General features: G+C 38.1%; 1 protein-coding gene across 5 annotated transcripts; it reads right to left on the bottom strand.

The window, feature by feature from the left end:
• Nucleotides 1-4,040: 4,040 nt before the first annotated feature.
• Nucleotides 4,041-55,551, bottom strand: fam49al (family with sequence similarity 49 member A, like). 5 transcript variants are annotated; one of them, XM_057827821.1, is made up of 13 exons: nt 55,248-55,551; nt 36,557-36,649; nt 30,009-30,088; nt 27,388-27,467; nt 22,994-23,115; nt 22,812-22,917; nt 19,196-19,332; nt 18,954-19,031; nt 15,955-16,071; nt 15,021-15,100; nt 13,190-13,316; nt 12,948-13,018; nt 4,041-8,798 (listed from the first exon to the last, which is right to left on the bottom strand). In XM_057827821.1, the coding sequence occupies exons 4-13, from the start codon at nt 27,458-27,460 to the stop codon at nt 8,735-8,737; spliced, it is 975 nt and encodes a 324-aa protein (XP_057683804.1). In that variant the 5' UTR covers nt 27,461-27,467; nt 30,009-30,088; nt 36,557-36,649; nt 55,248-55,551; the 3' UTR covers nt 4,041-8,734. The 5 variants fall into 5 exon arrangements, with proteins under 5 accessions (XP_057683804.1, XP_057683806.1, XP_057683807.1 ...); XM_057827823.1 differs by having other exon boundaries at nt 36,557-36,643; XM_057827824.1 differs by lacking the exon at nt 27,388-27,467.
• Nucleotides 55,552-55,977: the final 426 nt, after the last annotated feature.

The raw sequence follows: 55,977 nt of genomic DNA, 5'->3' as shown, positions 1-55,977 counted from the left end.
CAGCAGAGTTTATAAGCCACCATGTTTGTGTGTGATCCCTGCTCTTAAATGTTCAAACAAACTTGAGTGCACTCATAATATAATAAAATGAAAGGCTCTGAGCCTGTACAACATTACTCGTGAATTGATGTGTTGATCATGTTCAGTTCTGCACAGACTCCTCTGTGATGAGCTGCTGTCATTTCATAAAGCAGTCCTTTGCTGCTCTCTAGTGGCAAAACAATGTGAATGCAGCGACGGGACAATGGCGGTAGATTTGTCTTATTTTTCAATCCAAAAAAAGTTGCTTTAATCAAAATTAGGGCTGTCAAACGATTAAAATTTTTAATAAGAGTTAATTACAGCTTAAAAATTAATTAATCGCAATTCAAACCATCTATAAAATATGCCATATTTTTCTGTAAATTATAAATATATTCTGTAAAATTGTTGGAATGGAAAGATAAGACACAAGATGGATATATACATTCAACATACGGTACAAAAGGACTGTAGTGGGCATTTCACTCTACTGTCATTTAAATCTGTCTATGCTGTCCTCACTCCGAAGCGTCTACTTTTTCCAAAGCTAGATAGCTAGTGAACGACGCCTTAATAATCAGACTTCTTCCTTTTTCATCTGATTTATTAATAAAATGGCCTCAAACCATTGTCCTCTTTAGACCGTAGTAAAAGTACAAAAAAAAAGTACACAAGCATTGCATTAGCAACAACATTAGCTAAGCACGCTATACAGGTTCACTAAACATAAACAAACAGCGTCTCATACAAAAAATATAACATTTCGCTTACTAACATAATATGTACATTCTTTACAACAACCATACTTACGGACAAATCTTGTCCAAGGATCATATAAGCACAACATTATCAGCCCGAGACGTCGTGCAGCCATGATGAACCGGAAAGAAAACAATAAACCATGTCGCAAAGCGACCACAAGAGTTCGCTGTTGGACAGCACAAAAAGTCTTGCTATAAAACTTACCAAAAGGCAGAATACTTTTTGAGCGGGACATGTGCGTTAATTGCGTCAAATATTTTAACGTGATTCATTTTAAAAATTAATTACCGCGCGTTAATGCGATAATTTTGACAGCCCTAATCAAAATATATTTTTTCAATAAAAAAAAAAGTCACTTCAATCAAAAAAGGAGGGGGGGGGGCATCAGGATCTTACCGGAGTATGCGGGAAGCTGGATTTTTGCATCAAAATGATTCAATCAAAACTTTTTGTACTTCAAAAAAAAAGTGCGTTCAAAACTTTTAGTACTTCAAATAAAAAATTAGTTCAAAACTTTTTGCTCTCCAAAAAAAGTTACACTTCAATTAAAAAATGTGTATATTTCAAATTAAAAATATATATATTTTCAAAAAATATAATTATATTATAATAAATAAATATAATTTTAGGGAAGGGTTTTTTTTTTTTTTCTTTGATTGAAAATAGTTTTTTTGATTGAAGCACCTTTTCCGGGATTGAATGATTTAGACACAAATGTCCTACCCATAACATGGCCCAAACACAAAAAGGATTGCTTCAATCAAAACAGTTTCAATGAAATATTAAGTGTTCAAATGTGAATTTCTGAGTCTTCAATATTTTTCCGCATTCAAAAACTTTTTTTCTATGATTGAATTTTTATTTTTGATTGAAGTGATTTTTCTTTTGAAAATATATATTTTTTGTTTGAAGCAACTTATTTTTTTGATTGAACAATAAAGACACAAATGTGGCCCAAACGCAAAACTACACCACTTCAATCAAAAAAGTTGTTTCAATCCAAAGTTTTCAAATGCATTTTTGGGGGGAGTTTCTAATTTATTTTTGCATTGAAACACTTTTTTTTTTTTTTTGATTGAAGTGACTTTTTCTTTGACTGAAAATATATATATTTTGATTGAAGCAACTTTTTCGGGGGGGGGGGGGGGGGGGTTTAAATAATAAAGACACAAATCTATCTCCATACAGGACCAAATGTATTTTTTTTTTTTTTTTTTTTTTTTTTTTTTTTTTTTTAAATTAACACAATTATACCGTTTGCAAACAAAAACGGGCTCATGAATTTGAGGGCTTTTTTGCTGACTGATCAACTTCAGAGATCTATACCAGAGAAGAAACTCCTTCGTCCAATGTTTGGCCTCAGGTTTTCTTGCAAAACATTCTGATAAACTTTTGAATTCATTCTTCCATTAATGATTGCAAGTTGCCCAGGCCCTGAGATAGCAAAACAACCCCAAATCATGATGCTCCCTCCACCACGCTTCACGGTGGGGATGAGGTGGTAAAAACGGGTTTCAATTGCTCTTTAAGTCTTCTTAGGCAGAGGATTCACTAACTTATCCCCCCCCCCCCCCCCCCCCCGTCATTGTTTGCATGCTAACCTCATTAAAAACATTAAAATATGAAAACCTATAAATGTTCCATCCAGACTTTTAGAGATGGTTTTGAATCCTTTCCCAGCTTTATACAAATTAACAATCCTTGATCGCAGGTCTTCAGACAGCTCTTTTGACCGAGCCATGATGCACATCAGACAATGCTTCTCATAAAGACAATTCTTACCAGGTGTGTGTTTTATAGTAGGCAGGGCAGCTTTTAACCACTCATCAGTAATTGGGCACACACCTGACTTCAATTGTTTGGTAAAAAGTGGTTTCAATTGCTCTTCAGGTCTCCTTAGGCAGAGGGTTCACTTACTTATTTTCCCTATTCTGTCATTCATTGTTTGAATGTGATAAAAACAATAAAAATATGAAAACCTATAAATGTTTGGGTGGTTTTAGTGAAAGCAGACACTGTATTTTCATCTGTGTGATTTTGACAAAGATCAGTTCACATTTGATGGTGATTTTTTGCATAAATGTGAGAAATTCCAAAAGATTAGATACTTTTTCATACCACTGTAGCATATTAAAATATTTGTATAAATATACAGTAATAAGCACATAAGACAATGAAAATCTCATATTAGATGAGAATGACACACTTCACCATCAGGTTCATGTAATAAATGACAAGTTTATTGTTGCACAAAATGTACAAAATAACAAGCAAATGGACAGCCCCCCCATCATCCACTCAAAACACACACACATTTGCACACACACACCTCTTTTGTCCCCATTCCTCCTCCACTTCAATCGCAATGATGAAGGCTGAATTCCCCCAAAATAAAATAAAATTAAAAAACACGTTATCCCTACGACTACGGCAAGTCCGATGTTCCAGTACGGCAGACGCATGTCAACGTGAGAGAGACGACACATTTCACTCATTTCAGCATTACTGAACAATTAAAAAGGAATAAAAACACCTTATTTACACACGTTCGCGCACACCTCGTACAACATGCCATCTACTTTATACAGACTATGCTTGTGCGCATACTTCTGTACAGAAAATAGAATTTAAGATCAAATCAATGCAGACTAAAAGCCTAGAGACATCCAACGTACAGCATTGCTTGAAATTTGTTTTTTAAGTCTCGTTTTTCTTTTATTTTGAAATTACTGGCTGACATTAACCTTCATTTTTAAAAAACAAGCTGACTGAATGCACTTTTTTATAGATGTGATGTAAGTGAACAAGGTTTCGTGTCATTTGCGGCGATGGACGTCAATTTCCTTTCAACTGGGAGTGGCTGGCAGTGAATGTTTACTGTCAACCCTCCCTGTTGAAATGGATTGGACGTCGATCGCCATCAATGGCAGAAAATGAGTTGAAAATTAAATTTTGGCATGAATTAAAATTTTCACCATTTGAGTTTTGGATGATCAAAATTTCAATATTTTATTAATTGGAATCATTTTCTACTAAATTTCAAGACGTAATATTTTTAAATTACTGTAAATACAATAAATACCAGAATGGTTGAAACGGAAACTATTCACTGAAATTATTTGTTGTGGAAAAAATATTTTTCCATGACATGTTTTTGACATGTGAATCTTAAAATTTTAAGTCGTTGAGTTTATGATTAGAAAAACGATGGCATTTTGGTTTGGTTTCCAACACTTTTAGCTAATCCAATCACTTTTTATTGTAAACATGTTTTGGGGTATAAAATCTTACTAAGTTCCAAATCATAATTTTGTTTAACACCTGTTTTTAAACAAAGACACCAATTTAAAATTAAAATGATTTGCAATGAAGAAAAGAAACAATGGGGTGACTTTTGGTAATTCAACATATTTTCAACATGTGAGACTGAAAATTCGATGGAAACGTTCAGCAGTGATGTCAGGTTACAAACAACGTTTATTGGCATTTTTTTGTTGTTTTTTCCAACTCAAAGGGAAAGTTCAGAATTTTTTACTTTAAGCTTAATTTTCAAATTAGCGGGGGTTTATTAGAACAAATTCTGTGCAGTTTGCTATTTATTTGTTAGTTGCAAGGGCTCCCGATTTGCTAAGCTAGCGCGAGTAAATGGTGCTTGCTAGCATGCCAATAAAAAACAACATATGCACGCATGAAAATCAGAGATGACCGATGGAATCAATAATGTTGGCTATGTTTTCAGGATAAAGTTATCAAAACTTGCCACTGCATGTCAATAATTTTAGTATGAACTAGGCCTGTCGCAATAACAAATTTTAGTAGGCGATATATTCTCTCAGAAATTACTGCCGACATGAGATATTATTGTCAATTTTTTTAACCAATTCAACCACTAATGTAGTGACAATAAATCCTAATAAATCACCCATTATTTGATCAAAAATTAGTATCCTTTTGTCCTGCAGAGTGCACGTTAGCAAATGTGAAGCCAAATTATTCATTGCCAATCAGATTTTTCATAAAGGGTATCATTTGAAAGCTATTCTTAGTGTAGAATCTAAAGACTGTGAAATTAACTCCAGAAATTGTTATTTATATGTCGAATTTGACGCGCTTTTGTTTTGAAATGTTCACCGGAAGTGCGTTCGCTAAACCGATAACCATAAGTTTACACTCCGTAAAAAAAAGTACACCTCTCTTTTCGTCATGCATGTGGTGTCAGTAATAGATTTTTTTTTCATTTTTTCGTTTGCAAATGCTGTTTAACCAATTTTTTTATGTTGGAAGTGTCACCTTTTAACCACAATTTTGCGTTTTGGAGAAGACTGCTAATGTTTTACAACAGGCTAAAGTGGTTAGTTCATTGTTTTTTTTCTGTTAGCCTTAATTTAGCAAGTTTAACGTTTTACAATGTTAAATATAGATGTGTTTCCTTATTTTGTGTGTCTGAACTTTATTCTGCGGCGTGTTGATGACCAATAAACATCTGTGAAAGAAACTGGAGTCTCATATGCCATCAACACACACGTGTGCCGATTGCAATAAGCACACGCAAGCACACGCACGAATGTATGCATGCACGCAAGCGACGATAAATCATGTCCATGAAAATTACAGCCCTTATTTTTATTTACCGTGCAACAAATTGGCTTATAGTTTATCGCGACAGGCTTAGTATGAACAGCAACATTTGTAATCCAGCAGCTCTGCAGGGAACAGGCTCTCTAGGCAAGCAGAGCAGAGTGACATCACATCATTTTTTTTCATCGCTGATTTTTTTTATTGGAAACGAAAGGGAATCCTCATTCCTCAAATCAATCACCCTGACCAGGGATCGGCAACCCAAAATGTTGAGCCATATTGGACCAAAAAAACAAATATGCCTGGAGTCCCCAAAAAATTAAAAGCCTTAAATAAGCCTAATAATGAAGGCAACACATGCTGTATGTATCTGTATTAGCCTACTATCAAAATGACTCAGTCGGCTAAAAATACATAATGAGCCTTCATGATTTAATTTTTACTTTCCCTGCAGTACTTCCAACTTAAAACGTGACTACTCTGTTGTATAATGCCACCTCAAGTTTAACTTAAAGGGTATGAAAACACTAAGGGGCTGAGAGATATCAATAGAACCGTTATGTGGCAAGATAACAAATATTAATAAAGTTAACAAAAAAATAAATCGCATTCATGAGCAATTATCGAAAATAGATCGAAAATTACGAACATTTCCGAAAGTATTCCGGAAACAGCCGAATGGGGCGGAGACGTCATAACAAGGAAACAAAAGGTCGAGGCAGGTGCCATCGTTGTTTATCGACGAGAGAGTTGCGTTCGTGTTTTATCAAAAAATCGCTAAAATGGTTCAAACGTGTCATGCTATGTGGTTTACAAATAGCCATTTGTCGCAGTGTAGCACCCATGAGTTCCCGAACGCGAGTAAAAGAGCTGGACTACGCAGACAATGAGTAAAGTTCGTCAGTGCTAAGAGGGCTAATTTTGCAGACCCAGCCTCCTGCACGGTTTTGTGTGGTGCGCATTTTACACCTGAAAGCTATACGAACTATGGACAAATGAAATCATGTTTTGCTAAGAAATTGCTGCTGAAAGCAGATGCAGTGCCCGCCTACACGCGCAGCCACCTAAATGTCCCGAGATAACAAGAAAGAGGACGATGACTGGCTCTGATGACACCACCCCAGGCAAAGCAAAGGAGGGAAATGGCCAGAGTGAGCACTCTTTTATAATAAAAAACATATCACGCATTGGATATAGGACTGGACACATGTATAAATTATCGCTCGTAAAATATATAGATGCAAATGCAAAACAAACCATTCGGTGTTTCTGTTGCCGCCGGTGTTTCATCAGTGTGATTGCTCCCCTCAATGATCCTTTCATTAGGCTGCATTGGCTTTCGTTTGGGCTCAAATTGATAACCCAAAACACCAAAGAAAGGTTCATAACTCTCCTCGTCACCATTAGAAGAATGTTCGTTATGTCGGATTCGTCGCTGCAACTAGAAACAAAATTGTCTGCCATCATCGCAGCCATTCAGTACTAAGCACTGAGCCGGTTGTTTCCTTATCGTGACGTCATGCACACAACATGCTAGATTTCCGGCATCTCGGGGGCGGGTCATTTTAGCATGACAATCGACCTAATTTCTATCATTTTCCTGGTGTTGCGATGTGTGTAATTACACGAAGTGGCATGATATGAATTCAAAAGGCATGCGTTGATGGATAAATGATGGAATATTAGCATTTCGCCAGGTGTTGTCATACCCTTTAATTACAATATTAATGAATTGTTTCATTGCTTTTATGAAATTATAGAAATGCAATAAAGAAATCCGATTTTTGATGTCATTATTATTTTGAGGTTTTGAAAAACAACAAAATGGAACGTGCATAACATGCCCCTTATCTGGGCGTGTCTTTGATTTTCTTTATTTTCTTGGTTTTGTTTATGAAGTCTGCAAATAGGTGTTCTGATATATTGACGAATGTCTCCTTCATGTACAGTACTTACCATCTGTGAATGGTTTTCCACGCTTTATCCCCGGGTTGCAACAAAACATGCAGCAGTAGTGGAGTTTGGCGATGCAATCCACTTCTTAAATCTGTTTCCGCTCCTATAAGTTCTTCAGAAGTGATTGAATCACACTTTTTCTCTCACTCTCAACTGGGTACTCGGCTGCAAGTTTGTTTACAATAGCCACCTGCCTGGCATCCCGCCCTGCTGATAGAAACGTGTGTCGTTTGCTATTACGCAAATCATCATCGACAGAATCGTTGAAATCTAATATTTATTCTACACATTTTTACAGCATTGGAAATCGTTGTCCTCCTCCAGAAACCATATCAAAACAAATATTTCCCTCAACCATCTTTTTCCATTTTTAAACATTTTTGAAAATGCTCTAGAGAGCCACTAGGGCAATGCTAAAGAGCTGCATGCGGGTTGCCGACCCTGACGCACTGTACCGTTTCCCCTTTGACCACAACATGGCTTCGTTTGAACAGTTACATCGTTAACATCGTTTTTTATTGGCATGCTAGCAAGCACCATTGAATCATGCTAGCTTAGCCACACTGGAGCCCCTATACAACTCCCCGACGAATTAAACCTCCGCTAACTCGAAAATTAAGTCTAAAGATTCTGAACTAACCCTAAAACATTACATTAGAAGCAATGTGATTTCAAATTGAGACTTTTGGACCACTCCACACATCTTGGGTCAGAACATTGCCGTTCCTGAGAACCTTCATGCAACTTGTCCAAGTAGCAGAAAGCATTTTGCTAAGGCCGGAAAAGAAAAACAGCACTTTGAAAACAGTGCAAAGTGCTCAGCCGGATGACGATTAAGCACAGTGATGGCGAAAAGCACGTTAGCACCCATGACGAGAGTAAAAGTAAACTAAGTTATTCAAGTCAAAGAATTGCAAACGATGAATCATGACATCCTTCCATTGTGTTGATTTGCAACACTCAAACGTATTGGGAAGCAATTCTCCGGAGAGCATCCATCACATTGCTTGATAGTGTGTTGAGATGTCAACGCAGCGGAAGGAGAAAAAGATGGCGGTGTGCAAAAATGACTTGTCAAGACTACTGCAGGAATTCAATGTCAGCGTGGCCTCGATTGGCACCTAAATCGGCAATAAAAGCGTCCTCTCTTGTCGTTAATTCTACTTATTTTAAATCTGCGGCTTGTCTTTTTGATATATATCTTATATTTTCTGCCTTTTTTATCATCTCTATTTTCTTACTTTACAAAACAAGAGACAGAATGGCGGACAGCTGACAATAAATAGAATTCTTTTTCCTCTTCGTGTTATGATTCTCGTCACCCGGAGTCGGTCGTCGTAAACAAACGGGCCCGTCGTTGGCTTTTTTTTTTTTTTTTCTTCTTTCTGAGGCGCACGCCCAGTCGCGCCTCTGTTGCTCATTGCAGCAACGCCCGGATCTGTTTGGAGGTGCTGTCGTCGTTTAGATGTCTAGTCGTATACCTGAGCAGGAACAATAGCAGGAACACACCAAAAAGTCATTTTACAACTTTTAAGATTCCTTTTTATTCAAAAGACATTCAAAGTTAAACATGTAATAACCTTTAAACATAATTTTTAAAATGCATTTTGAACAACAATAATGGTAGTTCCCTATTTATTGATTGATTCATTGTTAGGGTTAGATCCATCAATAATATTAATTAACGATAAACAATAACATACCATGGCTCTAATTGCTGCTAAAAACTGCAGTGTGTAATAATAGCTCAAATGTTTAAAAAAAAATACTTAATTTTGATTTTAATAAAAAATGATAGTTATTTTTCAACTTTAAGATTCCTTTTCATTCAAAAGACATTTACAGTTGAACTTGGGCTGTCAAACGATTACAATTTTTAATTGAGTTAATCTCAGCTTGAAAATGAATTAATCGTAATTAATCGCAATTCAAACCATCTCTAAAATATGCCATATTTTTCCGTAAATTATTGTTGGAATGGAAAGATAAGACATAAGACTGATATATACATTCAACATACTGTACATAAGTACTGTATTTGTTTATAATAACAATAAATCCACAAAATGGCATTAACATTATTGACAGTCTTTCTGTTAAAGGGATCCACAAGACAGACTTGGAGTTCTTAAAAAATAAATGTTAGTACAAGTTATACTTATTTTTAAATTAAAACCCCTCTTAACGTTTTCGTTTTAATAAAATCTGTAAAATTTTCAATCAAAAAATAAACTAGATAAACTAAATACACCACAAGGTGTCAATGGCGAGTTTTAAATTAACTTAGAAATCAAGCCAAATAGTGTGTTTTGTCCCTCGACTGACGCCGTTGTTTCCTGTTTACTAGTCCATCCATTGTAATTCATGTCATTTGAGTGCTGGCTTTACAACATACTTGACCTCTGATAGTTTGTTTATTGTGAATAAACATTGCCATCCAGTGTATTTGTTGAACTAAACGAAATGTTTTAATAGAGTTTGACCAAAGTCTGAGTAAGTTTTATGTGTATGCTGCATAGCTATTTTGATTGGGAATGCCAGTTCTCTTTGCACTGTTTTTGAACTATGTGAGAATAGGGCCTCAAATAATACAGATTGAAGCACTTTTCTTTTTGTGAATATATATATATTTTTTAAAGAGATATTATTTTTGTTGTGCCTTAACTAAATGATACTTATGTTTGTTGTGAAGGAGTTGCCGAAGCTTATGCCAAAAACGGCGCGGTCCAATGAACGCCTGTGTCCACTCGCCTTTTGTAATATTCTGATATAGAATTATCTGAGGCACCTTGAAGTGCACGCGGCGCCAATGCTGTTTACTCACATGATGCAGGATTGAGTTAGAGTTACGGCCTGCCGAGAGCCGTAAGCTGTGTTAATGTTGAAGCTGAATATGCTAATAAAGAAACAAAGTGCCAGCACGTTGCGTGTGGTATACCTTTGTTAAGAAAAAGCACCAAAAAAAAGACACCTTTCTCTGCCTCTTAGCTCTCAAGTGCGTCATTGTAATCTGTTTGAGGCAATGCATGAGCGGGTCATTCCGCGCATGCGTTAAACGGTTAAATATTTTAACGTGATGAATTTAAAAAATTAATTACCGCCCGTTAACACGTTAAATTTGACAGCCCTAAGTTGAACCTGAACTGGCTTTAATGGTGGAACTGTCCAAAAATGTGGGGAAATTATTGAACTGCATGCAGAATATTAGTTGAATTACCATGTACTAATAAGAGTAATTTTTAATAAACCCTTTTTTTTTTTTTTTTTAAATAAATATACAATTTCAAGAGTGATTGTCAATATCTTTTAAATATTTTGGGCAGAAAACCTGACTAAAAACTAGGACTGTCAAAGGATTAAAATTTGTAATCGTGTTAATCACAGCTTAAAAATTAATTAATCATAATTAATCGCAATTCAAACCATCTCTAAAATATGCCATATTTTTCTGTAAATTATTTTTGGAATGGACAGCTAAGACACGACGGATATATACATACAACATACTGTACATACTTTAAGTACTGTATTCTTTCTGTTAAAGGGATCGACGGATAGAAAGACTTGTAGTTCTTAAAAGATAAATGTTATAGTTACAAGTTATAGTAATTTTATATTAAAACCCCTCAATGTTTTTGTTTTAATAAAATTTGTAAAATTTTCAATCAAAAGTAGAGGTAATATGATCATAATAAGAATAAAAATACGGATAAAAATAGAGTGACCAAAGTCTGAGTAAGTTTAATGTGTATTTTGCATAGCTATTTTGATTGGGAATGCCAGTTCACTTTGCATTGTTGTTTAACTGTGTGAGAATAGGGCCTCATTACTACAGACTAAAGTGCTTTTTTTTTGTGAACATTATTTTTTTTTTTGAGAGAGATAGGCATATTATTTTGGTTGTGCTTTCACTAAATGATAATTCTGTTTGTTGTGAAGGAGTTGCCGAAGCTTATGCCAATAAACGGCATGGTCCAATGAACGCCTGTGTCCACTCACCTTTATAACATATATATCTCCGTACATATCTTACCCAAAATACAAAAAGAGACACATAATTGCCACTAAAAGAAAGTAAGCTACAGAAATATGTGTGGAGCACAAATGGCACGATAAACGTCTCACAACTACTAATTAGTATGGAACGGCGCTGCCCCCAAGTGGCCGGTGGCATTCTCTTCACTCTCAATGTACATAAACGGTGTCATTGTAATCTGTTTCAGGAAATGCGTGAGCGGGTCATTCTGTGCATGCGTTTAATTGCGTCAAATATTTTAACGTGATTAATTTTTAAAATTAATTACCGCCCGTTAACGTGATAAATTTGACAGCCCTACTAAAAACACAAAGATCCAATAATCTTAATTTCAAAAAGGCATTTTGAATAATAATAATGGGAGTTTCCTATTTGTTGATTAATTTTTAAAATCCTACTAGATCTTTTAATAATATTAAGTCACGATAAACAAAAACATGCATTGTTATTAATTGCCGCATTAATCTGGAGAAAATCTTACATACAATTAAAAACTGCTGTGTGTAATAATAGCCCAAATTTAAAAAAAAAAATACAAAATAATAATCAGTTAATAAAGACAAAAACATTACCGTAATTTTCTGACTGTAAGCCACTACTTTTTTCCCCTCATTTTGAATCCTGCGGTTTATAGTCCAGCGCGGCTTATTTCTTGATTTATTTGGGTTAATCAGTAACGCTTTGTTTGACCACTGTTGTAAGACCGTCATTCTTATGACATGACACGATCATGGGCATTACAGAATGCTTATAACAGATGTAATTAAGTGTCATCCAGCAAATTATGTCACTAACTCCTTTTATGTCCAGCTCAGATCTTTAACATGCATTCAAAAGTGAGATAATTTGCCTGATGACATGAAATTACATCTGTTATAAGCGTTCGTTAACGTTCATGATAGTGTCATGTCATAGTTATAACAGTCTTATGCCACCACTGTCAAATAAAGTGTTACCAAATACCATACCTAGCAATTAATGGGACTGGAACAGTAACTGAAGAAATACTTAGCACAAAATGAATTTTGATTGTTTTTTTAACATTTGTAGCGCTGCAATGCATGCTAGGAGGCATGTCGGAAAACAACAGCGTTGACAGCAGGTGGCAGCAGAGGTTGACTGTCTCCCTCAAGGGAGCCGTGATGGCCAAATGAAGCTTCTTCATGGTGGTTCATTTGGTCTTATGACAGTTTTATGTTGCCGCTGTCAAATAAATTGTTAATATCTTTCAGTGTAAATATCCCATAATGCAAAGGGGACAACTCCAGCTTATAGACGGGTGCGCCTTATAGTCCGAAAACTACGGTTTAAAAAGAAAAGAATGATTATCAACTACATTTCAAACTAGTTAATCTGTTATTAATGATGATGAAAAATCAAAACAATACAAAACTACATGAAATATGCGCTACATTCCTAATGAAGCAAAAGTAAACTAAATTTTCAATGAATTTTTTTTTTTTTTCATTTATTTAGCTGGGCATTTAACCCTGCTAAATTCTCAAAGGACTTGTTTAAAATCGTATTTTATCATATCTATTACATGCACTGACTGATTCCTCTATAACCTATCGTGCAAAATTTGTGTTTTTACCTCAGCGCATTGAGAAGCCCCTCGACACTGTTGGACGGTTGCTCTTTCAGGACCTTGATGCAGCCCTTCATCTGTGCGGGAACAAAGACAACATGAGCTCTTGGCAAAGGTCAGCAATAATTCTTCTCAGCCGCCTCACTGCCAGCGGCGCTCCAAACAATGACACTGCAAATCCTCTCAACCGTTCGAGGCTGAAAAGCAACCCATGCAATTGTTTAAAAGATTTCTTTTCAAACACCCACGTCAATTTTGGAGGTCTTTGCAAACGCCCCGACGGGGTGGACATGGTCGTAAAGGATGATGACGCCCACCATCACCCTCATGCAGAACAGCATAGTGTCCGTGTTGGTGAACCGACAGCGGTACTCTCTGAACGAGGGGGACAAAAAGCAGCAATTATAATCAATTTACAGTGGGGCAAATAAGTATTTAGTCAACCACCAATTGTGCAAGTTCTACTACTTGAAAAGATTAGAGAGACCTGTAATTGTCAACATAGGTAAACCTCAACCATGAGAGACAAATGTGGGGAAAAAAAACTGAAAATCACATTGTTTGATTTTTAAAGAATTTATTTCCAAATTACAGGGGAAAATAACAATTTGGTCACCTACAAACAAGCAAGATTTCTGGCTGTCAAAGAGGCTGTCAAACTTCTTCTAAAGAGGTCTAACAAGGCTCTGCTCGTTACCTGCATCAATGGCCCCTGTTTTAACTCATTATCGGTATAAAAGACACCTGCCCACAAGCTCAGTCCGTCACACTCCAAACTCCACTATGGCCAAGACCAAAGAGCTGTCGAAGGACACCAGAGACAAAATTGCAGACCTGCACCAGGCTCTGAAGTCTGAATCTGCAATAGGTAAAACGCTTAAATGTGTAAAGAAATCAACTGTGGGAGCAATTATTAGGAAGTGGAAAAGATACAAGACCACTGGTAATCTCCCTCGATCTGAGACTCCATGCAAGATCTCACCCCGTGGCATCAAAATGATAACAAGAACGGTGAGCAAAAATGCCATAACCACACGAGGGGACCTAGTGAATGACCTAAAGAGAGCTGTGACCACAGTAACAAAGGCTACTATGAGTAACACAATGTGCCGCCAGGGACTCAAATCCTGCACTGCCAGACGTGTCCCCCTGCTGAAGAAAGTACACGTCCAGGCTCGTCTGCGGTTCGCTAGAGAGCATTTGAATGATCCAGAAGAGGGCTGGGAGAATGTGTTATGGTCAGATGAAACCAAAATAAAACTTTTTGGTAGAAACACAGGTTGTTTGGAGGAGAAAGAATACTGAATTGCATCCGAAGAACACCATACCCACTGTGAAGCATGGGGGTGGAAACATCATACTTTGGGGCTGTTTTTCTGCAAGGGGACCAGGACAACTAATCTGTGTGAAGGAAAGAATGAATGGGGCCATGTATCGAGAGATTTTGAGTGAAAATCTCCTTCCATCAGCAAGGGCATTGAAGATGAGACGTGGCTGGGTCTTTCAGCATGACAATGATCCCAAACACACAGCCAGGGCAACAAAGGAGTGGCTTGGTAAGAAGCATTTCAAGGTCCTGGAGTGGCTTAGCCAGTCTCCAGATCTCAACCCCATAGAAAATCTGTGTAGGGACTTGAAAGTCCGTGTTGCCCAACGACAGCCCCAAAACATCACTGCTCTAGAGGAGATCTGCGTGGAGGAATGGGCCAAAATACCAGCAACAGTGTGTGAAAAGCTTGTGAAGAGTTACAGAAAACGTTTGGCCTCCGTTATTGCCAACAAAGGGTACATAACAAAGTATTGAGATGAACTTTTGGTATTGACCACATACTTATTTTCCACCATGATTTGCAAATAAAGTTAAAAATCAAACAATGTGATTTTCTGGGGTTTTTTCCACATTCTGTCTCTCATTGTTGAGGTTTACCCATGTTGACAATTACAGGCCTCTCTAATATTTTCAAGTGGGAGAACTTGCACAATCAGTGGTTGACTAAATACTTATTTGCCCCACTGTACATGCAAATGGATTACTGCGGTTTAGAAGGCTTTCCTGTCCCGATAGGAAAAATAACTCACGGGGTCTCAAGCATGACACGACACACGCAGGCCATGGTGCTCAAACAGTCTGTGGTGTCCTCGATGGGCAAGGTCTTGTTCTAGGAGAAGATCAACATTCATACATACCAAAAACATTCAGAAAATTGAAGTTGCATACCGTAATTTTTGGACTATAAAACGGTATTTTTTTCCTTATTTTGAATCCAGCAGCTTATAGTCCAGTCCATCTTATTTGTAGATTTGAGTCAATCCGTAACACTTCTTTTGACAGCGGCGTCATAAGACTGCCATAAGACTGTCATAATTATGACATGACACTATCATGGGCATTAATGAATGGCTATTCAGATGTCTTTAAGTTCTGCTCAGATCTTTTGTATCTATTCACAAGTGAGATAATTTGCCGGATGACACAAAATGTCATAAGCATTCATTAATGCTCATGGCAGTAACATGTCATAATTATAATGGTGTATAAAGTGTTACCAAATACCATAACTAGCCATAAATGAAACAAATGGAACAGTAACTGAAGAAATAATTAGCGCAAAACTTGAATTTTGATTGTTTTTACATCTGGAGCGCTGCAATGCATGCTAGGAGGCATGTTGGACGACAACATTGTTGACATCAGATGGCAGCAGAGGTTGACTGTCTACCCCAAGGGAGCAGGGATGGCCAAATGAAGCTTCTTGAAGCAATGATTCATGGTGGTTCATTTGGTCCTATGAAAGTCTTATGATGCTGCTGTCAAATAAAGTGCTACCGGTTAATATCTTTTGGTGTAAATATTCCATAATACAGTGAGGACAGCTGCGGCTTATCAATGAACAAATGCCGTTTTCGTGTCAAAATAGGTGGGTGGCGAGCCTGGCGGCCTAAAGTCAGGTGTGCCTTAGTCCGAAAATTACGATACTCTCATTTTTTTTGTGTGTGTGCCATTTTTCCCTACCTCTGAGACAAACTTGGTGGTGGCGTTGCTCAGGGTCTTCAGCATGGGCGTGGCCTCAGCGTAGAAAAGCGACATCCGGTTGGCCATCTCATTGTTCACCTCGTTTTCCGCTTCCAGCTGCCACGCGTTTTAAGAAATAGCGTTGTTGTTTTGGAAAATTCATCAAAATTAGGGCTGTCAAACAATTAAAACTTTTAATCAAGTTAATCACAGCTTAAAAATTAATTAATCGTAATTAATCGCAATTCAAACCATCTATAAAATATGCCATATTTTTCTGTAAATTATTGTTGGAATGGAAAGATAAGACACAAGACGGATATATACATTCAACATACTGTACATAAGTACTGTATTTGTTTATTATAACAATCAGCAAGATGGCATTAACATTATTAACATTCTGTTAAAGCGATCCATGGATAGAAAGACTTGGAGTTCTTAAAAGATAAATGTTAGTACAAGTTATAGAAATTTTATATTAAAACCCCTCTTAATGTTTTCGGTTTAATAAAGTTTGTAAAATTTTCAATCAATAAACTAGTAGCTCGCCATTGTTGATGTCAATAATAATTATGGTGCTGAAGCCTGAAACCCATAAAATCAGTCGCACCTAAGCGCCAGCAGAGGGCGGAAAAACACCAAAAAACACAAGTAACAAGTCGAAATGACACTGCTGTTTTTTTAATCTGTTTGAGCCGTGCATGTGCGTTAAATGCGTCAAATATTTTAACGTGATTAATAAAAAAAAAAAAAAAAAATTAACGCCCATAAACGCGATAATTTTGACAGCCCTAATCAAAATAAGAACAAAATAAAAATATATATAATAATCTACTAAACACAGAGTAAAAAATGCCACTCCTAGATTTAAAGAAAATGATAGATTTGAAGATAGTTTATGCGCACACAACTTGGCTAAAATGAACAGGCAGGAAATTTATGTAGCTTTTATGGAAGTTTTTAACTGCTCCCTAGGTTGGGACAGGAAAGCAACATAGAACATAGAATAGAATACCTACTACAGACTACATGGGGGCCCACATGGCCCGGAACAAAGGAAAGGCTGACTAGACAGAAGCAGAGGTGGGTAGAGCTTCCAGAAATTGTATTCAAAGAAGAGTAGCGTTACTTAAAAATAATATTACTCAAGTAAAAGTAAAAATAGACATTAAAAAAAAATACTCAGGTACAAGTAAGATGGTATTTGCTGAAAAGAATACTCAAGTAATGATTAACATTGTGAGCAACTGCTTACGATGTTTGATTTTTTTTTTTTTTTTTTTAAACGTATTTTTTTTCTCAGCACAAAAATATATCTATATGAACTGTTATTATTATACTATACAATAAGCCATTACAATAAACACATTAAGTCAAAGAAATTAGAAAAAAAAACATTGAAATCCGTCGAGAGGAAAAGAATTTGTCGAAAGAGCATGAGTGCCCTCTTGTGGAAAAAAATAGTTCCTAGTGTGATTAGTTGAATAGCGACTTGTTCCCTCATAGTTCCTATTATGAAATTAAAAGTACCATATCTCCAGTTTTCTATGGCCAATCGGTGCCAAATAAAAACTAGGGGTCTGATTGATATAATGGAGTCATGTGATTATTGTTGCGATGTTTCATTGGTGAAACTGGTAGAGCTACTGTTGGCATCGCTGGCAAAAAAAAGTATAATATGGTGGAATAATGAGGAAAAATGTAACGACTAGTTTAGCCCAAGGTAGCGGAGTAGGAGGAGCCTTTCTTCTTCACAAATCTACTCAAGTAAAATTTAAAAAGTATGGCTTTGTAAAACTACTCTTTGAAGTACATTTTTCTCAAAAATGTACTTAAGTAAACAGAGTTAATCTAACGTGTTACTACTAGGGTTGTTCCGATCATGTTTTTTAGCTCCCGATCCGATCCCGATCGTTTTAGTTTGAGTATCTGCCGATCCCGATATTTCCTGATCCGACTGCTTTTTTTTTGCTCCCGATTCAGTTCCAATCATTCCCGATAATTATTCCCGATCATATACATTTTGGCAATGCATTAAGAAAAAAATGAATAAAACTCGGACGAATATATACATTCAACATACAGTACATAAGTAATTGTTTATTATGACAATAAATCCTCAAGATGGCATTTACTTCATTAACATTCTTTCTGTGAGAGGGATCCACGGATAGAAAGACTTGTAATTCTTAAAGGATAAATGTGACTTTGTAAATTGTGACTAAATATTGCCATCTAGTGTATTTGTTGAGCTTTCAGTAAATTATACTGCACCCATTTAACTGTTCTGCCCAAATGCATGATGGGAAGTGCAACCATGACTGTGCGTAGGGGCACCAATTCATATATCTTCTCTGCGTTGGGAAAAACCATAGGGTGTTAAGCAAATGATCAACTACTACCTTCCTTCCCCACATTACCTCTCACGATATTTTTAATTGCTGAGAGAGGGATTGTAAGGCTTTAGCCAAATGTCAAAATTCTCTCTACTAATTATACACTGCCTTTAAGCTCTATATATAGGTAAAACTGCGCCTTCATAGATTGAATGCGTTAATGCGTGAGTGGGTCGTGCAGCGCATGCATTAATTAATTAACGTGATTAATTAAAAAACATTCATTACCGCTGTTAACGCAATAAATTTGATAGCCCTACTTTAAGCCAAAACTACTCTGGATGAGTGAAAGACATTTTGTCTGTAACGTTAAATACAATTAGAAAACGATTTAGATCAAATGTATTTATATATTACAAAAAGGCATGTCCGATATTTTTTTGCCGATTCCGATACTTTGAAAATGACGTGATTGGACCCGATCGATCGGGACATCTTTAGTTACTACGCATCTCTGGACAGAAGTTATCCGTTGACTAACTATAATAAGGAAAGCACAAACATTAACAGTGTTTTGAATAAATACAACGTCTATCGTTGTCGACTTTTGAATTCCCACGGCAATCAAAGTGCATTTTTAAGAATGTTCCCAAGGCTTACCTGCTGATTGTTCAGCCTGTTCCTACTAATAGTCCTCCTATAGTAGCTGAAGTCATTCTGAATGGCTGGATTTGTCATCTGGGCACAAAAACAGTTTATTTTTTTAAGTATACAGTAGGCTACAGTATATGCTGATCATGTGTGGGTTGTGTGTTTGGAGGCTTTTTATGGCATTTTCTCCATTGTCTTTTATTTGTTTTCAAAAACATGGAAGGGCAAGAAAAACAGTCAATATTGGTCACCTTCAATTCATCGAAGCTGAGTGTAAAATGCAGAATCTCTGCAAACTGCTTAGCCAGGGCCTGCTCCCTTTCCAGGTGCTGCATTGGGGCGTAGGGCGGGCTCGTCAGCGCCTCCAGCAGGCTGCGCAGGGCGTTCTCTGCACATTTAAAAACCGAATAAGTGTTGAAATAAGGTTAATAGTATTCTTCGCGGATCGGTGAGCGTCTCTGGAGAGTCCAGCGCTGTCCAACATTTGTAATAGGCTTACTTCCTCAAAGGGCCTGAGAGGCAATGTGCTTCAAAGAGACCAAGAGAAAGCATCACAGGGTCCTCACCATTAAAAATGGATGGGGGCCTTCTATAAATACTAAAATCTAAAGGGGCCTCCTTTCTCAAACATCATTGCTGAAGGCCAAGTGATAGCTCGGGCGAGAGTCAGGCCACGTCACTTCCAAGCAAACTGTGAAATCGGTGAATCCAACCACAAGGAATCACGCGTGGTAACATTAGTGCCGATACATTAGCACAAATTACTGCTGAGTGTTACAGTGGGAACACGATGTTCGATGGGTTATTAGTTGGCAGAACGGAGGAGCCGGGTGGGCGGGTCCATGACGGCCTCCTGCTCGCTCGCTGTTACTGTAGCAACGGCTGCCTCCGTCTGTGCGTGAGTTTGTGTCTGTTATTGTGCGCGTCTTCGTGAAAGTGGTTGAGTGCGAGTGAATTTTCGCATGTGAGTAAGTGAGAGTCCATCTGTTAGTATGCTTGTGTGTCTGCGTATGGAAGCCTTTGCGTGTGTTTGTTAAAAGGGCAAAGGTGCTATGAAATGGTGACTATGTCAAAAAATGACCACTGGTGTAATTTACATGTAAAAAATTAATTGTGCACTCAATTCAGACTTTTTTTTTTTTTTTTTTTTTTTACATTTCATAATTATTCCACCCAAAATAGTGCATTAGGAAGTGCCCACGTTTTTTAAATTCTGGCTGTGACATCACAACCAGAATTGATCATGTCTAGCTTTGTAGTGCTGTGCTATCTAGTACATTTTGACAAAACGGTCACATAACAGCAAGAGAAGAGAAAGTCTATGAATAGCATGCTAGCAGAAATCTGCAGATCATTCCGGGTGTGACATCATCTTCTATTGGGAGTTTTTTTGTGGGTGGGGGAAAGGCAGCAGAGAGAGGAAGACTAATTAGGATCTAATGTCATTATTAAGCCTTTTCCTGTCATTTTTCTGATGGATTTGTGTCCAAAATATGTTTTTTCATTTTTAAGGTACTTAGTATTTCATAGCACCTTTAGTTACCTACAAGAAAATGGATGAACTCATTCTGACAGCATTAGACATCAAATACATGTATAACTTCGCATGAATTGGCTTTCTACTAGTGATAAACTCAAGTGCGTAAGTTTGCATAGGGACGGTAGGGACATAACGCCACCAACTTTTCAGAATGCTCAAATTGTCCCCATCAATGTTTCCTCTGAGCTGCGTGTGTGCGCAATCGCGCACCGCTTCCACACACTCAGCGCACGAGAAAAGCTTGGAAGCGCAGAAAAATAACATTGAATAGAAACGTACTGTAGCGCCAATAAGCCTACTGTCTGTTAGCGCCGAAATTATGTGTCATGGCGTTCGATACGGCAACACGGCACTCCCACTGGTGTGTTCGATACGGCAACTCGACGCTCCCATTAGTAAGCTTGCTAAATGTACAGAACCCCACAAGTTTCACATGTGGATTCATCAAACCCATCAGTATTTGATAATAGAGCTATTTTTTTTTTCCAATTCAAAATGAATATATCTAATCAACCAAGCTAATAATTTAGCAAATTCCCGTTCAAAATTCTTATTTTGACAGCATGTTTTATAAACAGGTCAAAATTTGAGACCACGCTGCCCATTGGTCTGTTGTATCCCTTCATACCAAGTGCGAGTCAACCTTCCACTGAGCACTGGAACCATGTCCTTTGGTCTGATGAGACGGGCGAGCTTTCTTGTGTACCGTCTTCAGAAGAGGCTTCCCCCCAATTTGATGTAGAGTGCGGCGTATGGTCAGAGCACTAACAGGCTGACCCCCTACCTCTTCAATCTCTGCAGCAATGCTGACAGTACTCCAGTAAGGAGTCACATGACATTTTGGAGGGAAAATGACAAGCAGCATTTAGGGATGTACGTTTTTTCAAAGGGGTGTACTCACTTTTGTTGCCTGGGGTTTGGATATTAATGGCTATATTTTGAGTTATTTTTAGGGGAAAATAAATTAACTCTATTATATAAGCTGCACACAGACTACTTTTCGCTGTGTCAAAGTGTCATTTTGTCAGTGTTGTCCCATCAAAAGATATACTTAAATATCTGCAGAAATGCGAGGGGTGTACTCACTTTTGTGATACACTGTATAGTTTTTTCGGCCAGTAGCAGCCAGTGTAATTAATGTAAAAAGACATCAGTGTTCTCGAGGTGGGGGAAACACCACAAATTTTGCTACAGAGAGTCCGGCCTGCATCATAGGTGGCATTATATTAAACTGTGTGAACTTACTAAACTGCAAATGTACTGTTGTCAGGCCAGCCTCTACAAGGAACAACCAATTCAAGCTAGCTGTCCCTCATTTGGATTGTTGTTTGCATTATGTACATTATAGTCAACGCAGTGGCTTCAGGGCACAAGTCCATTTATTAAAAAAAAAAACAACAACCAGGGAGCTATCCAAGAATGGGTCCACTTCAGGCGGACACTGACGTGAACATAAACTGACGTAAAAAAAATTCTGTGAAATGAAATCACATTTCAAAATTTCATGGGAGTAATTCGGTACGAGTCTCGGGGTAGTCTAGTCTGCCTCAAATGTAGATCGGTCCTTGGATATTTCAGATATTTCTCATTAATTTTTTCCCAAATCACTTTTATGTTACTTTAGTTTGAATCTAGGGGTGCGGTCGAACGTTGCATCACCTGAACCAATACACATGAAAGTTAGTATAAGTCAATCCAGATTTATTTTGCACTGATTATTTAGCCTATCAATTAATTAGGTTCATATTCGTTAGAAATATAGCCCTGACCTGACCCCGTTCATCCAATCTTTTTTGTGTTATGTTAATGTCTCGTCCCCAGCAAAAGGTGTACATGCAGGTTATGCTGTTATATCGTCCCTACCAATGTTGAGATCGAACCTACGCCTTTGGATAGACTCATATAAATTCACAGCAAAAGGATAAAAAGAGCAAATAAAAAAGCCCTAGTCGGAAGTGTTCTACTAGTGTGGGGATGGCGTGGCTCAGTGGTAGAGTAGTTCGATTCTCTGCACTGATGAACTCGCCTAAGTATCCTTGAGCAAGATACTGAACCCCACATTGCTCCTGGTGCTGCGTCACCAGTAGGTAGATGGCAATGTAGTGTGAAGCGCTTGGGGCGCCTTGAAAAGGTGGAAAAGCGCAATACAAGTATAACACCATTTACCACACCATTTACTGTAAATTCCAAGTTTGTTGATAGGGTTAACTCATTCATCACCATTGACGGCAATCGTTCAAAGTCTAAATGGTTGGACGTCTATCACCATCAATGGCAGCTAAATTAAAACACATAGTGTATGTAACAAAAGGGCGTGATTTACTGACCCAGGCGCAGTGAGAACTCATAAAAGCGCTTGAGCTTGGCCACCAGAGGACACACCGCGTTCCAGGCCTTCTCCTGCAGAGCGAGGTCACCTGGATTCTGAATGGCCTATAAATAAACATTAGGCACGTTATACGGCTTTTACATACGCTGATCTTATTCTGTCTTATTCGGCAACGCTCACTTCTCGTATCTCCTGCCCGGCGCCGTTATAGGACTGCAGCTCGGCCAGGATCCCGTGGGCCTCCTCCAGCACGGCGCTGACCTGGTTCCATACGGCCGTCTCGGCCTCAGTGGGTTGGGCATCTGAGACGACATGAAGGAAAGGAGGACGGGGAGGAAGCCGATGTGCGAAGTAAGGAGCGGGAGGTGGGAAAGGAGAAAAGGGGTGGTGTCGTAAGAAAGACGATTTGTGTGAATTGAAAGCGCCGGCCGGGCGGGTGATAGATATCCCCTAAAGAGTGAGATAAAAGCCGCATTTGTTACCACATCACAGCATCCGTACATCAAACGACAGTGCTGGTTTCGCCTTGATGAGTGCATTAATAATCCAATTATCATGCTCAGTTTGTCACACTGTGAGAGGGAATTACTTCCTTTGTTCAACATATACAGGATGCATGATGAAGAATTAAAATATGATTCATTAGTGATTGTGCATGTCCCCTTTGAAGGCTAAAAACAGGACAAATTACATTTTGTTTTGTTTTGTTTTTTGCAAACAAATCAATTAAGATGCGTCTGGAAGTTTGTTTCACCTATATTTCTTTGCGTTATTTATATTCATTCATTCATTTTATTATAGCTCTTAAATTTAAAACTTTAATGTGATTTCACGTTATTTATCTTTTAATTCCATTTTTTACATTCATATTTTTTATGCAAACGTGTTTTTTCATTATGTATTTTGCTTGGTTTTGGCAATCTAATGTGGGAAAAAAATGTCCTATTTCAGTATATTATTTCTTTTTCCATTAATATACGGTACATCATTATTCATTTCTTAAATATAAATATTTAGTTTGGCATCATTATATGCAATAAAAGTAGTGGTGCAATGATTAATTCATTAACTTGAGTAATTCGATTAGAAAAAAAGCTTCGAATCAAATTTTGCTATTTGATGATTCCTTTAATCAGTGGTTTGTTTTGAAAGATTTTGCATTTAGTTTTATTGATTTGGGTGGGTACACTGTCCTCTAGTGGCAATAATGAATATGACATAACTCATCTGACATGGCTGGATCCAGCTGCTTGCTACCTGTTAAGACCAACATAAGATTTTAGTTTTTGTTTGAGCTAATACAATGATGTATTTTTAATTTAGTTTAGAGGTATATTTAGAAGTCTTTTTGTGGGAATATGTGTTTGAATTTGTTAAGAGCATTGTAAAAAAAAAAAAAAAAAAAAAAAGTTTTATTATATATAGTATTTTATAGCATTTAAGCTAGCAGACGTTTGTTATGCAAGTTAGCCAAATAAGCCAATTGTTCTTTTGTTGTACTTCGAACCTCATTTATTTATTTTTATACCGTTTGAGGCGAAGCTCAGAAATTTAAAATTTTGATCTTGTGAAATGAAAGTGCAATTCTGCATAGTTTACGCGAGAATTTTATTTTGTATTCGCATTCAATGCTATTTTGAAAATGCAGTCTTAGCGTTTGTTTTACATCTGCTAAAATTTATTCTGAAACGCTTTAACGCATTAAATTTTCCTTATCCGATTATTTGAACTAATTGGTAGATTAATTGATGACTTAAATAATTGATAGCTGCAGCCCTAAATGAAAGCAGTTATGTTATTCATTATTTTTATTCTGTTATGTTAATATTCTGTTATTTTATTGAATGGCACAAGAGAAGTTACCATTAATGTATTTATTTCTGATTTTGGGGGAGGGGTTAAACAAGACAGGTAGCTATTACAAATTATAAAATCTCATCAAATAATAGTATAAATGTAATCTAGTACTGTATCTATTCCAACTAATATTAGGATTTTTTTCTGAAAAAAATTACAATTGCTTGAATAGTTTTTTTCTATTATCAGTATTACGGGTAAAATACAGTGGTATGGAAAAGTATCTGAAACTTGGAATTTCTCACATTTCTGCATAAAACCTCCATCAAATATGATCTAATCTTTGTCAAAATCACACAGATGTAAAAACAGTGTCTGCTTTAACTAAAACCACCCAAACATTTTTAGGTTTTCATATTTTTATTTATTTTTATCACATTCAAACAATGACAGAATGGGGAAAATAAGTAAATGGTAAATGGTGTTATACTTATATAGCGCTTTTCCACCTTTCAAGGCGCTTTACACTATCTCGCCATCCACCTACTGGTCACGCAGCACCAGGAGCAACGTGGGGTTCGGTGTCTTGCTCAAGGACACTTAGACGAGTTCATCAGGGCGGAGAATTGAACCCACAACCTCTGGGTTGGGGGACAACTACTCTACCACTGAGCCATTATGGCTCAGTCAAAAGAACTGTCTAAAGACGTGCGATCAAGGATTGTTGATTTGTATCAAGCTAGGAAAGGATACAAAAACATCTCTAAAAGTCTGGATGTTCATCAATCGACAGTCAGAGAAGTTGCTTCTCTCCCAAGGTTTGGCCGTCCACCAAAGATGCCAAGAGTTCCGCGCAGAATACTTATAGAGGTAAAAAAGAACCCTAGAGTGTATGCTAAAGACTTACAGAAATCAGTGGCATAGTCCAACATCTCTGTGCACACATAAGCTTAATGTAAAACTATGGCCAAGAATGGTGTTCATGGGAGGACTCCACAGAGGAAGCCACTGCTATCCAAAAAAAAAAAAAAAAATGTTGTTGCTCGTTTAATGTTCGCAAAAAGGCACTTGGACACTCCAGAGAGGTTTTTGCACAATATTTTATGGACTGATGAAACCAAAGTTGAATTGTTTGGGAGTAACACACAACATCATTTGTGGAGGAAAAATGGAACAGCTCACCAAAATCAACACCTAATCCCCTTTGTGAAGCATGGTGGAGGGAGCATCATGATTTGGGGCTGTTTTCCTGCCTCAGGGCCTGAACAACTTGCAATCATTAATGGAAGAATGAATTCAAAAGTTTATCAGGATGTTTTGCAGGAAAACCTTGGGCCTTCTATCAAACAGTTGAATCTAAAAAGAGAATGGATGCTGCAAAAAGACAATGATCCAAAACAGAGAAGTAAATCAACTTCAGAATGCTTTCAGAAGAATAAAATACACGTTCTGGAGTGGCCAAGTCAAAGTCCAGACTTGAACCCTATTGAGAGACTGTGGTATGACCTAAAGACAACGATTCATGCCAGCTCTCCCAGGAATCTGACTGAACTACAGCGGTTTTGTAAAGAAGAATGGGCCAAGAATAGTCCTGATCGATGTGCCAGACTGATCTGCAGCTACAGGAAGCATCTGGTTGAAGTTATTGCAGCCAAAGGGGGAGGGGGGAGGGCATAAACTATTAAATGTGATGGTTCACTTACTTATTTTCCCCCTTCTGTCATTGTTTGCATACTATCCTCATTAAAATATGAAAACCTATAAATGTTTGGGTGGTTTTAGTTAAAGCAGACACTGTTTTTTCATCTGTGTTATTTTGACAAAGATCAGATCACATTTGATAGTGATTTCATGCAGAAATGTGAGAAATTCCAAAAGGTTCAGATACTTTCACACCACTATACTAGTAACTCTGCCAACCTGTTTTAGAGGAATCTACCAGTTTGTTTTGTTATTTCTTTTGTTTTCCGCAAAACAAGAAGTTAGCGTCAAATTCGCCCAATGCTGAAAACCAGTCCATATTAGTGCACTGGATGTTCCTTTTTCATCTCGGTCTTAATGAAAGTGAAGAAAATGTTTATTTCACACTTGAGCGCCACTCAAGCTGTTAACTTCAGCTCTCTTCTCGCATTGTTCCCACGTGGCCTGCTGCGCGCACACACGTTTTCAGGAGACACATATAGCAACGAATGAGGTCTCCAGAGTCATGGCGGTGTTTGTTTTTGCGCTCTGCTCTGTTTGTTGCTTGTGACTCAGGTAAAATTGAGGGTAACCCATTTATGTCTTGCACCTTGAGGCTTTTCCTTCTCTGCTGAGGAATCCTAATATTTGCTTTGGTAAAATGGCAATTTTTAAAAGGCACTCGTCAAGGGGGGGGGGGGAAGGATAAGGGAGGACAGAGGTGGTTCCATTTGCCAACATTGCTCTTACTTTCTGCCATCCCGCACTCATACAATTAGCACAACACGTACACAAGGAGATGAGGGGGTGGGTGGTTGCTGATGGACTCTTTTATGTGAAGCCATCGCCATCCCGGAGTGAGACAAACCCACACAGGACTGGCTATTGTGTGTCTGTCAACTTTTGTGACGTTTATACAAAAAATGGACAGAGACTCGCAAATGCCAATCCTGGGCAGGAAAGAAAGGAGAGGTTCGAAGGCAGAGATGGTCAGCTAATTTTGGATGCATGGAGGAGGGGTGGGTAAAAGGCAACAGAGAGTAAAAGATGCAAATTAAAAAATTAAAAAACAAAACATAAGAAGCGGATGGTCTCACGTTCAAAGTCAAGGAAAACTATTGGGCCATGCTCAAGTTCGGCGCAAGCCAGCACTTTCAGGAGGTTTCCCATGAGCCCCCTGGAACAGAAAGAGGGGAGACATCTGTGGGTGATGAGGGGACGGGTGTCGGGGCGGTGTGCGGGCTTGTGCGTGGCGTCGTGTCACCTGTGTGTGTCCGTATGTACTGTATGTGTGTTTGTGTGGGAGCGGGATGAGTGAGCTGTGGGGATGGCATGGGGGCGCATGGCAAAATGGACTCAGAACTTCTTTAATCCCACTCACATTTGAGTTGCAGATGAAGAGAAAAAGGCAGAATTTCAAATTATTTGCAGATTTGTACAGTATCGATATCTTTCTGTGCTGTCAATGATGATGAAAATTTTACAAATTAATCGACACTGTTTGTGGTATTTATTGTATTTAACCCCTTCAGACCCGCATATTTTCTGCTGGGCAAAAAAAAATCTTAGCTGATTTTTACTGTACTCAAATACCACAACAAAATGCAATTTATGCTCGGCGAAATTTCATGCTTTTATTGGTTATTTTCACTGTTAATGTTTCTTTTTTAAATGAGAAATGCAGCAGGGCCAAAAACGAAAGGTGGTATTTGGTATGTGACAAAATTGATTTTGCCATGTGATATTTTTTTGGGCATGTGGCAAAACTGATTTCGCCATGTGGCATTTTTTTGGTATGTGGCAAAATGGATTTTGACATGTGGCATATTTTTTTTGCCGCGTGGCAAAATTGATTTTGCCATGTTGCCACACGGCAAAAAAATGCAACACACGAAAATTAATTTTGCCACATACCAAAAAAAAATGTCACATACCAAAAAAATTCCACATGCCAAAGAAAATGCCAAATGAAAAAAAAATGCCAAATGGCAAAATTGATTTTAGCCACATGGCAAAAAAGTGCCATGTACCAAAATGAATTTTGCCACATACAAAAAAAGTGACATCCCAAAAAAATGCTACATGCCAAAATCCATTTTGCCACATACACCAAAAAAATGCCACATGGCAAAAAAATGCCACATGGCAAAAAAAATGCCACATACCAAAATGAATTTTGCCACATACATACAAAAATGCCACATGCCAAAATCCATTTTGCCACATTCCCAAAAAAAATGCAATCCACCAAAATTAATTTTGCCACATACCAAAAAAAAAAATAAATGCCACATGGCAAAAAAATGCCATATGCCAAAATCCATTTTGCCACATACCAAAAAAAAAAAACAATATACCAAAATGAATTTTGTCACATGCCAAAAAATGCCACATACCAAAAAAAATGCAATATACCAAAATGAATTTTGCCACGTACCAAAAAAATGCCACATGCCAAAATGAATTTTGCCACATACACCCAAAAACGACACATGGCAAAAAAAAAGCCACGCGGCAAAATCAATTTTGCCACATGGCAAAAAATGGCATGTGCCAAAATGAATTTTGCCACATACAAAAAAAATGTCACGTACCAAAAAAAATGCCACATGCCAAAATCCATTTTGCCACATACCCCAAAAAATGCCACATGGCAAATTCAATCTTGCCATATGCCAAAAAAATGCCACATACGAAAATGAATTTTGCTACATACAAAAAAAAAAAATGCCACATGCCAAAATCCATTTTGCCCCATACCCCCAAAAAATGACAAATGGCAAAAAAGCCATCTGGCAAAATCCATTTTGCCACATGGCAAAAAATTGCATGTACCAAAATGAATTTTGCCATATACAAAGAAAAAAAAGGTCACGTACCAAAAAAAATGCCACATGCCAAAATCCAGGGCGAAAAAATGGCACGTGGCAAAATCAATTTTGCCACATACCAAAAAACACTTTTCGTTCTCGCGGTCTCTCGAGAAATTAGCACTTCCGTTTGCCTTTTTAAAGTTGCGTTTTGTCTCAGCCATTTTCAAAGAGCCAAAAACAGCAAAGAGGGCGTGCTAAACCTCATGATTTGATTTCGATGGGTAAAATTTCGTCCAATCATCTCCCAGAAGTGGAATTAGCAACTAAATTCATTGTATTTATTGATTTAGAGACGCAAACGCGTCATGTCTTTTAGCAACATGCTCAGGTCTGAAGGGGTTAATGTTGAGTTGTTTAGCTGGTCCAACTCTCAAACAGGTCAGCTTTTGTAGGTACTTTTTTTATACACAATATGGCAAAATGGCAATATGCCATTGTCATTAGAATTTATTTTATGCATTTTTGTATAAAAATATATTTTAAAAGTGTGGCAATTCAAAAAATGTATATATAAATATACATTGTCCTATGTTATACTTTAAGTTTTAAAAGTGTCTATTTTAATCTAATGTTCAGCATTGAGAAAATTAATATTTTTTTAATTCCTTATAAATGTCCTCTCAGGTTCCTATATTGTCTCCTCGGATTGTTTGGGTATACCTAAAATTGCCAAAGTGGGACTAAAGCAGGTCTGATAACAACAAACAACACCCACAACGACACTCCACCACAGCATCATCAAGTGCCTCCACCCTACAGCCTCCCACAGTCCACCTCCACGCTACACAAACACACACCCACGTGACTTCACATCCCAAGCACGAGCACGCACACCTCTCACTTACTTTCAAAGTCCAGGAAAAAATGAGGACAGTTCTCTAAATCCTTGCCAAGGACCTTAATGAGGTTCCCCATGGCTGGCGACCTGGACGGGACGAAACAACAACAACAAAAATGCACACAATGGGCAAAAAACCCGCTAAAACGTACAAAAATTACATCCCTTTTTCTCCCCGTCTTCTGTCTCCGGAAAGGCTTTGAATGACGCGGAGTTTTGTGCCTAATAGTCCTATTCGATTATCAGGGGTGGTCTGAATCCAGCAGTGAATCATTTAGCTAGCTCGTCGGGAGCCTGGCAGCAGCTTTTAATCTGTTTATGTGGCTATAGTAACCCAATAATAGTCTGCAATGCTCACTCTAATGCTCCTCACCGTACATCAGTCTATAGATATTTCATAACAAGCGCTGTACACTTAATACCCGGAGGCCACGTGCTAATGCACATAGTATAAAGCGGCTAAAAACAAAAAAGTTAAATGTACGATAAAATTGTAGCAGGTGTGGTTGCCAGAATTTTACTGTAACATAAACAGCAACTGTAAAGATTTTACTGTCAAATTAACAGGTAACAACCGTAATGAACTATGTTTTAACTGTTGTTGTTCTATTGGAAATCATACCTAATTAGCCAGCAAAGGTCATTGTTTTTCTTCTTCTGTGGTTTTATGGCGGTTAGAAACAGTGTTGTTTTTGGCAGCCATTTTAATTTTCATCTTAGTCTTTTGGATGATAATAATTATTAGTCTTAGTCATATTTTAGTAGGGGTGTAACCAGGGGTGAAAGTGGTTTTCTTTTTTTTTTCTTTTTTTTTGGGTGGGGGGGTTGGGGAGTGTCAAAACTACTGCAAATGCAAAGGAAACGGTTTTGGTCAGTTATTTCTGTAACACATACAAACACTGATATTCATTCTAAATTGTAATTTTTTTAATGATTTCCAAAATAAAAGTTAACAAAAACCGCTATAACCCCAACCTCCATCTCCTAATTTTTATTTTCCCTCATTTCCTCACATACTACATGCCAAATCTCCATTTTAACTACTGAAGAACATAGGATGTATATTAAAATTGAAGATAATGCAAACATTTACTTAAGTAACATACATTCAGAAAAAAATAAGGACAAATGACATATTATGCAGAGTGAAATGGATGAAGATCGCGCAAACATTTACTTTTTTAAATCATAAGGAAATGAATAGGTAGCCTAACACAAATTAACAAATATAAGCCCAAAGTGCACATTGACAGCTAAGATGTTCTGAACCTCCCCATCAGAGCAAATAAAAAGAAATATGATAAATAAGCCACCTTAGCTCTTTCCTTGCTCTTAAAGATTTGATCCATTTTCTGTTGCATTGCCCTATTTTGTTTTTGTTTTGTTTTGTTTTGTTTTGTTTTGTTTTGTTTTGTTGCTGTTTCAGAAAAATTGCACATCTGAACCAATCAGACCTAACTAACTCTGCTGATCACATGTCAGTATGTCAGCCAATTGAACGGATAAATGAGTCAAGGCGTTTTGCTTTGCTACGTGGATTCGTCAAGACTCAGATAACTGCAGCAGCTGGGGAAACCTCCATGCCATCCATGGAATAAAATAAATAATAAATATCGGTGGAAACGGATTACCCTACACAGCACTTTATTATGCTTGTTGTTAACACTTGTGTATGTAAATTTGATGTTGGTAGATTGTTTTCTTCTTGGAGATGAAATGCATGTGTGGCAGCTTTGTATTTTTCTTTTTATACATAGCGTTTTGACAGTTGTCTTCATATTTTCGGAATCTGAAACTGCGTTCCAGCCCTGAATCTTATACCGGAACTGCGTTCCTGACCTTTCCCGCCCACTTTCACCCCTGGGTGTAACGGTACACAAAAATCTCGGTTCCGTACGTACCTCAGTTTTGAGGTCACAGTTCGTTTCATTTTCGGTACAGTAAGAAAACAAAATGCAAAATATAAATGTGCTAGTTGTTTATTACACACCTTTGTGCTTTCAACAATAGGAACAATCGCCTATACAAAGCTAGAATTCTGCTCAAAAAGTCGCGGGTATTTAAAGATAATCCAACAACTATTTGCCTTTCAGACCCCGCGTATTGGTCAGCTTTCTTTCTGAAAGAAAGAAGAAAAAAGAAGTCCTGTGCTAAAGAGAAAAGCAATCCCAATGACAAAGATTTTAACATGTATTTTACAAATGAAATGCCTCAATGAATCTTTTTTTTTTTTCTTATGAACGTTTTTCAAAAGCTTTATCGGTGGATTTTCTCATTTAAAGCGGCACACAGAAATTAATAAATTTAATTGTGTAAGCAGGCGGCCACTTTGTCGCGCTGTTGACGTTTCTGGGTTATACTGTCCTACCGTGTTGGTCCTCATTATAGTAGAGAAGACGGAGAAAATATAATCTATACAAAGAAACTGTAACCAGATCGACTCACAGCCTCAAAAAGTAAGGCTTACATTACGTCAGAAACTCGTTCGGTACGCCACCGTTCCGAACCGAGCACCACGTACCGAAACGGTTCAATACAAATACATGTATGGTTACACCCTTATATTTTAGTCATCTCAAAATGTGTCTTCGTTTAGTTTTTGTTGACGAAAACTCAAGACTAATTTCGTCTAGTTTTAGTCGACGTTTACTAAAAATGTTTTCGTCTGTAAAATTAAATGATAAATATAGGTTTCCAACTATTTAGAATGAACATTGATAGACAAGCACATTTTGTAGCGTCTACAAGGTCAACGCCAACTTGGTGCCAATACACACTCAACAGGAAAACTACATTATTTTCCATTAATTATGCGCACCTGCACGCAACAAATTGTATGTAAAAAACGTTTCTTGAATGACGTATGAACCTTGTGGGATGTTTTTAATCAAAACAACTACCGTAATTCTCAGACTATAAGCCGCTACTTTTTTACCCTCATATTTAATCCTGCGGTTTATAGTTCAGCGCGGCTTATTTGTTGATTTATTTGGGTTAATAGGTAAAACTTTATTTGACAGCAGCGTCATAAGACATGACATGACATTATCATGGGCATTACCGAATGGTTATGACAGATGTCATTTAAGTGTCATCCGGCAAATTATGTCACTAACTTCATTTATGTCCAGCTCGGGTCTTTTCTATCCATTCAAAAGTGATTATTTGCCAGATAACAATAAATGACATCTGTTATAAGCGTGCATTAATGCTCATGACAGTGTCATGTCATAATCATGACTGTCTAATGACAGTCTAATGGCGCCACTGTCAAATAAAGTGTTACCAAATACAATAACTAGCAATTAATGAAACAAATGGAACAGTAACTAAAGAAATAATTAGCAAAGAACATGAATTTTGAATGTCATTTACATCTGTAACGCTGCAATGCATGCTAGGAGGCATGTTGGATGACAACAGTGTTGACAGCAGGTGGCAGCAGAGGTTGACTGTCTCCCCCTAGAGAGCAGTGATGGACAAATGTGTGGACATAAGTGTCTTGAAGCAATGGGTCAATTGGTTCCAAGCTTCATGGTGGTTCATTGGGTCTTATGGCAGTCTTATGATGCCGCTGTCAAATGAAGTGTTACCAATTAATATCTCTTGGTGTAAACAACCCATAATAAAGTGAAGACAGCTGCGGCTTATAGTCCAGTGCAGCTTATCGATGAACAAATGCCGCTTTCGTGTCAAATTTGGTGGGTGGCGGCTTATAGTCAGGTGCGCCTTATAGTCCAAAAAATTACGGTTCTTTGCAAGTAATTTCCGGCCTCCCAATTTTCCTTCAAATCTTTCGTAGGTTTTTTTGCTGGTATCAATGTGAAATGGGTCTTAAGTTTTATTCATAATGGTCTTATAAAAGTCTTTAAAAGTCTTAAATTTGGCTTGTTGAACCCTGCAGAGACCTTCTTGCAGTTTATAACAGTAATTAGGGTTGTTCCGATCATGTTTTTTTGCTCCCGATCCGATCCCGATCGTTTTAGTTTGAGTATCTGCCGATCCCGATATTTCCCGATCCGATTGCTTTTTTTTTTTTTGCTCCCGATTCAATTCCAATCATTCCCGATAATTTTTCCCGATCATATACATTTTGGCAATGAATTAAGAAAAAAATGAATAAAACTCGGACGAATATATACATTCAACATACAGTACATAAGTACTGTATTTGTTTATTATGACAATAAATCCTCAAGATGGCATTTACATTATTAACATTCTTTCTGTGAGAGGGATCCACGGATAGAAAGACTTGTAATTTTTAAAGGATAAATGTGACTTTGTATATTGTGACTAAAAATGGCCATCTAGTGTATTTGTTGAGCTTTCAGTAAATGATACTGCACCCTTTTAACTGTTCTGCCCAAATGCATGATGGTAAGTGCAACCATGACTGTGCGTAGGGGCACCAATTCATATATTTTCTCTGCGTTGGGAAAGAACATAGGGTGTTAAGAAAATGATCAACTACTACCTTTCTTCCCCACATTATCTCTCACGATATTTTTAATTGCTGAGAGAGGGATTGTAAATCAGTAAATGATACTGTAGCCATTTAACTTTTGCCCAAATGCATGATGGGAAGTCCAACCATGACTGTGCGTCGTGGTACCAATTGATATATCTTCTCTGCATTGGGAAATAACATAGGGTGTTAAGAAAAAGATCAACTACTACCTTTCTTCCCCACATTGCTTCCCACGATTATTCTAATCGTCAGGAGAGGGATTGTAAGACTTTAGCCATTTAAAAAAAGGCTCCAAAGGCTGCCAAAATTCACTCTACTCATTTTACGCTGCCTTTTAGCTCTATATACTGTATGGGTAAAACGGCGCCATTATAGATTGAACACAACAATGCGTGAGTGGGTCGTGCAGCGCATGCGTTAATTGCGTTAAATATTGTATCGTGATAAATGTAAAAAATATTAATTCTTGCCATTAACGCGACAAATTTGATAACCCTACCTTAAGCTTAAAGACTCTGGAAGAGTGTAACGCATTATGTCTGTAACGTTAAATACAATTAGAAAACAATTTAATTAAAAAATATATATATATTAAAAAAAGGCATGTCCGATATTTTTTTGCCGATTCCGATACTTTGAAAATGACGTGATCGGACCCGATCGATAGGGACATCTCTAACAGTAATAGCTTGGTAACCACAGCTTCCACTATTTTGTCATAAATTTAAGTTTTTGTTGTTTTTTTGTACAGTGCAGTGCCATTGACGACAATAGGCGTCCAATCCATTTTGAACTGGGAGGGCTAACAGCGGGTGAATGGTCGCTGCTAGCCCTCCCAGTTCAAATGACTTGGACGTCTATTGTCGTGAATAGATGAAATGAGCCAATCTGGAGTGAAACAAGCAAGTTGAGTTAAAAAAAACAAAAACGCCACATTTTTGTGCAAGTGTCTCTAATAAAGTGGCAGTAGGAGCAGTATGCAGTCCAAGCTGAGAGCAGCGCTCGGCTTACGGTTGCCAGGTAACTGTTGGCCTGGTGATACGGTCCGTTCGCCTCATGGTTAAGGATGCTGGAGGGAAGAAAAGTCTCCAGCTCGCGCATAGCAAACACATATTCATCTGATAGCGTCCATTTTTAATATTTGCCTTCCAAACACCAACAAAAACCCTGTTTTCTTAAACCCCGCTTGTTGGTGTCTTTGTTCAAGTCTCGCCTATATGTGTTATTCCTCCGAATCTTTGTCTATCATTGGTATTAGCTCGTCAAACTGCCGTTACTCAATATTATTAACTTCTTTTTTTTTTCACTTTACATATTTCCTCACTTCTCTTTTTATGACGTCTTTTTAAAGGTGTGGACTCTCCCCAAATTTGCCTGTGAAAGTTCAAAGGGGATACTTTTCAGATTCACAATAGGTGAAAATTCACTATACAGAGAATTAAAAACACAATAAGAGTGAGGAAACGCTGTTATAGTTGCATTTGTTTACTATTTTCCTTCCGCATGAGTCTTTTTTTTTAAGCAAACACATAAGCGTTTCCTTTTTTAAGTAGCCGTCACCCAAAAAAATACCCTTCAGCTCAGCTTACTTCTCTATTTCAACACTCCTCTAGTCCTTGTGTTGTCACCTCACATCTCCATCAAGCTGCTGGTAACCCAGAGGTGCTTGAGCAATCCATGTGGCAGAACTGAAATTGTCGTCCGTAAGGCGCGTGACGCAAAGGTCATGGGATGTGTAAGTGTGTCTGCCGATTTGGCTTCGTCTGAAGCCCTCATCTGCAGTCTGCTGAGCGAAAGCAGTCCTTGAGACACCAAATGGGTTCCCACACGGTGACTGAAAAGTAAAATCTGGCCGGATATGCGGCAAACGCTCCGCTCCCGGCCTCCTTTCAGCTCTCCCTGAAAGAACCCTCCTGTCACTGCCTCGAGGGCTGCAATGCAAAGTAGCTCTGTTCGCCAACATGGCCACCGACACGAACCTCTAATCTCCATATGGGTCGCTCTTTACCTTCAAAGGCCTTGAATCCGAATCTACAAATCCTAAACTGCCCATTTTATGCTTCAAATCCACGTTCATAAATTACCTTTTGTTTACGTCGACTCTCGTGGAACACTTCACTGCATCAAACAGGGCTTGTCAGAATCCACACGTCGGTCCGAGCATCAGCAGCCTGCACCTGACAAGACAGCAATACAGGAAAAAGCAAAGTAGGTGACGTGAGGCTGCGGAGGTGGTTTAAAGGCAGGGAGGAACGCAATCGTTTAGAGGGCGGGAGGGGGCACAAGAACAAAAAGAACGGGGTTGAACTTTCTACAAAATGTTTCTTATAAGGACATTCATTATAAGTCAGGAAATAGAGTAAAATATGTTAAAATGAATGAAATGGTAATGTTCTTAAGGGTTTTTAAGGATACTTAAGGGTTATCTGGAGAGTTGTCCGATATTATCATGGCCGACAAAAGCATTTTAAAATGATGTCGGATAATATCAACTTTGGTTTATGGGGCGACAGGAGAAAAGAAGGGGAGAGAGACATAAGAAGCACAAACAACAATAAATAAATACATTGAACGCTTACGCAATTATTTTGTTTGTGCTATTGTTAGCTAGTTGTTTTTCCGGTTGACACCATGTGGGGGGCCTGATGACCGGGGGGGGGGGGGGTCAAAAAGATTAGTAATTGGGAGGGGTGGAGTGTAACCAAATCGGCCATGTGAGGTGTAGAACCCAGTACTTGTGTGAATCCCTTGTGAGTGTGAGTATTTTGGCATCCTATTCTATGCTGTCTGATCGCTAATCCTGACACCAAGTTTTTCTACTTGAGTGTGTCTAATTGCACCAAGTCATGCGTTAATCCCATCACGCATGTGATCTTCCTTCAGATGAGTTGAAATGCCGCGCGGGAGCCACCCCAGGACCACGGCCCTTCCCCAGCCAATTGGGGGGGGGGGGGCGAGCCAGTGCAGCCCATCCCCCCTGCCATCATCCCCCCTGGGATTCAGGGTGGTCCCCGGGCCATCCATGCCCCCACCAACCACCCTTCACAGTTGGGATGAGGGGACGTGCCCCCATGCCCACCCCTGCCTGTACTTCTGTTGCTGCCTCTGGTGCTCAATTACGGTGTCGTTGCATGGGACTTATCGATTATGCCGATGGCATGAAAACGAAACTATCAATTCACAATGAAAAAAAATAGTAAACACACAAAAGTCATGTGTATTGCAGGCGACAATTTGGAAAGTAGTGGAGTAAAAAGTACAGATACGTGTTGTAAAATGTACTGGAGTAAATGTAAAAACTACCACTTAATATATGTACCAAAGTACAGACAAACAAAAATCTACTTCAGTAGTGCTGCGGCGATTAATCACTTAACTCGAGTAATTCGATTAGAAAAAAAATTCCGATTAAATGTTGCTGCTTCGAGTATTTTTTTAATTAAAGTGGAGTTGTAATGTTTTGAAAGTGTTTACGCATTAAGCATTTAATTTTATTGATTTGTGTGGATACACTGCCCTCTAGTGGCAACAGTAAATATGACATAACTCATTTCACATGGCTGAATCCAGCTGCTCCCTGTTAAGACCAATATAAGGTTGTAAGTTTTAGAGCTAATATGATTGTTTATCAATTTGTTATTTAGAGGTATATTTAGCATTTTTTTGTGGGAATATATGTTTGAACGATTTGTTTAAACTATCATAAAAAAGACGCTGCTCCCTGTTAAGACCAATGTAATGTTGTAAGTTTTAGTTTGTGCTAAAAATTTTTAATGCATTCGTAATTTAGTATTTAGGTAAATTTAGCTGTTTTATGTGGGAATACGTGTTTGAACCATTTGTTAAGAGCATTGTAAAAAAAAAAAAAAAAAAAAAAAAGTTACCATTTTATAGCATTTAAGCTAGCGGACTTTCGTTATGTAAGTTAGCCAATTGTTCTTTTGTTGGACTTAAATCCTCTTTTTTTTAATTTTACTTATTTTTTTAAATACCGTTCGAGACTCAGCTCAATTATTTTAATTTTTTATGTTCCTTATCCAATTACTCGGTTATTCGAACTGACTTGCTCATCGATTAATCGACTACTAAAATAATTGATAGCTGCAGCCCCATACTTAAGTACAGTAACAAAGTACTTTTACTTTGTTACATTCCACCACTGATGAATTATGATGGGTGAAAGATGAGTGGTCAAAAATGATGAATGATGAGTTGAAAATTATGCATGACAGGCAAATGATAATCTTTCGTGAATGATGAGCGATTCAATGCAATGCATTAAGAAAAAAAAAAAAAAAACTCGGACGAATATATACATTCAACATACAGTACATAAGTACTGTATTTGTTTATTATGACAATAAATCCTCAAGATGGCATTTACATTATTAACATTCTTTCTGTGAGAGGGATCCACGGATAGAAAGACTTGTGACTTTGTATATTGTGACTAAATGTTGCCATCTAGTGTATTTGTTGAGCTTTCAGTAAATGATACTGTAGCCATGCCCAAATGCATGATGGGAAGTGGAACCATGACTGTGCGTAGTGCTACCAATTGATATATCTTCTCTGCGTTGGGAAATAACTTAAGGTGTTAAGAAAAAGATCAATTGCTACCTTGCTTCCCCACATTGCGTCCCATGATATTTCTAATCGCAGGGAGAGGGATTGTAAGGCTTTAGCCAATTAAAAAAGGCTCCAAAGGCTGCCAAAATTCACTCTACTCATTTTATGCTGCCTTTTATCTCTCTATATTGGTAAAACGGCGCCATTTCAGATTGAGCGCGACAATGCGTGAGTGGGTCGTGCAGCGCATGCATTAGTTGCGTTAAATATTTCAACGCGATATATTTTTGAAAAAATTAATTACCGCCGTTATTAGGATAAATTTGATAACCCTACCTTAAGCCTAAACTAAAGACTCTGGATGAGTGTAACATATTATGTCTGTAACGTTAAATACAATTAGAAAACGATTGACTTAAAAAATATATATTAAAAAAAGGCATGGCCGATATTTTTTTGCCGATTCCGATATGTTGAAAATGACGTGATCGGACCCCGATCGATCGGGACATCTCTAGTTTTGACAGTTGCCGTCATATTTTTCGGAATCAAAGCACCGTATAACGGAACAGCATTCCGGCACTGAATCTTATACCGGAACTGCGTTCCTGACCGTTCCCGCCCACTTTCACCCCTGAGTATGATATGTAAAGGATGCTGAATGATGCATGACAAAGTGATTTTAAATTGGTAGACAAACAATACACATACTGCCTGAGGAAAGTCGGATCAATTCTACCCTCTATAATCTCACGGGCGTAGACGTCTTTACCAGTGAACGTATTGCAGATGGAGATGCTCACTGATTTGTTTTGACTGTCCATATCTCCTTGGAGTAAACCTGCTAATGCATATCGATCGCCTCTGTCGGCTGAAGGCTAAAAGCCCAAAGGTCAAGTATTTGACGATAGACAATGGCGATGATTTCTGATGAACACTTTTGAGGGAGGGGCAATGTACTCTCGAGTAAATGTAAGGTGGAGTGCACTAGGTTTGACCTCGCTGTCTTTACTTATCACATGTACACAGTAGCGCAAGACCCACACCAACGCGTAGTCGGGAATGCGGCTAATGAAATAAAAGGAGCGATTGTTGTCACAAATATTAATGGGCTCGTGTCAAGTCAAATTGGGAGCAGACGTCTGATCTCATTTGACTCAAACCGCTTCGGGGCTCAGCGTCACATTTTGATGGATTACTATTTTCAATTGTACTCATTAATGCACTTCAAGCAAGCACTATGATAAAAGTTTGTTTTAACTTGGAGTTGACTTTTCAGTTCAGTAAGTAGAACAGCAAGGTAAGAGAAAAAGCAGGTCAGAGTTGACAAAAGCATGTCGAGGTAAATGGAATTTCAGAGAATGTAAGCAGAAAGACGGATTCTTTTCCATTGTGTTTCGTTGAGATGTCATTTTTCACATGAACACAAAAAAAGGTGGGGGAGCGACTGAAGCTTTGTCAGGTTCCTTTGGAAAGGAAACAACGTGCTCTTTCAAAGCTTTCTATACATTCCTGTGCGTGCTCTATTTTCATCTTCTGCTCGCAAATGTGTCTGAGATTATTCGAAGCTAAACCTTGTATTTCATGCAGCTATTAATATTTCAACGCCACCATTTTGGCACCTAGTCCAAGTCTGTGTTGAGAACACACAACAAGAAATGTCCATTTCGAGTAGGTCGGTTTATCAGACTGGTTTAAACCAGAAGATAACCTGATCCAAGTTCAGATTGTTATGTTTTGTACCGATTGCTGATTAGCTAGAAGATACTTTTGCCAGCTTAGAAGAAGTGCTAAGACAACTAAAAATAAAGAATTTGATATTTTAAGTCATGTGTCAAGACAATTGGTCTTTTTTGCGTGGAAATTCCCACGTCGGCGTTTTCAGTTCCCAGTTGTAGTCTATTTATGTGTTCTTAAAAGATAAACGTTATTCTGAGTTAAAATAATTTGAGACTGAAACTAGTGCTGTCAAATTTATCGCGTTAACGGGCGGTAATTAATTTTCTTAAATAATCACGTTAAAATATTTGACGCATTTAACGTATGCGCGGAATGACCTGCTCATGCATTGCCTCAAACAGATTGCAATGACACTGTTTTTTGCACATTGAGAGCTAAAAGGCAAAGAAAGGCGAGTGGACACAGGCGTTCATTGGACTGCGCCGTTGATCGGCAACTCCTTCACAGCAAACATAAGTATTATTTAGTGAAAGCACAACAAAAATAATATTCCTATCAAAAAAAATAATAATAATGTTCACAAAAAGAAAAGCGCTTCATTCTGTATTTATGAGGCCCTATTCTCACACAGTTAAACAACAATGTAAAGAACTGGCATTCCCAATTAAAATAGCTATGCAAAGTACACATAAAACTTACTCAGACTTTGGTCAAACTCTATTCAAACATTTTGTTTAGCTCAACACTGGATGGCAATATTTAGTCACAATATACAAACTATCAGAGGTCTAGTACGTTGTGAAGTCAGCACTCAAATGAACGTGAATCACAATAGACCCAGTCTAAAAAAAAACAAACAAAAAAAAAACAGGGAGATACGTCGTCAGTCAAGGGACAAAACACACTCATTGGCTAGATTTATAAGTAATTTAAAACTCGCCTTTGACACCTTGTGGTGTATTTTAATCACTACCTTATGTAGTTAAAGACACTGTGGAAAAACGGCAGGGAGCCCATGTGACGTCACCGCTCGGCGACATCAACAATTGCGAGCTACTAGTTTATTATTTGATTGAAAATTTTACAAATTTTATTAAAACGGAAACATTAAGAGGGGTTTTAATTAGGGCCGTCAAAATTATCGCATTAACGGGCGGTAATTAATTTTTTTAATTAATCACGTTAAAATATTTGACGCAATTAACGCACATGCCCCGCTCAAACTGATTAAAATGACAGCAGTGTAATGTCCGCTTATTATTGCTTTTTGGTGTTTGGCGCCCTCTGCTGCCGCTTGGGTCCAAATGATTTTATGGGCTTCAGCACAATGAGTGAGCATGGTGTAAATATTGACATCAACAATGGCGAGCTATGAGTTTATTTTGGGATTGAAAATTTTACAAATTTTAATAAAACGAAAACATTAAGAGGGGTTTTAATATAAAATTTTTATAACTTGTACTAACATTTATCTTTTAAGAACTACAAGTCTTTCTATCCATGGATCGCTTTAAGAGAATGTGAATAATGTTAATGCCATCTTGTTGATTTATTGTCTTAATAAACAAATACAGTACTTATGTACCGTATGTTGAATGTATATATCCTTCTTGTGTCTTATCTTTCCATTCCAACAATAATTTACAGAAAAATATGGCATGTTTTATAGATGGTTTGAATTGCAATTAATTACGATTAATTCATTTTTAAGCTGTAATTAACTCAATTAAAACTTTTTAATCGTTTGACAGCCGTAGTTTTAATATAAAATTATTCTAACTTATATTTTAAGAACTACAAGTCTTTTTCATCCGTGGAGTGTGGATCCCTTTAACAGAAAAAATGTTAATAATGTTAATGCCATCTTGTGGATTTATTGTTATAATAAACAAATACAGTACTTACAGTATGTACAGTATGTTGAATGTATATATCCGTCTTGTCTTATCTTTCCATTCCAACAATAATTTAAAGCAAAATATGACATATTTTAGAGATGGCTTGAATTGCGATTAATTCCAATTAATTTATTTTAAAGCTGTGATTAACTCGATTAAAAAATTTAATCGTTTGACAGCCCTAATTGAAACCCCTCTTGTTGTTTTTGTTTCTATACAATTTGTAAAATTAATTGAATAGTAGGTCACCGTTGTTGTTGACATCGCAGGGCGGTGACGTCACATGGTTACACTGCCGGGCTTCCAGAGTATGACTCTAGCGACATGAACATGCCATCTGTTCAACCTTTCAAATTTGAACCTGAGAGGAACATCAATGAGCATGACAGCACTGTCAGTTTTCACATAATGATTTTGCAAAAGTAAAATGAACAGGAAAGAGGGGATGAGACGAGACGAGAGTATGTCCCAAAAAAAAAAACGACGTTCTGCCAAAATGTGCTACACCAGTGAAACGTCCTACAAGAGGCGAATTTGACTCCCAAAGTACTACCGTGCGCTTTCAGCTTGTTTTGTTTAGATGCATACAGACAGAACATACTAAAAATGCCTTAAAGGGGCAGTTAAGAATTGTTTACATCAGGCGTAATCTTTGAGTTAGCGAGGGTTTAATTAGTCGGTGGGGTTGATTTCAACAAATTCTGTGTTGTTTGTTAGTTATTTGTTTGTTTCAGGCCTCCGGAGTGGCTAAGCTAGCGCGAGCCATTTGGCCTGACTTAGCATGCCGATAAGAAACAACATATGCACATATGAAAATCATCTATGAGTATGACCCATGCAATCAATAGTGTTGGCTATGTTTTAAGGATAAAGTTATTAAAATTTTGTCATTGCATGTCAATAATTGCAGTATGAACAGCAACATTTGTAATACAGAAGCTCTGCAGAGGAGCTGGGCGGAGTGATATCACATGATTTTTTTTTTTCACCGCTGATTTTCTATGTTGTAGCCAGTTTATACAGTTCCTCGTTCTTCATAGGTAATTTTTGGAAACTTTTGCCCTCCATATGCACATTTTGCCATGTTACCGGCCGTCAGTTAACTCAGCTGACTTATGCTGCATTCGAAGAAGGTCGGAAATGAAAGTTTCCAACATCCGATATGGAAAAATATCATTGGAACGCCTCCACTATTTGATCACTTACAAGAAGGCAGGTTTGTTTTGCTGGAGGTCAAAATGTCTCGATGGCCAAAATAAAAAGCAACTTGTTGCGATCAGCCATCTTTGCTGTTTACATTTGCTTGGAGCGCTTTAAGGTCACAACTGGTACACCTCAAGTGGGTTAAGTCTGACTTCGCACCTTCCTCGAATGCAGCGTGAGCACGAGTGGCCGACGCACTGCTCTCTATTGTGGTGGTATTATCCATCTAAAAAAAAATAGTCCTGCAGAATGAAATGAATTACGGCAGTTTTTTGTGACATTGTTTTGGCCTCATGGGTGTTTTGGAACAATAATCTGCATTTTGAATTTATTTGACTGTTGGATCGGTTCATAGATTTGTATCGTTTTTTTATTGGCATGTTAAGTTGGCCCGATTGACTCGCGCTAGCTTAGCCACTCCGGAGCCCTGAAACTAACAAATAACTTACAAACGGCACAGAATTTGTTGAAATCAACTTCAACTAAATAAATCCCCGCTATCTTGAAGATTAAGCCTGAACTTCCGCTTTAAGAAAATAACTTCAACGTAAAAATATCAAATAAGGGTGGTGCAGAACACCGCTAGTGTTCATCTAGTGACAGTGACAAACTACGTCATTACACCTAACTTCTATTGTGCGTGTAAAACATGGCGCCCTCCATAGGCCAAAACTTGAACTAAATATTACAGATTTTTTAAAATCAATCTCAATATGTTATGTGTTTCTCATAACATATTTTAGTAAAAGAGAAAAATTGTAGCATAGAGCCGAGAAGTCTTTAAATCCACCATCCTGAACAGGATGAATGCAATAAAAAACGGATGGATTGTTATTGTGCGCCTTCCTTTGTTGGCTCCAACAGAATACCTAGGGACCGTCAAAAATGACCAATGTAGCATGAAAGTCGCACCGCAGAGAACGACTGAATGGACGGACCGCCGGCAGGAGGCATTCAAATCCCACGTCAGGCGGCGTGACCCCGGAGGAGGCCACGCTCCGGCACGCTGAGCCACAGTGACGACACAGTCCGATGGGATGGGCTGCATAGCATTGACTGTCACTGATGGTAGCCAGTGGTTCATTAGAAGTAGTGCAGCAACGATTAATTGATCAACTTGAGTAATTCGATGAGAAAAAAGCTTCAAATAAAATTTTGCTGCTTCGAGGATTCGCTTTAGAGTGGCGTTGTAATTGTTTGTTTTGAAAATATTTGCATTTAGTTGTATTTATTTCGGTGGAAACACTGCCCTCTCTTGACAACAGTGAATATGACATAACTCATCTAAAGTAGATGGATCCAGCTGCTCCCTGTTAAGACCAACATAACGTTGTGAGTTTTTGTTTGCGCAAATATGATTGTTAATGCATTCATTATTTAGTTTAAATGTATATTTAGCTGTTTCTTTTGGGAATATGTGTTTGAACGAATTGTTTAGACCATTGTAAAAAAAGACGTTAGCATTTTATAGCATTTGAAATAGTGGACTTTTGCAAGTGAGGCAGTTCTGATTTATTTATTTTTTTACCCCTTTGAGGCTAAGATCAGGTATTTTAATCTAAATTAATCTAATCTATTAATCTAAACAAAGTTTCAAATTGTATCTAGTCCTTCAATTTTTGACAAAATCACACAATATGGGCATTAAAAAATAAAAAGTTGTATAAAGAATTTGAAAAAAAAATAAAATTACGGTCCCCCGGAAATTTGCCAAAAACGTGCCCATTCATTTTTAATGGGAAACTAAAAAATTTTTTTAAATGTATGTAGTCCTTCAATTTTTGACCAAATCACACAATTTGGGCATCAAAAATTCCGGGACGTTGGGGGCATAAAAGTTATATACAGAATTTCACAAAAATTCACACTTCCCCGGATATCTGACAAAAACATGCCCATTCATTTTTAATGAGAAACGAAAAAATTTCAAAATGTATCTAGTTATATAAGCGATTGCTGCAGCCCTAATAAGAAGCACTGATACTTTGGTAAGAGTACAACTAATTACCCCGTAAACATCGGAACAGAATGACAACAGATTTTTGGGGGCGCTGCTGTTCTTGCTATTTTTATCATTTGTTTGCTTCCTTATTGATGCCAAATATCTCTACTAAGTCAACCCTCCCTGGCACACGCTGTGCTAATTAGTCAGCATGCAGAAAGCGGAGGGGGAAATACACTAAATGCCAGCCGGTATCACCGTGCACCCCCGTCGATCTGGGAAACGCGAGCAACCACGACGACGCGCAACAATCACTTGAAAGACAAGAGCAGATGGTGGAAGACAAGAAAATGCTCCTAATGATGTCTAAATGTGTGTAAAACTGGGATCCCTTGCTGAGTGGGATGGTCGTACCTTGAACCTAGGCAAGTCCCCGCTTGATCCGGTCCTATTTTAAGAACTGGACCCCGATGCGGGGTTGCTAATTGTAGCAATCTGGCTTTTTATCAGCTCTCTCTAAATCGGGGTTATTGATCTCGCACAGGCCGATCGGTTGAAAATTGATCCGATTGACAAATGAACTGAGTGCAATACTGGTGGAAGTCCTTAGAGAAAAGAGCCGGTATTCTGATTATACTTGCTGTTGTGTGGTAAAATCGAGGCTAATGTTGAGGCCAGATTTTTTTTCTAATTTCCATCTTAAGTACTCGACCTACAATAATTGTCAAAGAGCAGAAAAGGAACAACACAAGCGCGACCAGAGTGACAGATGTTGGAACATGTGCTTTATAGACGGCTCGGCCAGTCAACTAGATTAGACAGGATTACATTCGACAGCAACTCAACGAATTCAAGGAATTCCGCTCTGGTGAGCAGCTCATGTACTACAGTCCCTGAAAAAAGCCTTGTCGCTTATCCATTTTGTAGAAACAATTGCTAATAGGTTTCAGAAATTGCTCATACGAAAGCTAAGACGCTCCCAAATGATGTTGAATGTACAAAATTATATTTGTTTCACTGAAAAAAGATTTATCCTTTAATGAAGATATAAAGGTCAAATTTTGGCAAGACAAAAGTTTTGTCGCCTACAGAAAGTAGTGTGAAAATTGAACAAAAAATGTACTTTAAATACAAAAATATGTTACATAACATAGGCGAATTAAGTAGTGGTGCTGTCAGATCCAAATTTAATATTTTGTATGACTTCCATGGGCTTGAAGTACTGCATCCATGCGGTTCGGCAAGGATTCATACAATTTATTGATGAAGCAGTCTTGCGTCCCTCCCAGAGTTCATCAACATTCTTGGGTTTCGTCTTCCATGCTTCCTCTTTCATCCTACCCCAGACATGCTCAATGATGTTCATGTCTGGTGACTGGGCTGGCCAGTCCTGGAGGATCTTGATCTTCTTTTCCTTGAGGAACTTCGAGGTAGAGATTGAAGTATGCGATGGAGCACCATCCTGCTGCAGAATTTGTCCCTTTTCATGGTTAGGAATGTAAGAGGCAGCTAATATTTGTTGATATTTCAGACTATTTATGTTGCCTTCCACCCTGCAGATCAGTCGCACACCCACCGTACTGGATGTAATCCAAGACCATGATTTGGTAATGATATAACCACCAAATTTCACTGTTTTCTGAGTGAATCTTGGATCCATGCGGGCTCCAGTAGGTCTCCTGCAATATTTGTGGTGACTGTGGTGTAATTCAATGGAAGATTCAACTGAAAAATCCATCTTATTGCCACTTGTCCAGCGTCCATCCTTTTGACAGGCTGTGGGCCTTGGCAAATGCCACAGGGTTTTTTAATTGACTTCACCCTGAGAGATAAATAGTCTGAAATATCAATAAATCTTAGCTGCCTCTTACATTCCTAACCATAAAAAGGGACAAATTCTGCAGCAGGATGGTGCTCCATCGCATACTTTAATCTCTACCACAAAGTTCCTCAAGGCAAAGAAGATCAAGATCATCCAGGACTGGCCAGCCCAATCACCAGACATGAACATCATTGAGCATGTCTGGGGTAGGATGAAAGAGGAAGCATGGAAGACGAAACCCAAGAATGTTGATGAACTCTGGGAGGCATGCAAGACTGCTTTTTTTGATGTTCCTGATGACTTCATCGATAAATTGTATGAATCCTTGCCAAAGCCCATGGAAGTCATACAAAATATTAAATTTGGATCTCACAGCACCACTACTTAATTCGCTTATGTTATGTAACAATTTTTTTTATTTGAAGCACATTTTTTGTCCAATTTTCACACCACTTTCTGTAGGCGACAAAACTTTTGTCACGCCAAAATTTGACCTTTATGTCTTCATTAAATGATAAATCTTTTTCAGTGAAACAAACATATTTTTGTACATTCAACATCATTTGGTAGGGTCTTAGCTTTCATATGAGCCATTTCTGAAATCAATTGATTAATTAAAAGTCAGGTTATTAGCAATTGTTTCTACAAAATGGATAAGCAACAAGACTTTTGTCAGGGACTGTATAATCACATTCATAGCGTAGAAAAATTGTAGCTTCCTTAGTAGCAATGACTCAGCTTGGCCTTGCTCCTGGATAAAAGTCTTCTCAGCGTCTATTCGAGTGTCAAAATGTTTTGACGCAAAACTGTTCATCCGTGAGCGGTATGGCTTCGGAGTTATCTGCGTAGTTTCCTTCCCGCCTCGCGGCTGCAAACTCAGCAGTGTTGCGTTCACCCAAGGCTGAAAGGAATTATTATGCATGGAGTGCTTTGACGGTAATGGCGGTTTTTGTCCGAAAAGTAATTGGTTGAGTCTCCACACGTGTTAGTATCAGTGGAAAAATGTTACTGATAAGACACTAGCACCACTTAGACATTCTACGACGAGGATAAAAAGAGCCTGAGTACATGGATATAAAGGATTTCTCACTGCTAGGACAACTTTAGCATACTATTATTCAAACTACATGTTACATGTGGTACAAAATGATGCACTAAATAAGAATGATTACGGTGATCCCTCGCTACTTCTCGCTTCAAACTTCCCATAGTGGATTTTTTTTTTTTTTCAATTAAGAAAAAAAATAAAAAATACAGATGAGCCTCTCCTTGCTCTTTGTTTGTCAGGCCATGCACTGAAGTTGCGTTTTAAATAGCGGTGTCAAACGATTAAAATTTTTAATCGAGTTAATTACAGCTTAAAAATTAATTAATTGCAATTAATCGCAATTCAAACCATCTATCAAATATGCCATATTTTTCTGTAAATTATTGTTGGAATGGAAAGATAAGACACAAGATGGATATATACATTCAACATACGGTACATAAGTACTGTATTTCTTTATTATAACAATAAATCAACAAGATGGCATTACCATTATTAACATTCTGTTAAAGCGATCCATGGATAGAAACACTTGTAGTTCTTAAAAGATAAATTTTAGTACAAGTTATAGAAATTTTATATCAAAACCCCTCTTCATGTTTTCGTTTTAATAAAATTTGTAAAATTTTCAATCAAAAAATAAACTAGAAGCCCGCCATTGTTGATGTCAATAATTACTTACACAATGCTCATGAGTGCTGAAGCCTATAAAATCAGTCGCACCCAAGCGCCAAGTACAGCTTTCACTGTGCTGTCATTTTAATCTGTTTGAGCAGGGCATTTGTGCGTTAATTGCGTCAAATATTTTAACGGGATTAATTTTAAAAATTCATTACCGCTCGTTAACGCGATAATTTTGACAGCCCTAGTTTTAAAGTTAACGATTTTGATAGATGTTTGTGTCTGATCTTGCCAGAGTCACGAACTTCAAATGCACCCCATGCGTCATTCATCGTTTAACTTGTTAAACAGTTGCTGTGGCAACTCATTGTGTGTAAGTGAGCAATGGAGTGGATTTGAGTGGACTCATTCAATGAAGCATTTAATAAAGCCAAGAATTTCTCTACTTTATTCTTGTTTAGAAATAATTCGGTGGAAAGTAACATGTTTAAAACTTATCATAATTATTACATTTGAAGTGCTTAAAAACCATTTATTTAAAATATACATTTGTTTATTATACTTTGGGGAAAAAATATGTCGTATATGTGTCTCTTTCCAATGCTAAAACTATATAAATACATTGAACACACACACACACAAAAAAAAAAAAACATCTTTTTTGCGGTTTTTCACTTATCGCGGCAGGTTCTGGTCCCCCATTAACCGTGAAAACAAGGGATCACTGTATTTTTCTCCCGATTAGTCTGCAGACTTTTTTAACGATTAGTCGACTGGTCTAATAATTTTTATGAACTTTATGAATTGAGTGCAAAACAATGGAATGTAAACAGATACACTGTGACCTCATCTTTCTAACAGGATTCAAAACAATTCTTAATTTCTCTTTTTGTGGTATGTCTATATTGTTGCCAGCATTAGAGTGAGCACCAGCAGAGTAGATGAATAAATGTCACGTATCATTGGAGTGAAGTACGTGAAAAAAAAATAATAACTGATACTAGTTGATAGAACACCATGATGGACTATTACGGCCAACTGATTTTTAAAAAATTTTTTGTTAAGAATAAAGTCGTAATATTGCTACAAGAAACAAAAGTCTCATAATTACATAGAGGGAATGTAGCTGTGAGCCGGTACGTAAAATAATAAGGATTTTCTTATTTGTGAAACCGATTCTTAAACACAGATGCTTTCAATATTGTTGATTTTAACAGAGGCGGCAACGCGCTACGTAAAATACATAGCTGCTTATTCAGCTACATTAGCCTGACATTAGCCACTATTACTCTGTCGTACGACCCACATAAAGGCTTCAATAAAAAATGTCATTAGTTGGACTTACGATCCACCAGCTTGTTGTCTCCTGTTGTCTGCCAAAATTTTACCTGGGTGACGGCACTTCAGGTGTTTGTTCACATCCACCGTGTTGCTGTGGTATGCAAGGTTAGCATTACAGAGACTGCACACTACAGACCTTTGTTTTGTTAAAATAAGTCAAAGCTTTGGTCACTCTGGTGCGCTTTTTGGGCTTTGTGCTGGTTTTCCCGCTTGAATCCCGAGCGTCCACTATTCTCAACTTTCAACGCTTATATATATTTTTAACCCTTTATTAACCGTCAACGGGATGGTGTGCTCGTCGATGCAATTACGTCAATGATGACGTCGACTAGTCGACTTGTCGGGACAGCTCTAGTGTACTGTACTTCTAATGTCATAAAACTGTACTACTGTAATTTTCGGACTGTAAGCCGCTACTTTTTCCCCCTCATTTTGAATCCTGCGGTTTATAGTCCAGTGTGGCTCATTTTTTCATTACTTTGGGTTAATAGGTAACACTTTATTTGACAGCGGTGTCATTAGACTGTCATAATCTCTATCATAATTCTCAATAATTATCATAATTATGACATGACACCATCACGAGTATTAATGAATGCTTATGACTGATGTCATTAAATGTCATCTGGCAAATTTTTTCACTAACTCCATTTTATGTCCAGCTCGGCACTATTACATCCATTCAAAACGTGACATAATTTACCGGATGACACTAAATGACATCTGTCATAAGCTTTCATGAATGATCATGACAGTGTCATCTCATATTTATGACGGTCTTATGACAATCTTATGACGCCGCTGACAAATAAAGTGTTACTGGTTAATGTCTTTTGGTGTAAATATTCCATAATACAGTGAGGACATCTGCGCCGTATAGTCCGGTGCGGCTTATCTATGAACAAATGCCATTTTCGTGTCAAATTTGGAGGTGGAGGCTAAAAGTCCGTTGTGCCTTATAGTCCGAAAATTACATTAATTAAAAAGCCATTGTAAAATGGCTACTAACAGTTTGTGGCCTTTTGTAACTTCTGTATCGAAATGTCATTATAAGGGAATTATAGTTTTTCTGTGAGCGTATAAGTACATAAACCTCAACCTGGATATTAACTGTTTGGCTACCGTTGGTGGCGATTATTGGCCGTTTGCCCTCCCAGTTCAAATGAATTTGACATCTATCGCCGTCAATAGCTCTGAAACATGATCACTTCCGTAATAATATAATCAATAGAAGAATTTATACTAATGCTTCGTCGTAGCTCCCAGCTAAGGTACATGTATGTAAAGTGCGTCGCGGCTCACAGCTACCATACCCCTACGTAATATTTGCGACTTTTTCTCGCTTTCTCATACTTATTCATTCAACCTTCATCTAAACCCAGTGAACGTGTGTTCTCCACTGCAAGTTGTCCAGAAGGCTTGCGCTTACTGCCTCAACAAAAACTGTTTCTGATTTTATACTGTACCCGGAGCTTATTTGGACTGGGTTGATTTTTTTTGTTTGTTTGTCTGATATTCTACACCAGGTTAGCCTATTAGTGGGAGCTTAATAACATGTAAAAATGCCTGCAGCATAAGACACTCTAAAACATAGGCAAAAGAATATGTGTAAATGTTTTCTCCGGGAGCTTTTGAAAAATATCTTTGTGAAAGTGCACTCGTGTGGAAAGAAACTTCATCACATTTAAGTTCAAAGACTGATATTTATAAATTAAAAATAGCCTTGTGAGAAATTCATAGTTAATTGAAAGTATACAGTGATCCCTCGTTTTTCAAAGTAGCAACCACCCCCCCCCCCCCCGCCCCCCCAAAAATGTTGGTGTGTTCAATGTATTTATTCAGATTTAGCATTGGAAAGAGATACCTATACATACATTTTTTTCCAAAAGTATAATTTTAAAAAAATGTGTGTATATATTTTAGGGCTGTCAAAATTATCGCGTTAACGGGCGGTAATTAATTTTTTAAATTAATCACGTTAAAATATTTGACGCAATTAACGCACATGTCCCGCTCAGACTGTTTTCTGCCTTTTGGTAAGTTTTACAGCAAGGCTTTTTGTGCTGTCTAACAGCGAACTCTTGTGGTCGCTTTGCGACATGGTTTATTGTTTTCTTGCCAGTTCAATATGGCTGCACGACGTCTCGGGCTGACGCCTACGTTGTAATGTTGTGCTTATATGATCCTTGGACAAGATTTGCCCGTAAGTATGGTTGTTGTAAAGAATGTACATATTATGTTAGTTAGCGAAATGTTATATTTTTTGTATGAGACGCTTTTTGTTTATGTTTAGTGAACCTGTATAGCGTGATAAGCTAACGTTGTTGCTAATGCAATGCTTGTGTACTTTTTTTTGTAGTTTTACAACGGTCTAAAGAGGACAATGGTTTGAGGCCATTTTATTAATAAATCAGATGAAAAAGGAAGAAGTCTGATTATTAAGGCGTCGTTCACTAGCTGTCTAGCTTTGGAAAAAGTAGACGCTTCGGAGTGAGGACAGCATAGACAGATTTAAATGACAGTAGAGTGAAATGCCCACTACAGTCCTTATGTACCGTATGTAGAATGTATATATCCATCTTGTGTCTTATCTTTCCATTCCAACAATTTATTTTACAGAATATATATATAATTTACAGAAAAATGTGGCATATTTTATAGACGGTTTGAATTGCGATTAATTGCGATTAATTACGATTAATTAATTTTTAAGCTGAAATTAACTCGATTAAAAATTTTAATCGTTTGACAGCCCTAATATATTTCAATAAATGGTTTTTAAGTACTTCAAATGTAATAATTTTTAAACAAGAATAAAGTATAAAAATGCTTGTCTTTATTAAGTGCTTCATTGAGTGAGTCCACTCAAATCCGCTCAAGCTGCTCACTTAGACACAATGAGTTGCCACAGCAACTGTTTAACAAGTTAAACGATGATTGACCCATGTGGCGCTTTGACACTTCCAGGCATCTGTGCCAAGATCAAACATTAAACATCTGTCAATCATCGTTAACTTTAATAAGCAACTCCAGTGCACTGCCTGACCAACAAAGAGCAGGGAGGGAGGGAGGAACAGTGAGACTACGTGACCGGCTCGAGAAAAGTCATCTGTAATTTTTTTTTAATTGAAAAAAAATCTGCGATGTACTGAGGGCGCAAAGTTTGAACCGCGAAGTAACGAGGGATCACTGTTTTTCACAAATAATATAAACTATGTAATTTTTTTGACCATGCCTAATAAAAGAATTGGAATGGCTTGGAACCGGAATCAAAACGCGTAACCGGAACCGTTCAAAAACAAACGATGCCCAACCCTGGCAATAAGTGGCTTTCCATCCCTCTATAGTGCGATAAACGGCATAAATGTTTCGAGATTGCCACGATGACACCAAACTCCCATTAGAACCGCATTGCACGAGGTGATGCAAGACTAGAACGCCGCCCCAGCCCTCCTGAATTGTGCCTTCCGCCTCGTCTCACCCGATAAAGCTGACACATGCTTGACCCCGTTAATGGAATCCTACACATTGTATAGATGTATAAGTAGGGAAAACTGTGATTAAGTAACAGCGTGTCAGTAGTACGCCGAGTTCTCTTACTAGTAAGGACAAAGAGCGCGCTAGTATATGGACCTGAAGCTGGATATCGAATAAATGTTCAAGCAGCTTTCCATCTGAGCGAAGATGATGGAGAGAGGAAAAAGGGAGGGAAGACAGAGAAGGAGAGAGAGGCGTGATGTTTCGGAGAGTAAGGGAATCTTGCATCACCGCTGCCAGCCAGCCAATCAGATGGCTCCATGAGAACCTTCTAAGGGAGTGTCCTAGCAACAGCGGAGTAAATACTCTACTTAGGGAAAAAAAACGTACTCATACATAACGCAGCTTTTTTCTAGGTTACTGTAAGTCCTAAGTAACACATATTAATATGCTTAACATTTATTCTTTTCGGCAGTGATGGAATGCTGATTAAACAGCCCCCCTCCTAAAAAAAATTCCCCTTGTACTGTGTGTCATGGTAACCATAGTAACCAGAACTAATAATGCACTTAATGTATATGGTTGAGAATGTATGTCTCGACGTGTTGACGTCAGAACATGACAGTCGCGCTTGCATTTGCTGCGACCAATCGGGTCCCGCATCTACCGTCGCTCGTCTCGCATGCTTGGTCTTTAACATTTTTTGGGACCTCATTCATCCCTCCATTTGCTCCATTCAGATTTCCCCCCTCCCTCCCTCCTTCCTTGTTTTCCAGGCCCCCCTCCTCATTAAGCATGCTTTTGTTTTTAAGCTCGCGTGCATGAAAAAAAGGAACGGAACACTCCCACAGTCCATCAATGTGATATATGACGCATGTGATGGTTCTAGGTCACATATGTACTACGAGCTCACCGATCCATCCATCACTGGTAGGATACACCCATTAACGCACAGTCGCATCCACCGCTCGCTGATGGATTTCAGTGGTGCGAAGAGCATCCTCGAGCCACTTTTTGGCCTGATCGCTGCAGTGAAAAGAGGATGAGCCCCAGCACGTTTGACGCGGTCATGCTGGGCCAGCTTCCCCCCTGTACCCCTAATCAACTCCTCCCCTCAAATCGGTCACTAGACACTAACCTACATCTTCATGGCATCGCATTAAAATTGGCTTACCGGCTGTGCAGGACGGATGCGCCTTCCTTTTTCCTTCCCCTGGAGGTGACGCCGAGATACGGATGCGAGGGAACAAAAGAGGAGGGACAAAAGGGCAAATAAAAAGCGGCGTGAGGATGAAGTCGCAGGAGGATGACGGGATAAGAAAGGGGGCTTGGGGAGGGGGAAAAGAAGTCCCTTTTGGCTTTTTCCCTGCGTGACGCTCAGAGGAAGCTTCTTTCTCCTTGTGTATCCACTGTGGGGATTGAACGCGGAGGAGCACGCACTGCCTCACGCCACTTGGCCCTCCCCTCCGCTGCCTCTCTGCACTAAAGACGGCAGCTGTTGGGCTAGGAGAAATAGAACGCCATGCCCCCCTTACCCCTCCCTCACCAGCTTCTCCTCCCACCTCACAAAAGACCCTCACCATACATACGTCCTCACAACACCCGCCCTGCCCCCTTTTTGGACACGGCTGCTGGCAAAACTTGTGTTTTGATTTCATTTTTTAATGATAACGCATTTATAATACAGTAGTGTAGTGGGTCTCAGTATTCGTCAAATAAACGGAAGTTTTGTTTGTAAAAATTAGGACTGTCAAACGATTAAAATTTTGAATCGAGTTAATCACAGCTTTAAAATGATTTAATCGTAATTAATCACAATTCAAACCATTTCCAAAATATGGCATATTTTTCTGTAAATTATTGTTGGAATGGAAAGATAAGACACAAGACGGATATATACATTC

Source organism: Corythoichthys intestinalis, chromosome 22, assembly GCF_030265065.1.
Source record: "Corythoichthys intestinalis isolate RoL2023-P3 chromosome 22, ASM3026506v1, whole genome shotgun sequence".
NCBI classification, from domain to species: domain Eukaryota; kingdom Metazoa; phylum Chordata; class Actinopteri; order Syngnathiformes; family Syngnathidae; genus Corythoichthys; species Corythoichthys intestinalis.
Note: the sequence above shows the minus strand (reverse complement) of the source record. Positions and strands in the feature narration are given on the sequence as shown.

Bases quoted from the DNA above. Each gene is read 5' to 3' on its own strand.
- fam49al (XM_057827821.1), bottom strand. From the start codon at position 27,460: ATGGGAAACCTCCTGAAAGTGCTGGCTTGCGCCGAACTTGAGCATGGC. The intron at 23,116-27,387 runs GTGAGACCATCC...ATGTCGTCTCAG, and splicing joins AGTTTTCCTTGACTTTGAAC to ATGCCCAACCCACTGAGGCC. The intron at 8,799-12,947 runs GTAAAAACACAA...GTTCCTGCTCAG, and splicing joins GGGCTTCTCAATGCGCTGAG to GTATACGACTAGACATCTAA.